The following is a 70,145-nucleotide window of genomic DNA, read 5'->3' as shown; positions in this document are numbered from 1 at the left end:
AGACCTGGGTTCCCTATGTAGCTCAGGCTAGACTGGAATCCCTGAGCTGAAGTGAGCAAGCCATCCTCCAGCCTCAGCCTCAGGAGAGCAGCTGGGAAAGGCATGTACCACTCACTGCCCATGCTGAAGAGATTTCAAATACTTCAGTAAGAAGGAGATGAGAGCAGGAGGTGGTGGCACACGCCTTTAGTCCCAGCACTTGGGAGGCAGAGGCAGGCGGATCTCTGTGAGTTCCAGGACAGCCAGGGGTACACAGAGAAACCCTGTCTCAAGAAACCAAAATAAATAAATATATAAATAAATAAATATATAAATAGATGAAACCAAAGGGAGGTGATGTCTAATGGCCCTGGATTGGTCTCCACACAAGCTTAAGTGTATAAAGTGGTACACCTGCCTGTAAATTCCTACCGTAACCACGAAGCAATTAAACAACAGGATGGGCTGCGTTCCCAGGCTCAAGGGGAGAAAAGGTGGTCAGCCAGAGCTTGAAAGGCAGCATCCAAGGGCCTTTGGATCACCTGACTTGGGTTTGAGCCACCTGAGTGGTAAGACCAAGACCAATGATGAACTCCCTCCCCTCAGCCCCCAGTCCTCAGTGGCTCGTTTTGAGGCAGCTGCTGTGCGAATTACCAGAAGCTCCACTAAGCTTAAAGCAGTATCACCTGCCAGGCTGCCTGCACAGTCATTGTCCTGCTTTTTGCTTCCGTGAGGTCCCTCTTCTCTCCTCCGAGGGTGGGGGCAGTCACCTCCAGAGCCCTCTTGCCCTCTGGATCCAATTCCTAGCCAGGGGAGACCGCCCGGGCAAATTGCTGCTGTCAATTAGATTGCCAGCATGTCTGCCCTGCAAATTAATGATTTCATTCATCAGCTCATAAATCACCTCCTGCCACAAGCCTGGCCTGGTCCCAGGAGAATGTCCAGGCTCAGAGCAGGCTAAAAGCAGATCAACATTCCCAAACTATGTTCCAGGGAACCTGCCCCTCCCCCACAGGTGTCCAGGGCAAGCCTGAGTCAAACAGATATCACCATGCAGGATTTGACAGTCTTGACCATACTTGAGGGGCTCTGTGACTTTCTGGGGAGCACCATGGAGGGCTGACCACAAGATCTCAATAGAAAATCCTCCCATTCCAAGGAGCAGTGTGCAAATGTTTAGGGAGCTGGGCTTGGGGGTGCACACCTTGGCATTATAGATAGAAGGCTTGGGGATTCAGGGTTAGCCTGTGCTATGGGAGATCATGTCTCAAAACAAATGGGCTGGAGAGATGGCTCAGCAGTGAAGAGCATTTGTTGCTCTTGAAGAAGACAGGGGTTTGGTTCCCAGCACCCACGTATATGGTGGCCACTCACAAGCATCTGTAACTCCAGCTCCCGTCCTGTCCCCTACAGGCCAAGGGCCCACTAAGTCCCAGGGGCATCCCAGAAGCTTCCCCGGGCCCAATATCGTATCTGAAGATCGGGACGGGCCAGGAGCACAGGCACACTCCATGGCACCATTGGCTGGTGCCCCCAGCCTCCCTGGCAGGATACTACCGGGTCTGCCCCAGCCAGGCCCGGCCTCCTTCCCTGGCCCACTCCCTCTGCCAGTGGTACATGTCTGCCCACATGGAGTGATTTCTTCAAAGGTTTTTCTTGAGATGGGGTCTCACGTGGCTCAGGCTGGCCTCAAACTTGACTCACAGCTAAAGATGAGGGACACACGGGAGCCAAGTGTGTAACAGCGGGGGCTGTGTCACCAGGAAGAAGCCCAAGAAGGATACTAGATAACTGAACTTCTGATTCTCTGCCTCCACCTCCTGAGCACTGGGATTACAGGCATGAGCCACCAACACCTATTTAGTGAAGACAATTTCTAGTATGAAGCCCTTTAATAATCAAGCATCATCATATGAATGAGTGACAGGTCCTGTATCCTACATCATCCATTAGAGCATCATCCATTAGAACACAGCCAAGCAGTCAGGTGCCTCCTGCCCCTGTGAGCCTGAGACACAGGACAGGATGGATCCAGATCTGGGGAGACCAGTTAAGTGCCCAATGAAGCGAGGAAAGGAGATGCTGAAGGAAGGGAGTCACTACCGGCTCCAGTTAAAGCCAGCAGCCTAGCATGTGTGAGGCTCTGGGTTCCTCCACCAGAACTACAAAATAAGCAAAAACACATAAATGCGGCAGTCAGCTGTGTGGGCGGGATTTGGGGGCTTCCCTGTCTGTCATCCCAGCCTCGACCGGCCAAGATGTTCCTAGAATGCAGTCCCTGGTGGTCATAGGTTGGCTGTCTACAGGAAAAGGGATTTGAATCTGCACCAGCCACTCAGACTTCCCTGTGGCCCTCCCTGAGGTGTGACCTGGAAGGCCCCAGAAGGAGTGAGTGGGCAGGAAAAGAAAACTGGGAATTTATGAGAAAATGCCCTGAGTTCTGTCCTGACAGTACAGATAACTAACGGAAAAGACACTGTAGGTGCAGGAGAGAGGTGGGCGAGGAAGTGGCCATGTAAACAGGAACCACGGGCCAAGGAACGGCCACTAAGGGCCAACACCAGCTAATGCCTTTGCCCCCTTTGAACGGTCTGATCAACCTTCCTTCCCCACAGTCACAGGGCATCAGACATTAAAGACCCAGGACCCTCCACCAGGCCCATCCTGGATGCCCTGGCTGAGGGTCTGAATCCCAGCCCCAGTCAGGTGGTCTTCTTGCCTGTGATCTCAGCACCCGGGAAGCTGAAGCAGGAGGATTGCGGTTAGTTTTTGAGGCCAACCTGGACTGTGCATAGCAAGATCTTACCCTCAGCCCAGCCCCCAAAAACTGAGAGAGTGGAAGAAGGAGGGAAAGAAGAGGAAGGAGGGAGGGGAAGGGAAGGAGCGAGGAAAGGAGGCGGAACTAGCAAACACCTGTAACCCAGCACTTGGGAAACAGAGCCAGGCCAGCCTGGTCTGCATGAGGGCCTATCTGAGAAATAAACAAAGAAAAGAGGACAGAGGGGGGGAGGGGGGAGAGAGGGGGAGAGAGGGAGAGAGAATGGAAAAAGGAAGTGTGTGTGTGTGTGTGTGTGTGTGTGTGTGTGTGTGTGTGTGTTTAACTCCATTGATATGATCACATATTCAATTATGGAATACACTGAGGAGCTGCAGCCCCTTAGGGACCCACACACCTGTGGCAAACCCATCCTTTTGGTTGACTGGAGACGGTGCAATGTGTCAGCTGCTCCCAAAACAGTGAGTGTCCGATTAAAGGCTGCACCTGCCTACAAACTAGACAGACAAAGGTAACCGTGGCTGGAGCAGGATGGAGGTCACATTTGTCTGTCATATAAAAAGAAATTCAGGGGCTTCAGAGATGGCTCAGCTCCTAAGAGCACTGGCTGCTCTTGTAGAGAACCTGAGTTATGTTCTCAGCACCCATGTTGGGGGGGGGGGCACAACCATCTCAGCGGAGCAGACACCCTCTTCTGGCCTCCACAGGCATATGCACAATGAACACACTTTTTTTTAATTATTAAATTTTTTAAAGTCTCCAATTCCTGGTGTAGGGTTGAGGTCGAAGCAAGGCCGTCAGCAGTATATCTGGGTCCCCCTCTCCGTCATCATCAACACCAGGTCCTCATCCTTCAGGTCACCTTCTGATTCCAAGCACCACGTATCACATCCACACGCCAGGCAGTGGAGGGCGAGCAGGAACAAGCTAACACCCCCACAACACACCCCACTCCCAACGCGATGCCTTCCTGCTGAGTCAGCCTTCTCTGCAGAGTCCTCCAGCCACGCCCCTCCCGAGCCCTTCTGCTTAAAGAGAGGGCAGGGAAGGGTATTGTTCGAAATTCTCGGATCAGCTCAGCTCTCTGGTGCTAAGACCAAGGGTGTGGCTATTGGGTGTGCCAAGAGCAACTCCCCCTACACCCCCCCCTACACCCCCGCCCCTCGCCCCCACGTAATCCTGATTGTTGAATGAAAGACAGGCCTGAAGAGCTTCGCTGATGCTGTGGGGCCTCAGCAGAAGGATGCAGCCTGGAAACGGCCGCAAAGCTTGGAAGACTTGGTCTCCTTCCTGGGACTTGCTGCAACAGGCCCACCGCCACCACCACCACCCTCAGACTCCCCGCCGCCACCCTCAGACCCACCACCCTCAGACCCCCCCGCCACCTCAGACCCCCCCCCCCCCCCCCCGCCACAACGCCACCCAGACCCACCACCACCCTCAGACCCACCGATGCCACCCTCAGACCCACCGCCATCCTGTACCACCAAGAGGATGTAAATAAAAACTACGGAGGAGTTGTATTAGTCTGATCCCCTAAGTGGCTTCGCTTATCCCTGTCTTTCAAAAGCAAAGTATTCTGGGAAATCAGGGAAAAGAGATAACAGCTTTTCTTTTCTTTTCTTTTCTTTTCTTTTCTTTTCTTTTCTTTTCTTTTCTTTTTTTCTTTCTTCCTTCTTCCTTTTCTTTCTTTCTTTCTTTTTTTTTTTTTTTTCTTTCTTTTTTTTTTTCTTTTTTTTTTTCTTTCTTTTTTTTTTTTTTTTTTTTTCTTTCTTTCTTTCTTTTTTTTTCTTTCTTTCTTTCTTTCTTTCTTTCTTTCTTTCTTTCTTCTTTTTTTCCCTTGGCTTTTTGAGACAGAGCTTCTCTGTGTATAGCCTTGGCTGTCCTGGAACTCACTCTGTAGACCAGGCTGGCCCCAAACTCACAGAGATCCGCCTGCCACAGGAAGGCAGAGGCAGGCGGATCTCTGTGGATGCTGGGATTAAAGACGGCACCACCACTGCCTGGCAACACAGATCGCTTTCAATCAAGACAATAATGGAATCCTCTCTGCCTCAGTTTACCAAAAATAGCACTGTAAAGCTGGGCTCTGTGACATCCACCTGTGGTCCTGGCTGCTTGAGGCTGAGACAGAAGGATGGTTTGATCCCAGGAGTTCAAGACCCACTTGGGTGCCATACAATGAGACCCAGGATTAATCAATCAATCAAATTTCTTTCAGAGTAATTTCATATAACCAAAGTTGATGGATCCGTATTTCCACACTTTCTCCCTGTGTGATACCATCTATGCATGCAGGAATGAATTTGTTTTCTCTGACAATTAATAAAAAGGCAGAAAAAAATTGAAAGTCAAAGTTTATTCAAAGGGAATTTTTTTTTAAAGAAAAACCCCAGAGCAGGCATGATGTAAATCTTAGCTGCTGCCTGGAGTGGGAGAACAGAGAAGAGAAAGAGGGAAAAAAATCTATGCTGCTAGAGTCAAGCCTGGATGGAGGCTGCTTTGGGGCAGATAAGTGGCTCTGGAGCAGGGAGAGAATGTAAGGGGAGAGGGAGGGAGCCCAGTACTGGAGAAAGCACACTTACATCCTGGTGGTATGCAAAAGAAAGAGACAGGGAGAGGAAGTGTTGCTCCTGAATCAGGGGGGAGAGCAGACCCAGTGAACCTCATACCCTTCGTAGGGACTGCAAAAAAGGCAGGAATTCTAGAGGGAAAGTACAGTCTCTCATTAAAGGGATAATTATTCCGCCCATCTCTTAGCATGCCTTAAAGACGGCCTGCCTTCCTCAGAGTAGGCACTAGGCCAGGTGACTGACTGCCCCAACTGGATTAACTATGTTTTAGGTAGCTTGGAATGCTCAGTCTCCACCCAGGCCAGAAATGTCAGGGGCTTTTGTTGTGTCAACCCCCTCCCTGAAGAGGTAGCCCTAAAATCATCAAGGAGGTGGGCTGAAGCTGGGGACTAGCTCTAACCCATTTTCACCATGAGAAATCTCAGGATTTGTTTCCGCAGCTGTTTGCCAGAAGATATAATTGTTGTCTGGGCTGGAATTCTAGTCCACGCCCTGCAGCCTAAGCTCCAGGCAGGAGTGGCCCCTTAGGAAGGTTAAGAAACTGGAGCTCTCTGCTAGCAATCCTGGCCCGGGAACTAGGGAGAGCTCTAGGCGCTCCTGGGGGCCGGAGAGCTGCTGAAGCTGCCCGTCCAGTTTCCAATCCTTGTTTACATCTCCTGCTCCTGCTCTGGAAAGAAAGAAAGTTTTAAATGGCATCTATTTGTCTGTTTAGTGTGTGTGCCTGCACTGGAGGTTAGAGTTTCCAGTCTTTCTCTCCTTCCACGTGTTGGTCCCGGGGACAAAACCCAGGTCATCAGGCTTGAGGCCTTTATCCACTGAGCCACCTTGTTGGCATAAGGAAGTAATTTTTAAACTGACCACTTTCGCCTTGGTTTCTTCTTTCCTCAGCTCACTGGGACACTTTGTTGTGGGATGAGGGGCCTGAATCTCAAGCCAGTGTGGTGGAGGCAGAGTGGATACCTGTGAGTTCAGGGCTAGCCTGGTCTACATAGCAAGTTCCAAGCTAGTGAGAGCTACATAATGAGATCTTGTCTCAAAAAGATTAAAAAAGAAAAGAAAAGCTGATTAAGGCTGATTAAGGTCTTTAACTGATTAAGGACTTTAACGAATTTATTACACTTTCATCCTTTGACACAGACATGCTCAGCTGGTGTCCGCTGGGACCCTGATCTTCCTCTGAATTTTCACTTCGTTACTCCTCGTCCATCTTTCCTTTGTGGCATTTGCTTTTTCTCTCTGAAGCAATTTATTCCCCGACCCGGTTCCCAGTTGCTCCAGGACACAATCTTCACATTGTGATCGCCGGCTGCTGATCGGAATGGAAAGCTGAACTAAGATGAGGGACAGGGCACTGTCACTTGCTGACTGATGGGATGCACTTCGACCAGACAGCAAGCCAAGCCAGCAGGTCCACACTGCTGCAGGGCGCACAGAGCCAGCGCAGTAACGAGACCCACCGTGCAAACGAGCTGAGATGTGTGATAAAGGAAGGTAAATGGCCACAGAGTCTTCTGGAAGGCAGGGGTAACTAACTCTGAGAGGCAGGATTAGGCCAGGGTGTGGAGAGGCTCATCTCCTCAGCTGCTGCTGTGTGACTCTGGTGGACAATGCGTGCAGTCTCTCTGAGACTTGTTTTCCTCTTCCATGCAGATAGTAACGGCTCCATTTCTGAAGGGCAGTCACCTAGGGCAGCCATTTGTCCAGTAGCAGTGACAGCAGGAGGCTCAGATCTTTGCCACTGGCACCCTGACACTCAACAGTTGGGCTTGATGGCCTCTCCTGGTGTGACAGGAAGAAATTCCCTGAGAGTGTTTCCTCTTTCTCCATATAACCCCAGAAACTTCCCCTAACTTGGCTTTACAGATACAAAAATGTCCTGCCTCCATCCAGGGGAGATGAGAGGTGAGGAGCCTGGAGCTGCAGCCCTGCATCTGCACCACCCACCCAGGACTGCTGGTGACCGCAAGTCAGATGCCAGCGGCCGGTGCTGCCTCAGGGAAGCCTCAGGGAAGCCGGGAGAGGCAGGCACCCCCTCTCTCCCCTCCCCCTCCCCCCCCCCCCCCGCCCCGCACTCTGTAGTCAGCTTGCTCTCCTGTGACTGGGGCAGGAGGGTGGATGTCTGAGATCCTGCCATAAGGCTGGATGCTGCCATGTGTAAAATTCTGGGAGCTGGGAGTCTTAGCTTATGCATCTAATCCCAGCACTCGAGAGACTGACTAGAGAGGAATGCCATGAATTCCCCACCAGCTTGGGCTACATAGTGTGTTCTAGGCCTATGGAGCTCTGGCCTATGGAGCTCTGGCCTATGGAGTGCTGGCCTATAGAACTCTGGCCTATAGAACTCTGGCCTATGGAGCTCTGGCCTATGGAACTCTGGCCTATGGAACTCTGGCCTATGGAGTGCTGGCCTATAGAACTCTGGCCTATGGAGCTCTGGCCTATAGAACTCTGGCCTATGGAACTCTGGCCTATGGAGCTCTGGCCTATGGAACTCTGGCCTATGGAACTCTGGCCTATGGAGTGCTGGCCTATAGAACTCTGGCCTATGGAGTGCTGGCCTATGGACTCTGGCCTATGGAACTCTGGCCTATGGAGTGCTGGCCTATAGAACTCTGGCCTATGGAGTGCTGGCCTATAGAACTCTGGCCTATGGAGTGCTGGCCTATGGAGCTCTGGCCTATGGAGCTCTGGCCTATGGAGTGCTGGCCTATGGAGTGCTGGCCTATAGAACTCTGGCCTATGGAGTGCTGGCCTATAGAACTCTGGCCTATGGAGCTCTGGCCTATGGAGCTCTGGCCTATGGAGCTCTGGCCTATAGAACTCTGGCCTATGGAGTGCTGGCCTATGGAGTGCTGGCCTATAGAACTCTGGCCTATGGAGTGCTGGCCTATGAGTGCTGGCCTATAGAATGCTGTCTAGCATACACAAAGCCCTAAGATCAATCCCCAGCATTGCATAAAGCAGGCATGGTGGTGCATGCCTATAACCCCAGGGATGGAAAAGTGAGACGTTATCTGAAACCCAAGTCCTCCTCAGCTACACAGCTACTTCAACACCTGAGCTACATGAGATCCTGAGGCAAAGCGGGAGGACAAGAGTGGGGGGGGGGGGGAGGAACTTCCATCCCAGGCAGCATGGCCGAGGAGTCCCTTCTGTGTACCTTGGTCCCCTTGGGGATGATGGGACTGTTCTCTGACCTGACAGATGCCAGGAATGCTGATTAAGGGCAGAGTCACAGCCTGTATTCCAGGGGTCCAGGAACCAAAGGCCACCCGAGAACTCGACTCTGACTCGGTGGTGACCTCTTGATTAGTGGTTTGTGGCTTTAGGAATCTTGGGGCTCCCCACAGCCAGTAGGGCCTCAGGAGAGTCGAAAGGTAGAAAGGGGGGCGCCCGGGGCCCCAGCCAACACCACAGCGAGCCAGTAAACTGGTTTCTCCATGGTCTCTGCTCCAGTTCCTGCCCTGGCCTCCCTCAGTGACGGACCACAGGCTGTACGATGAAATTCTCTTTCTGCCCCAAATTGCTTTTGGTCCTGGTGTTTCTCACAGTGTCCCAGGCTGTATGAGCCTGGATGAAATTTCCGCTCTCTGAGAAGCCAGCATGTCCCGTCTCCCACCCTGCCCCGGGCAGTCCCGTCTCGGCTGTAACAAGCTGTGTCCCGTGTGCTGTAGGTATTACCTCAGCTTACCCTCACAGCAGCTTCTGCAGTGGCCAGCTCCACTGTTTGAACTTGTCAGTTAAGGTCCTGAGGTGCAAGGAGGTTCAGGAATTCGCCCCAGGTCAAAGAGCTGAAAACCAGAGAGACTGTTCACACCGAGCCTGTTCTCACCCAGGCGGAAGGCACCCCCCCCCCCCCCCCCCAGGGCTGCACTCTGAAGACTAGATAAGGGTTTCCTTAGCCATCAGCAGAGAGACGCTGACATCCTGCCTCCCCTCTCCTGCTCAGGAAGACCTCCTCCAGACAGAACTGGATCTGAGAGTCACAGTCACCTCCCAGTCCCTGTGACTGGTAAAGTAGGAGACTAAGAGAGGAACTATGATGTCCCTGTCCCAAGGCCACACGGTGAGCATCTGGTCAGACACGAGACCTGCTGGGCAGCTTCGAGGACACCTGAGCTGTCCACCCGAGGGACTCCGGGGACGGCTAGGGACTCCGGGGACAGCTAGGATCTAGACCAGGAAGGGAGCTTCCCCAGGGTTTCAACCATAAATGTGCCTGGCTACTGACTCGGCTACAGTCAGCTGAGCACCTGGGGAGGGGGAAGGCCTGGGAGGGCCACGAGTCAGGCCTAAGCCCCTAGGGGCCTTTGTGACATTTGTTCACTGAAGTCTTGAATCCCAGAGGGAGGAGATAGAGTGTCCGCACCTTGAAGGTCCTAGTGCACAGGATCCCCGCCTCGTATTACAGCAGCCCATGGAGCCAGGAAGAACCAGTGCCCAGGGCTAGCAGCAGGGGCACCTCTGGGGACTCACCCACGGGTCCCCTGGATCATGTCATGAAAGGAGCAGACAGGATTCAGGGGCCGGGACTCAGAGGTGTCAACAGCGCCCAGTGGCCCAGCATGCAGCTCCCCCCTCCCCATTCCGTATTCCTTTCAACCCAGAAAACCACGGCCGATTTCACACTCCCACCAAGTTTCCCAAGAGAGGAGGGTGGTCTGCCTGGGAGGCAGGGAGAGGAGCCTGGAGCTGCAGCCTGGCATCTGCAATCTTCGTGAGACAAGGCCCACCTGGCCTTCTTCTCCTTCCCTGTCCCAGACTGTTGGTAACAGCTTTGCAGAGATGTTTGTCATGGAGCCAGCCAGGCATCTGCGGCCTACATGCCTGGGACTCCCCCACGGCCTAACCTCCCTCTCCCTATGCCCCCCCCACATCCTAACCTCCCTCTCCCTGTGCCCCCCACATCCTAACCTCCCTCTCCCTATGCCCCCCTCCCCCCCAGCCTACCCCCTCCCTATCCCCCCCCCCCACATCCTAACGCCCCTCTCCCTGTGCCCCCCCACATCCTACCCCCTCTCCCTATGCCCCTCCCCCCACATCCTAACCTCCCTCTCCTATGCCCCCCCACATCCTATACCCCCTCTCCTATGCCCCCCTCCCCCCCACATCCTAACCCCCTCTCCCTGTGCCCCCCACATCCTAACCCACACTCATCCCTATGCCCCCCTCCCCCCCCACATCCTAAACCCCCTCTCCCCTGTGCCCCCCCACATCCTAACCTCCCACTCCCTATGCCCCCCCACATCCTAACCCCCTCTCCCTGTCCCCCCACATCCTAACCCCCTCTCCCTGTGCCCCCACATCCTAACCTCCCACTCCCTATGCCCCCCCCACATCCTAACCCCCTCTCCCTGTGCCCCCCCACATCCTAACCTCCCTCTCCTATGCCCCCCCACATCCTAACCTCCCACTCCCTATGCCCCCTCCCCCCCCCAGCCTAACCTCCCTCTCCCTATGCCCCTCCCCCCCACATCCTAACCCCCTCTCCCTATGCCCCCCCACATCCTAACTCCCCTCTCCCTATGCCCCCACATCCTAACCTCCCTCTCCCTATGCCCCCCACATCCTAACCTCCCTCTCACCTCCCTCTCCCTATGCCCCCCCACACCTACCTCCCTCTCCCCCCCTCCCCACTATGCCACTAACCCCCTCCTCCTATGCCCCCCACATCCTAACCTCCCTCTCCCTATGCCCCCCTCCCCCCCAGCCTAACCCCCCTCTCCCTATGCCCCCCACATCCTAACCCTCCCTCTCCCTATGCCCCCCCACATCCTAACCTCCCTCTCCCTATGCCCCCCTCCCCCCCCACGCCTAACCTCCCTCTCCCTATGCCCCCCACATCCTAACCTCCCTCTCCCTATGCCCCCCACATCCTAACCTCCCTCTCCCTATGCCCCCCCACATCCCTAACCTCCCTCTCCCTATGCCCCCCACATCCTAACCTCCCTCTCCCTATGCCCCCTCCCCCCCACGCCTAACCTCCCTCTCCCTATGCCCCCCCACATCCTAACCTCCCACTCCCTATGCCCCCCCACATACTAACCTCCCTCTCCCTATGCCCCCCTCCCCCCCACATCCTAACCTCCCTCTCCCTATGCCCCCCCCCCCCCAGCCTAACCCCCTCTCCCTATGCCCCCACATCCTAACCCCCCTCTCCCTATGCCCCCCACATCCTAACCTCCCTCTCCCTATGCCCCCCACATCCTAACCTCCCACTCCCTATGCCCCCCCACATCCTAACCTCCCTCTCCCTATGCCCCCCTCCCCCCACATCCTAACCTCCCTCTCCCTATGCCCCCCCACATCCTAACCCCCCTCTCCCTATGCCCCCCACATCCTAACCCCTCCCTATGCCCCCACATCCTAACCTCCCTCTCCCTATGCCCCCCCACATCCTAACCTCCCTCTCCCTATGCCCCCCCACAGCCTAACCCCCTCTCCCTATGCCCCCCACATCCTAACCTCCCTCTCCCTATGCCCCCCCACAGCCTAACCCCCACTCCCTATGCCCCCCACATCCTAACCTCCCACTCCCTATGCCCCCCACATCCTAACCTCCCACTCCCTATGCCCCCCACATCCTAACCTCCCACTCCCTATGCCCCCCCCCCCCCACCTAACCTCCCTCTCCCTATGCCCCCCCACATCCTAACCTCCCTCTCCCTATGCCCCCCCACATCCTAACCTCCCTCTCCCTATGCCCCCTCCCCCCACGCCTAACCTCCCTCTCCCTATGCCCCCCCACATCCTAACCTCCCACTCCCTATGCCCCCCACATACTAACCTCCCTCTCCCTATGCCCCCCCCCCCCCACATCCTAACCTCCCTCTCCCTATGCCCCCCTCCCCCCCCAGCCTAACCCCCTCTCCCTATGCCCCCCACATCCTAACCCCCCTCTCCCTATGCCCCCCCACATCCTAACCTCCCTCTCCCTATGCCCCCCCACATCCTAACCTCCCACTCCCTATGCCCCCCCCCACATCCTAACCTCCCTCTCCCTATGCCCCCTCCCCCCCACATCCTAACCTCCCTCTCCCATCCCTCCCCCCAGCCTAACCCCCCACTCCCTAATGCCCCCCACATCCTAACCCCCCTCTCCTATGCCCCCCCACATCCTAACCTCCCTCTCCCTATGCCCCCTCCCCCCACGCCTACTACCTCCCTCTCCCTTGCCCCCCCACATCCTAACCTCCCTCTCCCTATGCCCCCCCACATTCCTAACCTCCCTCTCCCTATCCCCCCCCACATCCTAAACCTCCCACTCCCTCCCTAACCTCCCCTCCCTGTGCCCCCCCACCTAACCTCCTCTCCCTATGCCCCCCCACATCCTAACCTCCCTCTCCCTATGCCCCCCCACATCCTAACCTCCCACTCCCTATGCCCCCCTCCCCCCCCACGGCCTAACCTCCCTCTCCCTATGCCCCCCCCACATCCTAACCTCCCTCTCCCTATGCCCCCCCACATCCTAACCCCCTCTCCCTATGCCCCCCTCCCCCCCCACATCCTAACCCCCTCTCCCTATGCCCCCCTCCCCCCAGCCTAACCTCCTCTCCCTATGCCCCCCCACACCTGCCTTCTTCCTTCAGCACTCCAGGCTCCCGTTGGGCTCTAGAAGTGTCCCGCTCCCAGCAGCTCCAGGCCCTTACAGGCAGCTCACTCTGCAGTCACCAAGCTGGGCCCTAGCATCTCAAGTCCCTATGACCACAAAGTTCCCACCTCCAGCCTGGCACTGGGGGAAATCTGGAAAAATAAAAAATACTCCAGGGTGTACCCAATGACAAGGGTGTTACCCCACCTACCACGACATTTGTGCGTTACCCCAGGGGTCCTGGACAAGAAAAGAGGGACACCAGCTTGGCTGACACAAAAGCAGGATCCAGGGGCTGAAGATAGCTCAGCAGTTAAGAGTCCATACTGCTCATGTGCACACACCTTCTCACAGACACACCTCGTTAAAAATAAGAATAAAGCGGGTGTCGTGGCTCATGTCTTTAATCCCAGCACTCAGGAGGCAGAGGCAGGAGGATCTCCGTGAGTTAGAGGTCAGCCTGGTCTACAGAACGAGTTCAGGACAGCCAGGGCTACATAGTGAGACCCTGTTTCACTGTTAATTTTTATTGTTGTAATAAAACACCACGACCCAGACAAACCATATAAGAAAATGTTTATCGGGGCTTATGGTTCCAGAGGGTCAGAGCCCATGACTGCCAGGGGAAGGTGGACAGCCAGGAGCAGGAGTCCAGGTCCACTCACATCTTGAATTGCAAGCAGGAGGCAAAGAGTGAACTGGGAATGGTGAGAATCTTTAAAGCCTCAAAGCCCACCTCCAGTGACATACTTCCCTGAGCAGGGCCTTAGCTCCCAAATATCATCACCAACAACTGGGACCAAGTGCTCAAATGCCCAGGATTATGTAGGACATTTAACCACCAAGCCTTGTCACAAAAAAGGTAAAAGGATTTAGAGGGTCTGAGAGGTGGCCTAGTCATTAAGAACACTGAATGCTCTTCTACAGGACTCAGGTTCAATTCCAGCACCCACACAGCGGCTCACAGCCATCAGTAACTCCAGTTCCAGGGGATCCAGTGCCCTCTTCTGGCCTCCATGGGCACTGCATGCATGTGGTGCACAGACACACAAGCAGGCAAAACACCCATACATGTGAAATAAAATTTTAATTTGGGGGGGGGCTTGAGATATGGAATTGTAGTTACTGTTCTACTATGAAGAGACACTCTGACCAAGACAGCTTATAAAAGAAAGCATTTAATTGGGGCTTCCAGTGTCAGAGGGTGGGTTAGTTCATCACCATCAGCAGCAGGCAGGAGGCATGGAGCTGGAGCAGTAGCTGAGAGCTTACCCCCTTATCAAAAGGTAGAAAGCAGAGAGAGACTGGGCCTGGAGAGGGGTTTTGAAACTCAAAGCCCATCCTAGGGACATACCTTCCCCAACAAGGCCAAACCTTCTAATCCTTCCCAAAGGTTCCACCAACTGTGGACTAAACATTCAAATATATGCAGCTCTGGGGGCCCTACATCTTTCAAAACACCAGCATTTCTCTACACAGTCCTGGCTGTCCTGAACTTGCTAGGTAGAACAGGCTGGCCTTGAACTCAGAGAGATCTTCCTATCGCAGCACTTCTGAGTGCTGAGATTAGAGGTCTGTTCAACCATGCCTAGATAGATAGATAGATAGATAGATAGATAGATAGATAGATAGATAGATAGATAGATAGATAGATAGATATAGATAGATATAGATAGATAGATATATGTATGTATGTATATGTATATGTATATATTTTATTTAAACAAACAAAAAGGCTGGGCTGATATTTTTCTGTCATCTTAGCGGTTGCACATGAATCTACTAATATCTTAACTATTGTCTGCGACCCCACAGCCCCATAGTCAGTGCCCCACCAACCACTCAGGCTGTGTCCTAGAGGGACTTCTGATCCTACAGGCCTGGCAGACATGCAGGTTTAAACTAAGTCTCTGTCATTCTATTTACCAACAAAGACTCAGATGTCAGATGCTGGGTGAAAACCTGCTGGGTCAGAGAGGCAGAGCAGCGACCAGCTGACCCTCCTCTTTGTCCGGAGACCCAGCAAGAGACGCGTCTCTCCACTCAACCCAAACCAAAAGAAGTGTGAAACTCCAAGTCCCTCTCTGCTCCTTCCTGTGTGCCTCTATCCATATCCCTGACTCATCCAGACTACCTATAGCTAATTCCATTCATCTAGTTGCTGGCTTCTCCCCCAGAATCAATGCTGATTTTATTTAATTAGCACAAATGCAAAGTCAAGGTTCACAATGTGATCAAATATCTCCCAACATTTCCCCCTTTTGTCTAAATAAAAAGGAAAGATTTTAATTCTAACACAGTAAAACTATATACAATAATAACAATTATCGGGTAAGAATTACATTCACAATGTTCAGTCCTTTTGTATTTGGCAAATTCAGAGAAAATACTCTATTATCTATCCTGTCTTAGTGAGTTCAAAGTTTTATACCTAAACAACTTTCTATCATAACTGGTTTCTTTATATTTATTTATATATTTATTTATCTATCTATCTTTTTTTTATCCTGGCGTGATTAGACTCTGGATGACCTGGGAATTGAACCTGGTTCCTCTGGAACATCAATCAGTGCTCTTAACTGCTGAGCCACCTCTCTCCTTCTATCATAACTTGTATTACCAGCCTAAAAATATCCTTTTAGCCCTTAAAACATTTTCTTAGATAAACAACTTAAGCTTTTATGTCTCTCAACCTTTATGAATTTTATATCTCTTTTGTAAGTTTTTTTTAAAGTGGTAACAAAGAAAATGGTGAAACTGTAACTGTCTAGTCTTCAATCCCCACCAGAGACCTGAGAAGGATAAACTATTACCTGAGTAAATAGGATGTGCAGTGCAAACAGCTTCCAAAACTATAGAAATGACAGAGACACTGGCTTCCTGAAAAGTCACCCAAGGTTCCTCAGCAGTGTTGGGGCATCCATCTTTGGCCTACAGGCCTAGAACATCTGACAGACTTTTCTGTGAAGCAGGAATTTTGAAGGACTGTCCTACCTTGTCTTGGCAAAGTTTGGCAGTTAAATTTCTTTGTGTCTTGCTTGTCCAATTTGGATAGTACCCTGTCAGCAGTCAAGGCAAGGACAGTTTCTTGCCCAGTGGCTAACTTTGCCACAAGAAAAGCAAACTCCATATGAAGATTCTTTGATGCCCATCATCTTTTTTGAAGTAGATTGGTGCTGCCAAGAGCAATGTGTCCCAGTGTCATGAAAAGCCTTATGTTATTAAACATCTTAAATGCCATAATCCTTAGATCTCTGAAGTGTTTGAAGACCACCTGTCTATCTAAAATATATGTTTAACCTTGAAAACATACCTAATATAACTACAAGTTTGATTACTATATATGACTAACTACGAACCTGAATTTCTTTTTTTATACTTATTTTTACTTATTTTTTTATTTATTTTACAATATTATTCAGTTCTACATAATAGACACAGATTCCCTTGTTCTCTCCCTTCCTGCCCCCTCCCCTTCCCCCCAGCCGACCCCCCATTCCCACCACCTCCAGATCAAGGTCTCCCCCAAGGACTGGGATCGACCTGATAGACTCAGTCCAGGCAGGTCAGTCCCCTCCTCCCAGATTGAGCCAAGCGTCCCTGCATAAGTCCCAGGTTTCAAACAGCTAACTCATGCAACAAGCCCAGGACCTGGTACCACTGCCTAGATGCCTCCCAAACAGATCAAGCCAATCAACTGTCTCACCTATTCAGAGGGCCTGATCCAGTTGGGGGCCCCTCAGCCTTTGGTTCATAGTTCATGTGTTTCCATTCATTTGGTTATTTGTCCCTGTGCTTTATCCAACCTTGGTTTCAACAATTCTCGCTCATATAGACCCTCCTCTTTCTCACTAATTAGACTCCCAGCGCTCCACCAGGGGCCTAGCCGTGGATATCTGCATCCAGATTCCTCAGTCCTTGGATGGGGTTTCTGGCCCAACTATTAGGGTGTTTGGCCATCCCATCACCAGAGTAGGTCAGTCCCGGCTGTCTCTCGACCATTGCCAGCAGTCTTTTGTGGGGGTATCTTTGTGGATTTCTGTGGGCCTCTTTAACTCTTTGTTTCTTCCTTTTCTCATGTGGTCTTCACTTACCATGGTCTCCTATTCCTTGTTCTCCCTCTCTTTTCTTGATCCAGCTAGGATCTCCCGCCCTCTTTCCCTCGACCCTCGCCATTCATTGCTCCCACTCATGTCCAGGCTGTTCATGTAGATCTCATCCATTTCTCCGTGTCTTTCTTGGGGTCTTGTTTTCCAGGTAGCCTCACTGGTGATGTGAGTAGCAGTCCAGTCATCCTTGTTCCACATCTAGCATCTTCCTATGAGTGAGTACATACCATATTTGTCTTTCTGAGTCTGGGTTACCTCACTCAGGATGATTTTTTCTAGATCCATCCATTTGCCTACAAACCTCATGATGTCATTGTTTTTCTCTGCTGAGTAGTATTCCATTGTGTATATGTGCCACAATTTATTTATCCATTCTTCAGTTGAAGGGCATCTAGGTTGTTTCCAGGTTTTGGCTATTACAAACAATGCTGATATGAACATAGCTGAGCAAGTGATCTTGTGGTATGATTGAGCATTTCTTGGGTATATGCCCAGGAGTGGTATAGCTGGATCTTGGGGAGAATGATTCCCAATTTTCTAAGAAAGCGCCATATTGATTTCCAAAGTGGTTGTACAAGCTTGCATTCCCACCAGCAGTGGAGGAGAGTTCCCCTAGTTCCACATCCTCTCCAGCATAAAGTGTTTTCAGTGTTTTTGATCTTAGCCATTCTGACAGGCGTAAGGTGGTATCTCAGAGTTGTTTTGATTTGCATTTCTCTGATGATTAGGGATGTTGAGCAATTCCTTAAATGTCTTTCAGCCATTTGAGTTTCCTCTGTTGAGAATTCTGTTTAGTTCTAAAGCCCATTTCTCAATTGGACTGTTGGTCGTTTTGATGTCTAATTTGAGTTCCCTATATATTCTGGATATCAGTCCTCTGTCACATGTGGACCAATGGAATCGAATTGAAGACCTTGACATTAACCCACACACCTATGAACATATAATTTTTGACAAAGAAGCCAAAAGGGTACAATGGAAAAAAGAAAGCATCTTCAACAAATGGTGCTGGCATAACTGGACATCAACGTGTAGAAGGCTGCAAATAGATCCATATCTGTCACTGTGCACAAAACTTAAGTCCAAGTGGATCAAGGACCTCAACATAAATCCAGCTACTCTGAACCTGCTAGAAGAGAAAGTAGGAAGTAGTCTTGAACGCATTGGCATAGGAGATCACTTCCTAAATATAACACCAGTAGCACAGACACTGAGACAAACAATCAATCAATGGGACCTCTTGAAACTGAGAAGCTTTTGTAGAGCAAAGGATATGGTCAACATGGCAAAGCGACAGCCTACAGAATGGGAAAAGATCTTTTTTTTTTTTTTTTTAAGATTTATTTATTATGTATACAGCAGAGGGTGCCAGATCTCATTACAGATGGTTGTGAGCCACCATGTGGGTGCTGGGAATTGAACTCAGGACTTCTGGAAGAGCAGTCAGTGCTCTTAACCTCTGAGCCATCTCTCCAGCCCCCCATGAATTTCTTAATTATCCTAAGTAGTTTATAATAATAGCTTTCAAGGACTAGAACCTTACATTACATTTTTAAATGAAGTGCATAGGTACATCTTAAATAAGAGTAGAAACATATATACAGCATGTTGTAACAAAAATAACCTTAAATTTGTATCAATATACAAAAATCCATGCCAATGTAAAATATTTGAGACTAGTAGTTGCTTTTTAGTCTAAAAGTAGATTCAATAATCTACCCTTTTATCCTATCATTCCTATATCCTCCTTTCTTTTTCTTTTCAGAAAGAGATTCCTGAATCTAACTTCCTCTGCTTAATTTCCTCCCTGACCATGACCAATAACACCTTGCAACAACCCCTTTATACAATGACAAATATTCATAACCCACTGAATGACCAAAACCAACCACCCTACCTTTTTGGGAATGTGAGCATCATGTTCTTAAAATTACTTTCTATTGTCTGGGGATGATGGCATCTCTAGGGGATCCTGAGAAAATGGGATAATGGTCAAGGCCTAGGAGAGCTAGCTGTATCATTTGTTGTCCAGTCTCTGTGTGATGGGAAAGTGTGGGGCTTATCTCAAATTCTGGCTGCAGTAGTCTGTGAGGCTGGACCATCTCAGCTAGCAGCTTTGAAGTTGTCCTGAGCAGTTTGTAGTCCTAAACGGGCTTTGGGTGGTGTTTGTCAGCTTGATGGTGTTATCACAGTCAAGGTGGAATTGTCTTTGTAGGGCTCCATCATGTTTTTAGAGACTTCAAAGGTTGCTGTTAGGAATGGTCACAGTTCACTGCAGAAAACTTAAACATTTTAAATGCCATACACAGCAGATCTCCAAGAAGTTAGAGGGGCACAATCTATTAAGTACATCAGGGTTACACAAACTTAGTTCCTGATTACATGCTTCAGAGGCAGGCGGTGGTGGCACACACCTTTCAGCACTAATCTCAACACTCGGGAGGCAGAGGCAGGCAGATCACTATGAGTTTAAGGCCAGCCTGGTCTACAGAGTGAGTTTCAGGACAAGCTCCAGAGCTACAGAAAAACCCTGTCTTGAAAATTACCTGCTTCAGACTCAAACCCGAAAACACGTACTAGAAGCTAGATGAAACTTATTTCTAGAATTAGTACTCTGTATGACTACTAATATCCTGGCAGAAAGTTATACACATACAGAAATAGATAGATAGATAGATAGATAGATAGATAGATAGATAGATAGATAGATAGATATAGATAGATGATAGATAGATAAATGAATAGATGATAGATAGATAGATAAATTGATGGATGGATAGATAGGTAGGTAGATAGATAGATAGATAGATAGATAATAGATAGATGATAGATAAGATAGATAGATAGATGGTTAGATAGATAGATGATAGATGATAGATAGAGAAGATAGATAGATAGATGATAGATAGATAGATGATAGATAAGATAGATAGATGATAGATAGATAGATGGATAGATAGACAGATAGATGATTGATAGATAGATAGATAGGTAGATAGATAGACAGACCGACAGATAGATGATAGATAGATAGATAGACAGACCGACAGATAGATGATAGATAGATAGATAGATAGATAGATAGATAGATAGATGATAGATAGGTAGGTAGGTAGGTAGAGAGATAGAGAGATAGAGAGATAGGCATGCAGACAGATAGATATAACAATCTTATAGATTTTGAGATAATATTTATATCTTAAGAAAAAATTTAAAGAGTCAAAACCAAAGGACTATAAAATTAATGGCAATAGAATATTCCCTTAGTTTTTATTTTCTTCTACTTCATACCAGGTAGCTCTTCTGACATAAGACAGAGATTTTGGATTTTCCTTTAACAAGCATGCTTGGGTTTAGAGAAGGAGAGAGCCATGCTCCAACTCCAAAGTCAGCTTTGATTTTTAATTGAATTGAGACCACAAAAGATCATTTGCCTTTTATGTTTGTAGAGAGCAGAAAAAACAAGCATTTGGAAAGATTTATAAAATTCTACCCTGTTGGAGGTGTGCTATACCATTAAGCCAATTTACTCTTTTTCTTGGGATATTTTATCTTGGTGATTTGTCCTTCTTTAGACATCTCATTTGTCCAGTGGTCTCTGGATTCCTTAGTTGGATACTTTTCTATCCCTAGAAAGACAAAATATAATCCTGCCCCACCCAACCTTAACTTTGGGGAGATCCTTTTTCTGCAGGTTATATTTTTGTTAAGGCAAAATGTTTTTTGGCAACAGAAAAAGTATTGTCTTTTAATTAAAAAAAAATTGGGGGGGGCAGGGCAGTGGTGGCGCACGCCTTTAATCCCAGCACTTGGGAGGCAGAGGCAGGCAAATCTCTGTGAGTTTGAGGCCAGCCTGGTCTACAGAGTAAGTTCCAGGAAAAGCACAAAGCTACACAGGGAAACCCTGTCTCAAAACAAAAAAACAAAACAAAACAAAAAAACAAAAACAAAAACAAAACTTTGGAAATTTACCTTGAATTTGAATTTGAAATGTACCTTGGTATATGTGTATAAACATACCTATTTCCCCCTTTCTCTTTCTATACACATAAATTCAAGGTTAATGTGTATTTGCTTCTAGATCACAAGGGATCATCATTTTAAATTTTAGCCTGTCTTTTTAGTAACCTTTTGAATTTACTTAAAACACTTTAACTCTCTTAACTGGGCTTTTAATACCGGACAACAAAAATATCCTTTTTATTTGAAAAGAAAACTCAAAAGCTGATGTCCAAGATGAAGTGAGTCACATGACAATCTGCAATTTAACATTCTAATATGGAATTAAGACATGTGGTTTAAGAAAACCCACCGGGCAGCGGTGGCGCACACCTTTAATCCCAGCACTCGGGAGGCAGAGCCAGGAGGATCTCTGTGAGTTCGAGGCCAGCCTGGGCTACCAAGTGAGTTCCAGGAAAGGTGCAAAGCTACAGAGAGAAACCCTGTCTCGAAAAACCAAAAAAAAAAAAGAAAAAAAGAATACCCCTTTTTCCTTTCATACCAGTAAGGCAATTGTGCCTTTGATAAATTATCATTCAAAAATATTATTATGATGATATTTTTTCATACCTGAGCAAATGAAAGACATTTGTTATTCTTTTTTTTTTTTTTTTTTTTTTTTTTTAAGTTTTTAAATGATTTTTATTGGTGTTGGGCATCCTATAGACAGTTCTTTCAAGTATGCTATGTGCTCTGACGATAATCACGCCCTTCCAGTCCCTGCTTTAAAAAACCCCCACTTTTATTCACCCCAAGCCTCCCTTCAGCATGTGCATTGGGACACCTCGAATATACGTGCTCACAAATGGTACCTATGAAGAGCTGTAAGGAACTGCCCATGAGAGAAAACATGCACCATTTGTCTTCTTGTTTTGTTTTTTGTTTTTCATTTTTTTGCTTACTTGAAATGGGGTTTTGGTATCCAACCCTGGCTGGCTTGGCTTGTGACATTCTCCTGCTTCTGCACCTGCTGGAATTAGAAGCTTACAAGTGCTGTGGCTGGCTGGATAGATCTGATTTATTTCATTAAAGAGGATGGTCTCCAGTCAAAGCTACTTCCTGGAGAAAGCATAACTTGGCTGCTCTTTATGGCTGAATACACTGCAGTATGTATACATACTACATTCGCTTTCTGTGCCCATCTGCTGGTGGGAACCTTGGCTGATTCCTTCATGTGGCTGTTGTGAAGTACTACAACTAACATGGAGACGAAGGCACCTGTGTGGTGTGTGGCCTTAGATTCTTTTGGATGTATGCCTACAAGCGCTAAGCCAGGTCCTACATTAGTTCTACTTGTAATTATGGAGGAAACTCCACGATGATTTCTACAGTAGCTGCACCAACCACATACCCACCAGCAGTCTATGAGGGCTCCCTACATCCTTGCCAGCATTCATCATGGTTTTGTAACTGGTAGCCATTCTGATTGGGTTGAAGACATTTGTTATTCTTATAACTTAGTTTGTATTGAATGATCAGGCTGTTTGATGAACTACCACCTCTTCTTAATCAGAATCTCTCTGCTGAAGATGCTCAGTTAAAGCACTGATGCTTCAGACTGGCAACCATCTGTAATGAGATCTGGTGCCCTCTTCTGGCCTTCAGTCACATATGCTGTATACATAAATAAATAAATGTTAAAAAAAAAAAAAAAAAAAAGAAATCTCTCCTATTCAAATCTAATCTTTACTAATTTTGAAGGAATCCATAGCATTTCATTTCCTGGGGAAACAAAGTCATGACTTCTCTCGCAGTGCAACACATTTCCTGACTTCCATTCTGAAGTTAAGACATTCTTAAAATACATGGGCTGGTTTAATTCAGCGTTTCCCCCACACACACAATCCAGTGTTTCTCAGTTGCTGTTGTTATTTTGTTCATTAGCATTTAAAAACTTTAAAGTTAATAAAGCACTATATAATCTATCTCTGGAGGTTTTTGTTTGCTGTGGATTATGCTCACTGTTAATAATAAAGCTGATTGGCCCACAGCAGGGCAGAAAGAGATTGGGCAAGGCAGCCGGACACAGGAAGAATGCTGAGAGAGAGGCAGAGTAAGAGAGCTGCTGGGAAATGTAGAGAAGCAAGATGAGAACGCCATACTGAGAAATAGTACCAAGCCACATGGCAAAGAATAGATAGAAATGCGGGTTAATTTAAGTGTAAGAGTTAGCTAATAACAAGCCTGAGCTATCGGCTAAGCATTTATATTGTAATATGAAAAAAAAACTGTTTCATCTTCCCTTGTTAGTTTACATTCATTAGTCCAATGTCAGCCTTTGCCACACTTTCTGCATACTCCAGAAGGCTGGGACCTTCTTTTTGAATTAACTCTAGAAAAAACATTGTTTCTAGGAATACCTTGACTACAATCCCTATTGAAATGACCTTGCTTGCCACAGCCAAGACATTTGACAATTTGGCTTTTCTCAAAACTTTTAGAGATTACTTCTCCTACTAAAGTTGCATCATAAGTATGAGATCCAATATCAGCCGTATTTTTAATCCATTCATCTATTGGTGCTAATCTTGCCTTTAGAGGCCTGATCACCTTTTTTGTGTTCAGAATTAGCATTTTCAAAAACCAGCCAAAGATTCTATTAATATTTGTCTGATTTCTAGATCTATTAGAATAGTATTTCTGATACTATTCTATATGCAGCTGAGGTCAATCGTTGCAAAAAAAAAATCAGTGAAGGCTTCTTTTGGGCCTTGTATAATTTTAGTAAATGACTCAAATCTCTTTCCTGATTCTCCAACAGTGCCCCAAGCATTTAAGGCTGCTAAACAACACAGGGTCAAGGTGTGCTCATCAAATTCAAGCTGCCTTTGCAGTTCAGCATGCAGGCCTTCACCTAGCACCTGGTCTTGGGAAGTATCGATTCCTCTAGCTCTATTTCACTGTTCTATGGCACTAGCCTCCTCTTGCCACCTTGTTTGCCATCAATGTTGCTTATACCAAATCTTCCCAGTCTTGGGGGATAATTCTGTTCCGAGTTGCCCATGAGTTTAATATCTGCTTCACATAGGGTGAATGCATACCATATGAAACAACCTCTGAGAGGACCAAGCAGACGCCATAACAGGCTGCTCAGTCTTCTCTCAAAGATCAGGCCTCAATTTCAGTTTCCTGAGACTGATCAAGCAGTTTCTAGGAGGTCCATGTATGGTACATCTACATCCATGAACAAAAGACAATCACTGATGCCCCTGACAACAGGGACAGGGAGTTAGGATGCACCAAGCCTGGGCCACTGAGCCAGCCTCCACAGTCAGTACGTGCTAGGACAGCCAGCCTCCACAGCAGCTCAAGGAGAAAGCCTGGGATTTATCCAGGCCTGCCCAAAAATTGATAACGGTAACTCCCAACTAACCCTAGCCAATTAAAAGTTACTAACATGACTGCCATTCTATCCATCTTCCTCATTCCTCTAGACTTTCTATAGCTAATTCCGGTCAACTAGTTGCTGGCTCCACCCCCTGAACCAAGGTTGATTTTATTTAATTAACACAAATGCGAACTCAGTGTTCACAGTGTGATTGAATAATATCCCACAACACTGAGCCAAGCATGATGGCTATTCTGAAACATTTTCCTCCAAGACTGAAACATTCCATTCTGCCCAGAAGCTCCTGAAACAGGAAAGTAAGCAACTCACATAGCTTCAGGAAGTTCCTGAAACTGACAGATTTGTTAGGACTCTCCTGCCAGAATAAGCTATAAAAGCTTAGAGTCCCTCTCAGAAGAACAGAGGCAAGCTGCAAAGAAGACCCTGAGACCAGATCAGCTGCCCTAAAGAAGCAGAAAACAGCCAAGTTGCCTAGAAGAGGTTTAGACCACTGAGGCACTTGGAAAGGACACTCTCCAGCCTGCTAAGTAAGCTGTTGTGCCGTGTGCTCCAGGTTCCCTGCTTTGTGAGCTGTCACCCATGCTGGGGTGGGCTTTGCTTATGCAGCTGTCTGAGTCATTTCTGTTCCTGTAATTACTCACCCACATTCCTGTAAGTAACCACAATAAAACTCCTGAGGTGACCAAATTGGACTTTGGTGTTATTTGTACTTTAGTCTGCCATGGGTTCTCTATCTGGGTTGAGTAGATGTGTGCATTTTGTCTCTCCAGGAAAAGGTTTGTCACACAGCAGTGGTGCACACCCTCAATCCCAGCACTCCAGAGGCAGAGGCAGGTGGATCTCTGTGAGCTCGAGGCCAGCCTGGTCTACATAACGAGTTCCAGTGCAGCCAGAGCTACATAGTGAGACTTGTCTCAAAAATAAGCTGGGTGTGGTGGCGCACACCTTTATTCCCAGCATTCAGGAGGCAGAGGCAGGCAGATCTCTGGGAGTTCGAGGCCAGCCTGGTCTACACAGAGAGTTCCAGGAAGCCAGGGCACACAGAGAAACCCTGTCTCAAAACAATAATAATAATAAACAAGATCCACAACCTTGGGGACTGGACCTGAGCCTGTCCCTTGATTTCCTGAACTCGGGGTTTGTTTGTTTGTTTTTTCTTCCTTCTTGGGAGGAAACACCTACTGGAATCACCTCTAGAACCTAGCCTTACACCTGCAGTGTGTCTGTCCCCACTTCCATTGAGACTTTCAGAACTAAGCAAGCAATGAAAACAGGAACAGGAGAGGCCAGGCCGAGGTTTGAGCATCTCTCCAGGACCAGGTATGTGCTTACCTACAGTGTTCTGGGCAGGCCCACAGCCTGGACACCTACTGTTGGCCCTGGGGCCATGCACCCATGCCTAAAGCTTACTCCCCATAGCCCATCTAGCAGAGGAGGAAGTCACCTGTTGGGCCTCCTGCTTGGCTCATGGCCCCTACACACCCCATGCCACACTCCCAAGGTCCTAGCTACATACAGCAGTTTCTGCAGCAGCACCCAGTGAGGGCAGCGGCGACTTTTGGCAACAGAGTCTCTGTTCTTTTCTTCTTTTTACTTTTTTGAGGGAGTAGAGAGGAGACAGTCTCATATAGCCTCAAGTGCACTATGTTCAAAAGATATGCCTTAAAACTCCTGGTCCCCTGCCTTCACCTCTGAAGTGCTGGAATTGCAAGGTTGCACCACCACACCCAGTTTATTCAGGGCTAGGAATCAAACTCAGACAGTTCACACGCTGGACAAGCGCTCTGTGCAGCACTGCTCAGAACAGCGGGGAACTGAAGTGCCCTGGCAGCCAAAAATAGAAATAATCTAAATAAATGGTGGGAAGGGATGCCTGTGGCTCTACAAAGTAATTACAAAATATAACTGGGGTAGAAATGGTCAACACCAGCCTCTGAGTTTGAGACGTGCTATGAGAATCTAGCTACATATTGATGTCATTCCAATTAAAATTCATATCCATTAAGAAATTGGGTAGGAGCTATGGATGTGGCTCAGTTGGTAGAGCCCATGCCTAGTATATACAAAGCCCTGCTTTCCATCCTTGGCACTGCACATACCTGTATGTGCAATACTTCAGAGGTGAAGGCAGGAGAATCAGGGATTCACAGTCATCCTTGGCTACATATGGAGTTACAGGCCAACCTGGGCTACATGGGACCTTTCTTCAAAAGCAAAAGGAAAATGTGGCAGTGCCTGCTTCAAAATACTGAGAAAAATATAAGAAAGAAACAAAGAAAGGTTGGGTGTAGTGGTGCATTCCTTTAATCCTAGCACTCTGGAGGCAGAAGCAGATCTTTGTGAGTTCGAGGCATCTACGTAGTCAATTCCAGGACTGCACAGAGAGACCCTGTCTCAAAAACATCAAGAGGGTGTGTGTGTATGTGTGTGTGTGTGTGTGTGTGTGTGTGTGTGTGTGTGTGTGTGTTCATCTGTGGAGAGTCAAGCCAAGTGACTCTTCACTTTCTTCTCATTTGTACTTTCTGATTTTTCCTTCAAGCAATGTTCAATTAATATGAAGTTTTTCTATCTGGTTATTTGTTTGAGTAACCTGGAACTACTCAAGAATTCATGTGCATGGAGGCTATATATATAGCATAGAGGTCCCTAGGACGACTGTGGCTTATAATAAATTTCAGTTTTACTCAATTATTGAAAAAAAAATAGCCAAACGAATGGAAACACATGAACTATGAACCAAAGGCTGAGGGGCCCCCAACTGGATCAGGCCCTCTGAATAGGTGAGACAGTTGATTGGCTTCATCTGTTTGGGAGGCATCCAGGCAGTGGGACTGGATCCTGTGCTCATTGCATGAGTTGGCTGTTTGAAACCTGGAGCTTATGCAGGGACACTTGGCTCAGGCTGGGAGGAGGGGACTGGACCTGCCTGGACTGAGTCTACCAGGTTGATGGCAGTCCTCGGGGGAGGCTTTGCCCTGGAGGAGGTGGGAATGGGGGGTGGGCTGGGGGGGAAGGGGAGGAGGTGGGGGTGGGGAGAACAGGGGAACCCGTGGCTGATATGTAGAACTGAATGGTATTGTAAAATAAAATAAAAGGGGGGAAAAAAAGAATTCATGTGCACAAACACTTGAGACCGGAGGACAACTTGAGTGAGCTGGTTCTCTCCCTCCAACACGTGGGTCCCAGGGATGGAACCCACGTTGTTGGGCCTAGCAACCGCCCTTGCCAACCAAACCATCTCACCAGCCCTGCAAACGTTTTTAGACTTATTTATTTTTATTTTTTAAGTGGGTAGGTATTTTGCCTGCATGGATGTCTGTATACCATGTGCATGCCGGGGCTCACAGAGGCCAGAAGAGGGTGTCAGATCCCCTAGAACTACTGGAGTTACAGACAATTGTTAGCCATCATGTGGGAGCTGAACTCAGGTCTTCTGGTAAAGCAGCCAGTGCTCTTAACCACTGAACCATCCCTCTCTCCCTCCTTCAGTTTTTCTGTTTTGTCTTGTTTTACTGCAATAGTCTACGCTAGTGAGTGTCTAAAGAAATGACACTAACTTTCCTAGCTTTCCTAGCTTTCGTTTGTTAGTTTTTAAAGCCCAGGATCACCTTGAACTTGCTATGTACCCAAGGATGACCAAGGATAACCTTGAACTCCTAATTCTACTTGCCTTCACTTCTGAGTGTTGAATTACAGGTGTGTGCCACCACATCTGGTTTGTGTCGTGCTGGGCATGGAACCTAGGCCTTCATATATGCAATAAAGGCACTCCACCAACTACATCTCCAGCCACCATTTTCCTGTCTTTTTTTTTTTTTTTTTTTTTTTCTTTCCCTCGAGACAGGGTCTGTCCACATAGTCCTAACCGTTCTGGAACTCACTATGTAGACCAGGCTGGTCTGGAACTCAGAGAGATCTGTCTGCCTCTGCCTCCCTGCCTCTTGAGTGCTGGATTAAAGGTGTGTGCCACCAAGCCCAGCTCCATTTTCCTATCTTAAGTGAGATTCCCACTTGCAGTGTTCAGGAAGAGTCTTGCACATTAGAATTCAGTGAACACTTAGTGCCTGATTCCCTGCTAATTCCCAAACAACTCTTTTTGATAGATGGGGAAGCCTGGGCTATTGGGTGGCTTGCTCATGTCACACAGTCAATAACCAATAGCATAGGAGTTGGAATTAGAGAGAGATCACCTCCCAGGATCCTTGCCAGGGCCTGTCCCCACCCTTCCAGAGCACCAGGATAGGACAAGCCTGGGCATCCCATACCACCTAGAGGTGCATTCCCTGAGGACACCACCCACCCACATCAGCAGCACTGCCTTCAAGGCCTGCCTAGCTTCGCCCTGATTCCCAGACATCCAGATACCACTTCTGCCAAGAGATAAGCACAATGGGAAGGTCCACCTCACAGTCCCACAGCACAGCTTGGAAAGCATGGAGGAAGTTAACCAACAAGGCTGGAACAGCATGGCCATGCTAAATGGATAGACGCCCTGACCGAGGGCAACCTCAAGGGTGCTCAGACCACAGCTGCCCCAGAAATGAGTATCATTCCCCTGAGAGAAAGCTGCTCTCACCACTGACAGGTCATTGGAGAAGCCCACTAAGTCTCCTACTCTCCATCCAAAGAGCCTCAAAAGGAGAAGTCCATGATCCATAGCTAATCAGCTACGCCATAAGCCAATCAGCAAATGGCATTCTTTACTAAAATGATGAGCTCAGGGTGGCCATGTGACTTAATAGCATCCAATAGAGTGCAGCTTCAGATTCCCTAAGAACCTATCACCTGGCTGGGTAGTGGTGATACACGCCTTTTATCCCAGCAAAGGCAGATCTCTATGAGTTCAAGGCCAGCCTGGTCTACAGAGTGAGTTCCAGGACAGTCAAGGCTACATAGAAAAACTCTGTCACTTCCCCCTCAAAGAACCTATCTCCTGATTATTTCAGTCGGTAGCCAGAGCTTGCTGGGCCCCACCTTGCCTTAAAGAGGCCTCCAGGCCCAAACCAACAGAGGTTGAATAAGAAAGGAACACTGGGAAATGTGGGGCAGAAGGCTGCTTTTACCTAGATCTGGCCTGGCCAGAAGTTCCAAGAGACTAAAACAGGCTTGTATTTTGCTTAACTGAGCTAAAGTTATCTACTAGTCCCAATCCTGTCCAGAGCTGCCCAGACACAGGTGAGATGAGTTTGGCTTATGTCAAAAACTCAAGAGAGGCCAGGCAGTGGTGGCGCACGCCTTTAATCCCAGCACTTGGGAGGCAGAGGCAGGTGGATCTCTGTGAGTTCGAGGCCAGCCTGGGCTACCAAGTGAGTTCCAGGAAAGGCGCAAAGCTACATAGAGAAACCCTGTCTCGAGGGAAAAAAAAAAAAAAAAAAACAAACCTCAGGAGCAAGACTGGAAAGATAGCTCTGAGGTTAAGAGCACCAATTGCAGGCTGGAGAGATGGCTCAGAGGTTAAGAACACTGGCTCCTCTTCCAGAGGTCCTGAGTTCAATTCCCAGCAACCACAAGGTAGCTCACAACTATCTGTAATGAGATCTGGTGCCCTCTTCTGACCTGCAGGCATACATGCAGGCAGAACACTGTATACACAATATATAAATAAATCTTTAAACAAACAAACAAAAAAGCACCAACTGATCTTCCAAAGGACTTGAGTTTGATTCCCAGCACCCAAATGGTGGCTCACAACTAATAGCTCTAGTTCCAGGGGACCTGGCACCCTCTGCTGGCTTCAGATAGCACTGCATGCACGTGGTGCACAGACACACACAAAGGCAAAACACCCATACACATAAATAAAAATAAAGGAAAAAAATAAATAAAAGTTTTTGTTTTTTTTTTTAAGCCCGAGCGCTGGTTGAGTGTTTCCCTAGCATGCACAAGGCACCAGGTTGGATCGTGGTGGTGCACACACTCAGGAGGGGGAAGCAGGGGGTAAAGAGTTCCAGGTTCCAGTAATTATTCCCTCAACTGCATAGTGAGTTCCAGAACAGCCCGGGGGCTCCTGGATCTCAAAAGGCAAATGACAGGGGTGGAGGGTGGGAGTGGGGGAAAGGGTGGGAGGTTGGCTGAGTAAGTAACAATCCCAGGATCCACATGAATGTGGAATGGGCTTGGTGGCCCGGAAGGCTAAGCAGGGACCCCCAAGCTAGCTGGCTGGCCAAACCAGACCCATCTGTAATCCCTAGCTGCAATTCAATGCGTAAGATGGAGGGTAATTGAGGAAGCCTCTCAACGTCAACCTTGGGTCTCTGCACAAATGCACACAGGCACCTGAACACGTGCACACCCACGTTAACGTAAACAGGCATACACACACAGACAAAACAAAGTGATGGGCCTGGGAGTGAGTCAGTCAGTAAGGTGCATCCAGTACAGGGGGGACATGAGTCGGGGTCCCCAGGACCCATATGAAAAGCCAGGCATGGCATGGGAGCCTGCATTCCCAGCCTTACAGGGGGAAGAGACAGACGGATTCCTGAAGCTGGTGGCTAACTTGCCCCACCCACCCAGTAGATCAACCTCAGGTTCAGTGAGAAACACAGTCTCAAAAAATAAATATGGAGGCTGATCAAGGTGGTGCATGCCTTTAATGCCAGCATTCAGGAAACGGAGGCAGATGGATTTCTGTGAGTTTAAGGCCAACCTGGTCTATGTACTGAATTCCAGGACAGCCAAAGCTATGTAGAGACCCTGTCTTAAAGATTAATTAATTAATATTAATGATGGAGAGCAATGAAGGAAAGGTGACCTACATGGACCTCAGGGCTCCACACACAAATACACATTTATGCATGCATACCTGCATGCACAGGTGCATACCACACACACACAACTAAGTGACCAAGGATGAAGGCCACCTTCTTGATACCCTCTTAAAGGTCTTACCTGTCCGTCTACCCCCAGCTCCAGAAACGCCCACCATGAACACAAACCATAGATACCACATGCAGCACTGGATGGAGTTTTATTTTAAAGTCAAAGGCACAGCCTAGAGGGGCGGAGGCAGTGACAGTGGGTGCCCAGCCCAGCCCCCCAAGGCTCCACCTGCAGCCAGGGGCAGCTGTGCCCATGGGGAGTGGGTGAGTGGCAAAGTGCCTCCCCTTGTAGGGGAGCCCCTGCCTCTTTCCGCCGGTGACATAAAAGTGGTGCACTTCAGAAATGCTCCAGAGGTCCCCCAGGGTCTCTCTCCCATTCCCAACACAGGTCTTTGGTGGACGTAATTGCACACGGTCCATAAAGTGACGTCATATTGACGGGTATCCCCTCCCAGGGGCAAGGCCCCAGGGGAGCACAGGAGGGGGGTGCTCCTGATTCTTCCCCATGGCAACTGCATGCCTAAGGATGGGAAAGGATGCCCTTCCTTAGTGGAGGAGGCCCCGAGAAAGGCCCTCTCTCTTGATGAGGCAGTGTGGGGGTGGGGCGGGGTGGTAAACCCCACTCTGCTCACAACACTTGCTTCCCTGTGTCCCCAGTTCTTATCTGGTAAGACATTTTTAAAAAAATCTCTGCTTATAAAAATACTTCTGCTCTGTCTGGGACTGGGTGGGGAGCGGAGGGGAGGGCAATTCCTGGGGATCAGAGTGGGAGCGGCTGGCAGCACCAGGCTCCTAAGGGTCACAGCTCCTAAGGGGAAGGGGGTCACAGTGGCGGGAGCTAGGAGGGGGACAAGGGGCCGTTGGCTCGGCGGGATGTCCCCTTGGTGGCAGAGGCTGTTAGGCGACCCGAGGAGGCAGGCACCGGGGAGCCGCGGCGGGAGGCAGCTGCGCTCCGGAGCTTCTGCTTGCGCCTCTTGGCTAGAGGCGCGTTCTCCACACTTTTCAAAAAGAAGCCTTCCCGCTTGCCTCGGTTGAATGCCTGGGAAAGAGGAGGATGAGTGTCCCCCACCTGGCCTGATTTGGGTTTGCTGATCCTCGCCTTGGAGTCTTGGAGCGCACCCCATAGTAGCGCCCAGATCTACAGGCCCCAGGCCTCCAGCCTCCGGAGGTCAGGCCCCCTGACCCATCGAAGGCCGGGCTCCGCCCACCAGCGGTCTGCCCCGTACCATGAAAGTGGCGTTGAGCCCAGAGCGCACAGCTGGCCCAGAGGACTCCAGCACATCGGGCGTCCGAAGCGGTGGGGAAGAGCGCGCGCTGCCGTCCTGAAGCCACGAGCTGCCTCGCAGCCCCTCCAGCTTCAACCGCTTGGCTGGGTCCACTGTCAGTAGCCCTGGTGGCGAGGCAGGGACACGCTGGAAAGGGAGACTTACTCTGCCCCCGCACCCGTCCCTCAACCAGGATGTCTGATCGAGGACTCGAGGACTCGCTTGCCTCACACAAACACCCTCCTCAGCCATGCCCAAGTCCTCCAGTTCCGCACCTCGGACCAGCTCCTTGGCTTCCTCCGATACACCCTGCCAGGCTTCCCCGTCCAGTGAGAAGCGCCCTTCGCGGATCTTGCACATGATCTCAGCTGCCTGGCTCTGCCCGCCCTGGCCGGAGGACCCTTGGAAGGGAACTTGCCCCGACAGCATCATGTACTGGGGGAGATGAAGGAGTGAGGGGTCCAGGATGCAAGACGGAGGCTGCATCCTCAACCCACCCACAGCACCACGGCCCTCTCCACTGCATGGTCCCAAGAGTGCTGGGCTCTCAATCCCAGTATCACAGAGACCCTGCTTTGCATCCTGGCCTCAAAGACACTGCTACCCCCACTAACACACTTGGTGACCCCAGGTTCCCCCGAGAACCTTACCAAAATGACACCCAGGCTCCAAAGATCACAGGACTCATCATAGCCCTGCTGTGCCAGCAGCTCGGGGGCTGCGTACTGCAGTGTGAAGCAAGGTGTCTGCATGGGTCCTGCTGGGCTCTGCGGCCGCAGTCGCGCGAACCCGAAGTCGATGATCTTTACAGGGGCCCCGGGCGTGTCATCTGCGTATAAGATGTTCTACAGGATGGAGACCGGACAGTCAGTGGCAGCCCGGCGCTGGTGCCAGGCAGTCCTGCCCCACCGCCCGGGCCCCGCGCCCACCTCTGGCTTGAGGTCTCGGTGCACCACGCCCGCCTCCTCGTGCATAAAGCTCACGGCCGACACCAGGCTGCGCAGAATCTGGCTGGCCTCCGACTCGCTGAAGAGCCGCTTCTTTCGGATCCGCTCCAGCAGCTCCCCTCCTCGCAGCAACTCCAGGACCAGGTAAGTGTGCAACTGCGGAAGGCGCGGAGGGTCACCTCCACCCCCTGCCGGCCTCCTCGGTATCTTGGGAGCCCTCAAATTCCACTCCTGGACACACGCACCTCCATTAACTGCTTCCCGGAAAACTCTTTATCCAGTGTTACTGCCCATCCCCTAAGCTCCGCCTCCTGAGCATCCTCCTCACATTCGGTTCCTCCTCCAGACTCAGCGGTGTCCCACAGTCCTCAGGTCCCACGCTCCTCAGACCCCACTCCTAGGCTCTCCTTCTTCTCTCCCGTCCCCCACTCCATAGCCCGCCCCTAACAAGCGTCAGTCACCTGGTCATGAAACACCTCATGCAAATTCACCACGTTGGGGTGTGACTGGCACAGGCGAAGGGCAGCCACCTCGCGCTGTGTGTTCTCCTCCAGCCTGGGGACGAAGCAGGAGGAGTTACAGTGGCCTGCTGGGCCCTTATCCCCAGGCCTCTCTGTGGGCCCTGCCCGAAGCCGGCTCCCACCTGCGGCTGAGAATCTTGACAGCGAATTCCTGGCCGCTCTGGCGTTGGCGACATCGCCGACACACGGAGAAGCTGCCCTGACCCAGGGCAGGCTCGCGAAGGTCCAACTCATACTGCTGGAAGAAGGGCGAGTCCTGGAGGCAATGGGGGGGGGGGCAGTCAGATTCTCACTCTGGAGCTGGGTGGCCATGTGTCACAGCCGATGGCCTACACCCAAGTCATTACCACCAGCAACCCCGAGGATTCCAACAAAGCCAATACTATCGCCATCCCAGGCTAGCCCACCTGCATCATGGCACTCCTGGCAACTGCTGCCCTTCCAGGCCTGTGTCCCGCACCAGGTGCCTCCAGGACATCTGTCATCACTGCATTGTTGTGGTCAAAGAGGATGGAGGGTGCCACAAAGGAGTATCCCTGCAAGGACAAGTGTCAGGGGCAGATGCCCATGGGGGCTGCTGAACAAGTTAATGGGGGGGAATTGGGGGTGGTTTGGGGGACTGAATTCATCAGAGGGAAGACCTCCACAAAGGGGCAGTTAGGAGTATTCTTACATGCGGGTGCACACAGCCTGTGTGGACACATGTCATTCCACCTGCTTTATGATCAATCACTTGGGGCCATGTCTATCCTCCTAGTGCGTGACACCCCCATTTTTCTCATCACAGTGACAATCCTCTACCCGCAAAGTACCTAGCACAGACTAGCAGCCCAGGATTGTGCAGAAGAGCTGCATCTGTTGTCATACACGCTTAATTCAGCAATATCTGCGACAGGGGAAACAACTCTCTTCCTTTCTTTTATTTTTATTTATTTATTTATTTATTATTTAATGCTGAATGCTGTTTATTGAAGGAGGGAAGAGGTCTTAAATACAGGCTTACAGCACAATGGGAGAACCCTGGAGGGCAGAAGTTCACTCAATGTTTTACAATCTTGCATCTAAGTTGTTAACGCCCATTATGCAGGATACACAGACAAGGAACTTTCCTTAAGCATTCAAGAGGGTGGAACCTGGCAGGGAATTAGCATAGGGAGGATATCAAGGTCAAGGTCAGCAAGCAAGGCAACAGTTACCCAAAACAGGGGCCAGGACCCTATAGGTCCCCCTTTTACTAAAAAATGAGCTTCTGACTTAGGTTGCGTGGGACATCAGCAGGTCACCTTACCCGTCATAGAGATGCCTGCCCAGGCCACACAGGCGCTCTGTCTTAGGTTGGTGAGCGCCCCCAGGCATTACCAGTCTCTGAATACTCATTATCATACAGGCTCAATCGTGTGTGAGCTGCAGAGTTAACTGCTACCAAAGATCTCAAAGTGGTGCTGGGCTTGCAATCTGTGTGTTCGACACAGAAAAGACCAACAGAGGTCCTAACCCACCATAGTCAGTAGGCTAAAGGTAACTGAACCATTCCCTTCCTTCTCTCTTCCTTCCAAAACCAGACTTCAACCTCCTCTGCCAGGCGGGGCTGCCAAGGAAAGGCAAAGAGATCAGAAGGTTGACCTCGGCCTTTCATATAGACCCGAGTCTTGGCAGCTTCAAAGTTTTGTTGTTCTTATTGTTTTGCTTATGCTTTGTTTTGTTGTTGTTGTTGTTGTTGTTGTTGCTGTTGTTTTGGGTTTGTTCATTTGTTTTGAGACACGGTCTTATATGTAGACCAGGCTAGCCTGAATTCACAGAGATCTCACCTGGTTCTGCCGCCTGAGTCCTGAGATTAAAAGGCCTGTGTCACCATGTCCAGTCTTTGCTTTTTTTAAAGACCAGGCCATGTTATGTAGCCTTGGTTGACTTGGTACTCACTAGGTAGCCCAGGCTATCCTCAAACTCACAGCAGTCCTTCTACCTCAGTCTCCCAAAGCTGTGGGTTACAAGGGTACATTACTACGTGACATCATTGGTTTCTTTAAAACAGACTCCAAGTAGATGGTATTTTCTCCTATTAAGGTCATTGGTACATCCCCAGTGCCCAGATCACATTGTAGGTGCTCAACACAGAGTCTTGCTATGCTAACATCAAACTCTCAATCCTCCTGCCTCAGCCCTCTGAGTGCTGGGATGGACAGTGTAATACCATCATAACTGGCTGGATCCATCATCCTCACTATTGTTCTGTTTTTATACAGTATGTTTGAACTATGTTCTAAGGTTGAACTTGAGCCCGGGGGACACAGGAATGAATCCCAATCCTTAGGGATTTCCAGATCAGTTATGTCAAATTGCTCAGCAGTAGGTGCTGGGCTCAAGTGCACAGGAAAGGGAGCCAGGTGGTTTGGCCAGTGGGGAGCTAGCCAGGTGACTGCTCTGGGGCAAGCAAGACAGCAGAGGTGTGGCCTGGTGCCTCGGGAAAGTGCAGTGCACTGTCTGGGGCATCAGGTCGGACAATGGTAAGCACTGAGGTACACAGCTTACACAGGACCACACCATCCCAGGCCCTGGACGCAGAGCTAAGGCAAGCTTAGTCATTCAGCCCTCAATTTCTAAACAAATGTGCCGTGCCAGGGCCATGCCTAGCTGCGGTATAAGCATAGCCTCTCTCCCGAGTGCCCACTTAGCAATTTTGAAAATTATTAATAATTTTTTTGAGACTAAGTCTCATGTAGCCCAGGCTGGCCTCATATTCCATATGTAGCAAAGGATGACCTTGAACTCCTGATCCTCCTGCCTCTACTTCCTGAGTGCTGGGATCACAGGTGGCAGCACCACGAAGCTCATACAGTGCCGGGATCAAACCCAAGCTTCACACATGGCAAGCAAGCTCTCTGCTAACCCGGCTGCAACCTCAGCCCTTCATAAATCTTTTGTTTTTGTTTTTCAAGACAGGCTTTCTCTGTGCAGCCTTGGCTGTCCTCCAAGGCTGGCCTCCAGCTCATAGAGATCCTCCTGCCTTCTCAGTCTTAAAGGATGCGCCACCAAGAAGCAGTATTTTTTTTTTTTTTTTTTTTTTTTTTTTTTTTTTTTTGTTTTTCCTTTCTGGACTCACTTTAACCAGGCTGGCTCGCCACGATCCCTGCCTCTGCCTCCGAGTGCTGGGATTAAAGGCGTGCGCCACCAACGCCCGGCTAGTATTTTTTAATTTATTGAGTCTATATGTGTGGGTGTTTTGCCTGCATGAATGTCTGTGCACCACATGTGGACAGTGTCCTCAGAGGCCAGAAGAGGGTGTCAGAGACCCTGGAACTGGAGTTGTAGATGGTTGTGGGTGCTGGGAATTGAACTCCTATCATCTGGAAGAACAGTCAGTGCTCTTAAACACTGAGCAATCTCTCTAGACCTCTAAATCTCTCTGAAGCAGTGGTTCTCAACTTGTGGGGTCATGAGCCCTTGGGTGTGGAATGACCCATTCACAGGGGTCACCTAAGACCATCAGGAATATCAGCTATTTACATTATGATTCATAACAGTGGCAAAATTACAGTAGCAACAAAAGTAATTGTATCGCTGGGGGGTGATCACAAGATGAGGAACTATATTAAAGGGTCGAGGCATTAGGAAGGTTGGGAACCACTGCCCTAAAGCAAGAGATGGTGGAATGGGGAGGAAATGAAAAGCCAGGCCTGGAGGTGCCGGCCTGTATTTCAGGAGACTGAGCAGTAAGATAGGAAGTTCAAGGCTGGCGTGGGCAACTCATCAATGCTGTGTCTCAAAATAAAAAGCAAAAGGGGCTGGAGGCACTCCTTAGCACAAGTGAGGCCTTGTGTTTAACCCCATGGATATACAGGGGAGCAGGGGCTGGTGGGCTGGCTCTGCAGCTGAGAGCACCAGCTACTCTTCCAGAGGACCTGGGTTCGATTCCCAGCACCCACATGGCAGCTCACAACTGTCTCTAACCCAGTCCCAAGGAATCTGACACCCTCCTCCAGCCTCCTTGGGCAACAGGCACGCTCATGGTGTATAAACATCAAACAGACAAAAAAAAAAATACACATAAAATAAATTAATAAAAATGTTAAGGAGGTAAGCAGATGTGACACAGCTGTGGTGGCTTCTGTGACTGACAACCTCAGGCAACCTCTAGGAGGTGGAAAGGTCCGTGGAGATGTATCCTCAGCATGACCCGGGGACTCGCAGGAACTTTGCCAGCAGAACTGAAGCAGGCAGTAGAGTCCTGCATCTTCTCCATCGGGTCTGGTGGGTTCCCACTCACCTGAAAGATCCTAGAGTCCCCAGGTGGAGGGCTGCCAGCAGGGGAGTAGACAGGTTCCAGCCGAGTGAATTCCTCCGCAAAATTACCCACATCCAGCTCTGAGCGAATCTGGGGCCGGAATGGGGCTGGGATCTTCCTGGCAGCCAAAGCAGCCCAATCCAGACCCTAGGGAGGAACGGTCGGGGTGAGAGGTGAGAACAGGCCGAGTCACTCTGGTTCCTCTGTTGTATGGAATAGGACCTTTCAGGCTGTGCCTAGCCTTGAGTGACTGACCTGAGTTACTCCATCTTGAGTCTAACTGCCGAGAAAGAATGACTGTACATCTTGTTAATACAGGTAAACAACTACCATCTGCCAGCACAGCCAGAGGCACAAGCTGATAAATATTTGTATCTGATAAATCAGGACACCTGAAAATATACGAATCCATGAGCCAGGGTGTAGCTCGGGTGGTCGAGCGCTTCCCTAAACGTGCACAAGCCCTTGGTCTAATCCTCAGAATGCATAGACTGGGTACACCTGTAATCCTAGGACTGGGGAGATGGAGGCAGGAGGATCAGAAATAAAGCTCATCCTCAGTTATGTAGGGAGTTTGAGACCCTAGTGGGATATCAGAAAAATCAGTCCCATGAACATACCATATTTAAGAAAGTCTCTCACCTGGAACTATGGAAAGAAGGATCCCAAGACCAAATGTGGCTGGCCTGCTGACTAGTCACTGGGTCACAGGCAACCACCTCATCCAGGAAAACTGTCACAGCAGAGAACTCCTGTCTCTGACCCAGGCTCCCACACAGCTACTACTTCAGTGACATTCAGCCTACTTCAGACTGGGCCCAGAGACAGCCTGCTGCCTGGCCCTGCATCTGCTCCCTGCCTTCAGGACAACCTCAGTAGTCAGCCTCTTTAACCCTTTCTTAGCCACCCTGCAACCTGCATGTTTGTATATTGGGTGGCACGTGGACCAGGGATTGGAGAGTTGATGTGCATAAAGACGGGAATAAAGGGAGGTGAGACGGCTTCACAGATAAAGGCACTTGCCACCAAGGCTGACAACCCGAGCTCACTCCATGGGACACAGAGTGGAAGGAGAAAACCAACAAGTTGTCCTCTGGCCTCACATGCATGACCTGGCTTTTGGTTTATTGAGATAAGGACTCTCGACATAGCCCTAGCTGTCCTGGAACTCACTGTGTAGACCAGGCTGTCCTGGAACTCACTGTGTAGACCAGGCTGGCCTTCACTCACAACTACACCCAGTGCAAAAATAAGGTGTTTTTTTGTTTGTTTGTTTTTTTGTTTTTGTTTTTGTTTTGGTTTGTTTTGGTTTTTGGTTTGGTTTGGTTTGGTTTGGTTTTTTGAACAGGGTTTCTCTGTGTAGCTTTGCGCCTTTCCTGGAACTCACTCTGTAGACCAGGCTGGCCTCGAACTCACAGAGATCCGCCTGGCTCTGGGATTAAAGGCATGTGCCACCACCACCCAGCATGCAAAAATAAGTTTTAAAAAAAGATTAGAATAAAAGAACCTGTGGATGCCAGGTGGTGGTGGTGCACACCTTTAATGCCAGCACTCGGGAGGCAGAGGCAGGCAGATCTCTGAGTTCAAGGCCAAGGCTACACAGAGAAACCCTGTGCAACAACACAAAACCTCTGAGTGCCCACAGCCAGTTATGAAGTGAAACTGGATAGATTACCTGACAGACACCAACCAATCAAACTGATGCAGCTTGTGGACTTATTGTTACTCAATTAATTCTGACATTGTGGAGAGATGCAAAGGAGCCCGTGTGTTTCTGACATAACATACAATAAGAGGTCAGAGGACAGGACGTGGAGACCCCACTTTCCTGTCTACCCTCACTGGGCCACTCCCCAAGAGCAAAGGCCCCAACCCTGAAGTAGGCAGCCCCCTGTCCCACCCCCTCCCCTTCCCCCTCACAGAGCTTCCACTCCACACTGTCAGTTCCTGAACTTGTAATGCAGTGACATCAAAACACAAACCAGCTGGGCCTGGAGGGATGGCTCCGTGGGTAAGAGCCCTGGCTGCTGCTCTTCCAGAGGATCCGGGTTCAATTCCCAGCACCCACATAGCAGCTCACAAGGATCTGTAACTCCAGTCTGATGCCGTTTTCTGCCCTCCACAGACACTGCACACACATGGTGTAGACAAATAAAAATAGACAACTATTCCTGAATGAAGAAACACAGTTCTTTGGATTTTCACTTCTGGGAGTGAGCACCTGCCCTGTTCCATACGTTTTGACTAATGTAATAGAGCTAACTAATTTCTACCCAACACCCATTTTCCCTGTCTTTTTTTAGCACCATAATCCTAACATAACCAGGACGCACCATCTTACAGACACTTCCTTGTAGCTGGCTGTACCCAATCGTTTGCAAGCAGATGCTGTCAAGAAGCACCTGGGAGGGAAGGTAGGAGCAGCTGGCAGATGGTGGTATTAGGTGTGTGTGTGTGTGTGTGTGTGTGTGTGTGTGTGTGTGTGCATGCACTTTCCAAAGAAAGGGCAGAAGGAAAGAACACCCCTTCCAAGTGTCATGCCTCAAAGACCTTGCAGAATGACAGGTGAGTACTCTCCCAGCACCCAGTCTGAGCCTGGGGGTATCCCAGAAATTCCCTGAAGGAAGTGGACCCTGCTCATTTGCATCTTGGGCTCCACTCTTGGCCTGGGAGAGGAAGACTCTGATCCGCGAGCAGCCCAGGAGGCCCTCAGCTGGGATCCCATTATGGAGGCAGAGTGCCTGGCCACAGGAAACACCCACAGATGATGCTCTTACTGCCATATCAGACAGATGCCAAATCTGATGCCTACATGTAGACAGAAGAAGGCAACAGCTAGGAAAACCCATGCAGTGAGGTCTGATGTGAGGGCTCCATGCCAGTTCCTGCATTCTCCGGGAGCTGCCCGGAGAGAGTGGCCTGAGGACAGTGGGGTCTCCGCATTCCTCCCTTTGACCCCTTATTGTGCGTAACATCAGAAAAACATGGACACACTTATGCTACCCATGCTGCAGCCCAGCATGGATATGAGAGGATGTCATAGGTTAAAAGCCTCACCTGGAAAAAAGGGTGACTCTTGACTTCCTGCGCGCCCTGGGGACCCGCGCCCAACCTCTTCTTAGGGTCCTTGCACAGCAGCCGCTGCAGCAGGTCCTGTGCCACGGGCCCAATCCGGAGGGGGAAGGGAGGGGAGCACTTCAAGATCCGTCTGGGAGGATGGGTGGGGGTGTCAGGGGCAGCAAGCCCCCTCCCAGCCCAGCCCAGGCAGGCCGCAGAGCCCTCCGCTGCCCTCCGTGACCCGGACCACTTACCGGGACACCTCGGCCTGAGTGTTCCTCTCTCCCTCCAGTGTGAAGGGCGAGGCCCCTGTCAGCAGCTCAAAGAGCAGGATACCCAGGCTCCACCAGTCCACAGCCTATGGGGCAGGGCCAGAGTGAAGGCCTTGTGTGTTCAGCCTCACCTCGGCCACCCTCACCCGGATAACCCACCTTGCCATGTCCAGCCTTGCTTCGGATGATTTCGGGGGCCATGTACTCGATTGTGCCACAGAAGGAGTAGGTCCGCTCTTTCTGGGAAGCCGAAAGGACCCATTTGGATACCTTAACCCCTCCCATGCCCCAAAGGCCCTAAAGGCTTAGAGCGGAACTTGCTCAACCTTAGACGAACCTGGGGAAACAGTGGGGACCTTTGTACCCACCCACTCTGCAGACCCTAGGGTGCTGACACGGAGGGAGCAGGACAAAGGCCTGGCTGGGAGCACCGTGGACCACGCTCGCCATCCACTCACCTCCTCTGTCAGAAACTCCTTGCTTAGCCCAAAGTCTGTGAGGACGATGTGACCTTCCGAGTCAAGCAAGACATTCTCTAGCTTCAGGTCACGGTAGATGATGCCCAGCTGGCAGAAGAGAAGGGACACTGAGTGTTGCCCTAATGGACACCCTACACCGCCATAGCCCTGTGGGTCCTCACTTGGATAAAGAGGCATCTTGAAGATCTTTAGCCTGCAGGTGAGCTCCAGGGCAGGACCAAGCCCAGGCAGAGCTGGCCATTAGAAAAGCCACTGGACCCAGGCATGTACAGTCACACCTGTCGTCCTAGTACACAGGCGGCTACGGCAGGAGGCCAGCCTGGCCAGTCAGCGATTGCCAGGAGAGATGGGCTACTGAGTGAGACCCGGACTAAAACAAAACAAAACCAACCAAAAAAGAAAGAAGAAAGGACCACGGCGGGTGTGAGCTGTTAGTGGAGGGCTTGCCCAGCATGAGGCCCTGGGTAGGATCCCCAGAACCACACAAACTGGGCATTGTGAGACAGAGGCAGCAGGATCAGACGTTCCAGGTCATTCCTGCCAACGTAAGGAGTTCAAGCCCAGCTTGGGCTACATGAGATGCTGGGATCTTACACAAGATGGCTCAGCAGATAAAACGCTTGCCGGGAAAAGCTGACAACCTGAATTCGATCCCCAGAACCCATGAAAAGGTGGAAGGAGAGAATTAATGCTACAGAATCTGACCCACATACATGCTGTGACACATATGTACACATATGTACCTACACACGTCGCGCGCGCGCGCGCGCACACACACACACACACACATACACAATAAAAAACAAATAAGAAAGGAATAGAAAGGAACCACTGAAGTTATAAAGCAAAAAGGCCCTGTGGCCCAGGTCTCCAAGAGGACTGATGTGAACAAAAAGCCCCATTTCAAAAGCTTTGGGGACTGAGGTCTGAGGTCACCACTTGAGGAAGTCCGGTGAAGGTAAATCTGAGTTCCTGTTAGAGGAAAGGCCCTTCCAGAAGGTTCTGGGGCAGGAGACCCTACCAGGTAGTGTTGTTTCAAGCCCGGAGGCCAAGGCAAGCAATTCTTTCAAGGTCCCCACCCAGGTTCCTGAAACGGGAAGCCCCTCATCAGGCTCAGGGCAGTCCCCAAGGAGCAACCAGAAGCCAGGCTCTCTCTTACCTTGTGCAGGTGTTCCAGGGCCAGCACAATCTCACCCCCGTACACTCGCACCTCAGCCTCCTTGAAGTACTGACGCTGGTAGAGGTGAGTGAACATCTCGCCACCGTTCACATAGTCTAGGGGTGCAGGAGAGGTTGAGATGTTCCCCTATAAGGTAGCCTAACCTAACTTCCGTCCCCCTCCAAAGCCAGGGTGTGACAGGCCCTCACCCAGGATGAGGTGCAGCTTGGCATCCGTCTGGAAGGCGTAGTGCAGTGTAACCAGGAAGGGTGCCTGGCGCACCAGCTCCAGCACTGAGCGTTCGGTGCGGGTATGCTCCTGCGTCTTGGCGCGCTGCACCAACGCCGCCTTGCGTAGCACCTTCATGGCATAGAGCTTGCCCGCATCGTGCCCACCCTCCTTCCGCACCAGGAACACCTTCCCGTAGGCTGTGGGAGCAGCAAGCAAGCGGATTGAAGGTGGGCTGTAAGTGTGAGGGCGGTGCAGACTGGTGGGAAGAGGGGTGCAGGGGTGCAGGGGTGCAAAAGGCTGACAGAGCCTGCTAAGGAAAAGGTGAGCACCTCCCTGGAGGGTGCTCAGCTAAGCAGAAGAAGCTAAGTGCAGTGCAAGCTAGCCTGGGGAGCTTGCAACTCCAGAAGGCCTGCGGGGCGGGGAGGGGGCGGGGCACGTGCAAACCTGGGACGATCAGAGAGCTGAGAAAGGATGAAAACGCTGGCACCGGAGGCAGAGGCGCGCTCCCAGACAGCGGAGGGATGTGCAAACTCGGACTTGGGGGTTTGCAAAATACAAGAGTGGGGCTCGCAAGGGGACAAGGGAAGAAGCTATGCAAAGCTCTTGGGAGAGAGTCAAACCCCCAAAGAGACTAGGAAATCGCGACGGGGGCATGCACGCACAGGACTTTGCAGAGAGGAGTGATGTCAACCTGGACGCCCTGCAAGTGGGCATGGAACCCTGGTACGGTAGGGCGGGGCGGGAAAGGGGAGCCGTGCCGGGAAAGGGTGGGGGGACCTCCCCAGCAGCCAGGCCCAGGCCCAGGCCCAGGCGGGCGAGCGGGCAGAAGGCCCAAAGCACCATGCCAGGGGCACTGGCCCAGTGAACGCGGTTCCTCACCTCCCGTGCCCAGCACCTTGAGCAGCGCGAAGTTCTCCACGCTCACCTTCTCCTCATGCCCAGTCAGGTTGGCTGCGGGCACAGGGGGGCGAATGAGCCCAGCGGGTCGCTGACTCTTGCCACCCGTCTGGGACAGCCGCCTCGGGATCCCGCACCCACCTTCGGTGATCTGCAGCTCCACGGCGCAGCCCTCGTCCTCATCCTCGTCTCCCATGGCGGGCGGGTCGCTGGGGCCCGCGCGGCTGGGGCTCCGGGCGGCGCCGGTTACATGGCGGCTCCGGCCGGGGCGGGTGCTTCCTGGTGCCGCCTCCAGGGCCGAGCGGGCGCCGGCACCGCCTCCCGGCTCCCCGCCCCGCGGCCTGAGTCAGGCGGCTGGAACGTGACGGAGCGGGGCTGCGGGTGGGCGGCCGGAGGGGGTGGTAGGGTCTCCCCAACCCCGGGAACCCGTGAGAGCCGCGCAGGGCCTTTGGATGACACCTGGCCTCTGCTGGGGTATGCAAGCCTCCAAGCCAGGTAGGTGTCTGCCCAGTGGGATATGGAGGGCACCAGAGGTTTATGTCCCAGGATTCAGGGAGGGCTGCCCACCCAAGCACACAGAGCCCTCCTTCCCACGTGGCAGCCATGCCTCTTCTGCTCCTCCTAGCCACTTGACACACATCATAGCCCACCTCCTTCTTTAGGACCGCGCTTTAACCTCAGCAAATACAGCGGAGATCCCTGGACACAGGAGTCCTAGTCTCTTAATGCTCGGACAGGCTGGGGTGTGTGTGAGGGGCGGGGGGGGGGAGGTCTGAGAGTATGCTTCAAAACCAGGAAGCCACTTTTCATGACTGAGTTGGATGCCTGGTCCCCACATGGTAGAAGGAGAGAAATGACTTTCCACAAGTTGTCCTTAGATCTATATGCCTGCACCCACATACAATACACAGGACATAATATAAAATAAATGTAATTTCAAAAAAATTATAGAGGGAGCTGCAGGGCAGATTGCTCAAGGACCCTGCTCCACCTTTCCCAGGAGCCCCACCCTCCCTCGGGCAGCCTCAGGTGCCCTGACTCACATCCTGCCACCCAGCCTAATTGTCCCGGGATTCGTTTGCTTCTCTGTTGCTGAGATAAAACACTCTGACCAAAAGCGACTTGGGGAAGGGAGAGTTATTTGGTTTACAGGTTACAGTCCACACTCAGAACTCAAGGCTGGAACCTGGAGACAGGAGCTGAAGCAGAGCCGGTGGAGGATCACTGTTTCCTGGCTTGCTTCCCATCCCTCCATCAGCTGGCTTTATTATACAACCCAAGCCCTCCGACCTAGGGATGTACCAGCCACAGCAGATGGGCCTGCCTACATCAATTACCAACCAAGAAAACGCCTCCATAGACAGGTCCACAGGCCCATCTGATGGCAGCAAGTCCTCGGCCATGAGGTTCCCTCTTCCTAGGTGTCCAGTTTGACAAGTCAGAGATGACATTCCACCCCTTGTCAACTTTGACACGCAAGCACACCTCCCTTAAAGCATAATCTTTCCTCTCTTGTTCATTTCCAAGAGCTCATGTTAATATCACAATATAAAAGACAGTCCAGCTGGAGAATGGTGGCGCACACCTTTAATCCCAACATTCAAGAGGCAAAGGCAGGCAGATCTCTAAATTCCAGGCCAGCCTGGTCTACAGAGCAGGACAGAGTGGCACATGCCTTTAATCCCAGCACTCGGGAGGCAGAGGCAGGCGGATCTCTGTGAGTTCGAGGCCAGCCTGGGCTACCAAGTGAGTTCCAGGAAAGGTGCAAAGCTACACAGACAAACCCTGTCTCGAAAAACCAAAAAAAAAAAAAAAAAGAAAAAAAGAAAAAGAAAAAAACCAAACCAAACAAACAATTACAATGACTTGATGGTCAAAATTATCTTTTTTTTTTTTATTTTGTAATTTATTTTTTTAATTTTTTTGGTTTTTTGAGACAGGGCTTCTCTGTGTAGTTTTGGTGCCTGCCCTGGATCTCACTCTGTAGACCAGGCTAGCCTCTAACTCACAAAGATCTGCCTGGTTCTGCCTCCCAAGTGCTAGGATTAAAGACTTATGCCACTACCACCCAGCTAATTAACTTTTTTTTTTTTAATATCCAGTCTCTTAAATGTGGGCTTCAGTAAAATCCAAAATAGTTACATACTTTATTCAAAAGGGAAGAACCAGGACACAGGATACAATCAGATCAAGCAAAACCCAGCATCCAGTAAAGATATCAAAGCCTGTAACTCGAGGCCCAGCATCTGGGACTCACTCATGATCTTCTGGCTCCGAAGCACCGAGGGAGGTCTGTTCCTCTGGCCGGCCATCCCCAGCACACACAGCTTGTCCTGTAGGCTTACGTCAGCCCCCCGCCACAACTGCTGCTGTGCCTGGCATGTGTCTCACAGCCCTGGCACCTCCAACATCCTGAGGTTCCCATCCCAACTGAGACTGCACCTTCGCCAGTGGCCTCCTGGCCTCCCTTCGGGGACTCTGACCCTGCCACATAGTACCAAGCCTCAGCTGTTCCCCATGACCCTTTCATGCCTTCAAAATACCAGTACCAGGTGGAAGACTTAGACCCTGTTTGCCAAGTTCTGCTGACAGCTTGAGATGCAACCTTGGCCCCTACTAGGCCACAGCTTCTGTGTGGTGACCCTGAGACACACTTCCCAGAAGACTGCCTCAATGGTGCCAGTTCCTCATTCACCCCAGCCGATGTTTCAGGCCTGGCTCACAAACATCATTGGTCCCAGGAAAGAACGGTTTCATTTCCACGACTCTCCAAACACGTCACATAGACAATCTGGTAAGCTGGAAGACTGTCAGACTTCCCTCTCAGACTCCACAAGCCAGGCCTTCGTAGTCTGCACCTGCTCACTACAGCTCTTTAAGCTCTGAGCACTCCATGGCTTTTCCAGCCCAAAGTTCCAAAATCCTCTGCCTTTTTCCCACAAAAAACAGTCCAAGCCACGTGGTCAGGTCCATCACAGCACCCCCCCACGTTCCAGGTACCGACGTCCATGTTAGTTTGCTTCTCTGTTTCTGTGACAGAAAATAACTTAGGGAAGGAAAGGTTTACCTGGCTCACTGGGTGCAGGCCTCCTGTATGGGAAGCCGGGGCAGGAACGAACGTGGGGGCGGGAATGTGGGGGCGGGAACGAACGTGGGGGCGGGAGCTGAAGCAGAGACTGGAGAACACTGCTTGTTGATTTGCCTCCTTCGGCTTGCTCAACTGCCTTCTCTTTTCTTTAGGATTTACTTTTATTATTTTTAATTATGTGGGGGTATGCATGTCTACATGTGGGTATGTGCACATGGGTAGGTACCCATGGAAGCCAGAGGCATGCCCTAGAGCTGTGAGCCGCAATGTGAGCGCTGGGAACTGAACTTGGGTCTTCCAGAAGAGCAGCTAGCGCTCTTAACCAGTAAGCCATCTCTCCAGCCTCTCTGCTAGCCTTTTTATACCGCCCAGGCCCACCTCCCTAGGAATGCACTACCACAGTGGACTGGGCCCCTCCTACATCAATTAGCAATCAAGAAAATGCCGAGACGCCCACAAACCAGGCTAATGGTGGCAATTCCTCAGCTGAGTTTCCTCTTCCCAGGAGCCAAGCTGACAACTGAACCTAACTATGACAGTTTCCTTTCCCAGTAATCATCCTAGGGACTCGGGTCAGAGACATGGGACGCCACGTCTTATAGTACCCCCTCGAGTGACTGTGAGCTCCCTGAGGCAGAGCTCAACCCCAAAGGCTGGAAAAGAAGACAAGGAGGTTGGAAGATATGGAGAGAGAAAAGAGATGCCCTGAGACGCAGGGTCAGGGCCAACCAAGGTCATCATGCCCCAGTTCCCAGATCCCATGTCCCACTTCCCACCCAGGCTCTGCCCACCAGTGGCTGCCCACCTGGCCAGCACATCCAGGTTTTGGCAAGTCCAAGTGGCCACACTGTAATTCCTTTTGCTACGTGGTCCAGACATGGCTCCCTAGCTACAGAAGCCCGTCGATAGGAATCCCCAACACCTCCAGGCTCCCAGAGGCAGCCAGCAGACACAGAGCCCAGATTCATGGGGTTACTACAGCTTTATTCTCTCCTTCGTGTCCCGGACAAGGCTTAGATATCAGCCCAGGCTTGTCCCCAGAGAATGGGCCTTGGCTTCCCATCTAGACCGGGCAGAGGACTCTCTTACCCACTCTTGCCAGGCTCCTTCAACTGGGGGATCCCCCAGAGATCGCCTCCTCAATGATGGCTGTGTACCAGAGCAAGAGCCCTGGCCAGGAGCTGCCCGTTGGGACCAGTCACATCCTCGGTTGACAAACTTGTCCCAGCTCCTTCGTAGGGCCCCAGTACGGGTTGTGGAGGGCCTGGGAGTCCAGGCCTCTTTGTTTAAGTACTCTTCTTGGAGTCCCTGGGTCCCCCGGCTCTTGGGTTGCCGGGGAGACCCACCGGCCCTATATTGAGGAGAAGGCTTCGCTCCTAAGTCTCCTGTCCCTACAGCGTCACTGGCTGAGGGAAGGGGTAAGGGGATGTTTCTCCGGTTTCTGCTCCTGGAGGGCTAGAGAGAAAAGCTGGGCTCAGGCTTCCTCCCCAGGAAGATCTGGAGCAGTCAAGGCAGCCCACGGGGCCCTGAACCTTCTGTCCATCTGCTAGCCCTCCACCCCTCTACCAGCCTGCCTCCTAGCTGCCCCTAAACTTCAGCTCCCCTCCAAAGCCTGTCCCAGCCAGTGCCCTCATTGGAATCCCAGCCCGTTCACACACACACAACACACACACACACACACACACACACACACACACACACACGCTCTCTCCCCAGCACTATAACCTCCTATCGTGCTGGGCTAAGCGCCTCTGCTAGCTCAAACGGTTATATGCCTGCATGTGAAATAGGCATGTGATAGGCTTTGAAAACTTAGTATGAAAAATAAGAGGTGTGGTGACACAGAACTATTATCCCAGGACTAAGAAAGTTGAGGCAGGACACTTGCCACACATTTGTGGCCAGCCTGGGCAACAGGGTGAGCTCTGGGCCATCTTGAGCTATATAACAAGACTCTATCTCAAAAACCAAACACAATAGTAAGGCATAGTCCAGGCATACATATAATCCCAGCACAGGGAAGGTAGAGGCAGGAGAGTCAGTTCAAGGCTAGCCTAGGCTATATGAGACCTTGTCTCAAAAAAAAAAAAAAAATCTTGAGCTGGACATGATGGATCACGCCTTTTATCCCAGCACTCATGAGGCAGAGATAGGCCGATCTGGCTGGCCTCAAACTATGGTCTACATAGTAAGTTCCAGGCCAGCCAGGCTGCACAGTAAGAATCAGTCTCAAAAAGTAAAATAATGTAGGAAAGAAAATCTCATTTGTAATTTTTCCGCACTGACTACACATTGAAAATGGTCATCACTTAGACAGACAGAGTTAAATGAGTCATGTCACTAAAATCCTTGTACCTGTCTCTCCGTGTTTTCTGGCTGGGTTGCTAACAGGGAAAAGATACACACATAGCTCACAACACCATTTTCCTTTCTTCCCCTTTAAGACAGGGGTCTTGCCCTAGAATCTAGGCTGGGCTTGAACTTTCAGTCTTCCCAATCAGCCTCCCAGGTGCTGGGATAACCGGCCCGTACCACTCGTACTGTTCACGCTGCACTGCTATCAGTCCAGGCTGTTGGAGACAGCGACTATGTTCAGTGTTTGCTGTCTGCCTCCCCACGCCACATCCCCAGGAGCACCCGAGCTGGTGTGTGGTAAAGGATCCTTCCTCATCAGAAGAGAGATTTGGTGAATGAGACTTCAGGGACCCCAGACGAGTCACAGACCCCCCGCTCACCCTCTCGACTGGCGTCTGTTTCATGTTCCGGGAGGGTCTTGATGGAGCCATCCCATTCCACACCAGATCCTGGGGATCAGAAGGCAGTCACTGGGCCATGGTGCCAGGCAGTGGTGGGCAAGGCACACAGGACACAGAGGCTAACAGGAATGAATCTTCTCCCCAAAGGTCCATCGGATGAGGGGGGCTCATATTCGGGGACTCTGTGTCTCACCTTTGCTGTGGGCACTGGGTGCCCCCAGGGGGCCTGGCCTGCGCTGACGGAACCGCTGCCTTGGGGTGTCCCCTGGACTGAATGACTCAGAACTTCGCCCCCCAGGGAACCGGGAGCTGAGTCTCCTCCGCTGCCCACCTGCCAGGGTCTCATCTCCCAAGCAAAGCGAACTCTGGGCACGGCGCATGGGTGCCGGTGACGAGGACCCTGTGAGAGGCACATGTGGAGGGGTTGGGTATCATCAAAATACAGGGAGACAAGCAGAGAGCCAGTGCGTGAAGCAGGAGAGAAGGGACCTGGCAGGTGAACCTGGCCAGTGTGATGCTGACTCACACAACAGCTCACACAGTAGCTGCTGTGTGGCCTTGGGCGAGGCACCTCACCCTCCGGTCCTCAGTTTCCTTCTGTACCATCAAGGATAAATGACCTTTCCCTAATGTGCCCTGCTGCTATGAGGTCACAGGCATGGTGTGGGTTGTGTAGAAATGGGGAGGTGGCAATATGGGCATAAAGGAGGAGCCAGGTAACATCAAGGGCAGGTTGGGGGCAGGTAGCAGGAGAGGCCTGGGAAGCACACGTGCAGGCCAGAGAGTATGGCAGATGCCAAGGGTGGGAGACATGGGATAGGGACATCCTGGTCACCCGGCCTTCAGACCCACCTGTCCCATCTGCCTCCCTGCCCTCAGGGAGCTCCGTCTCCAGGGGGCCCCCCAGGCTCTCGGTGCTGCCAGCCCCATCGGCCCCCAGGCGTGGCCCCCCATGGAGGGCCCCCTCCCGCCGGGGCCGAATCAGCCTCTTCACCTTGTCTGCCAGCCAGCTGCCCTTCCTGGGGGCAAGAGGGCATAAGAAGGGATAAGGAAACAGGAGAAGGGAGGCAGAGGAGAGTTGTGTCAGGGGGAGAAAAGGGCCAGGAAAACCCTCACTAAGACCTGCATCCCAGCCTGGCTCTTAGGGAACTGGGGGTCGGAGGGCAGGACAGGGCAAAAGTTAGCAGGATCCCATTCCAGAAGGTGGGGCCTCACTTGGTGCGGGGCAGGGGCCCAGGTTCCAGCACGCGGTACTGGTCCATGATTTTCTCCACCAGCTTCTGCTTCTCACGGCGTAGGGCGTTAAGCTGGTCCCTGGTAGGAAGAGGAGAGAATGGGTTCAGAGAAATCTGGCAAAGCCCTGGCAGAAGCAGGTGTAACCCAGGGCGGCCACGTTGCAGGTCAAACTGCCCTATGCCTGGGATCTTCTCCTAGGACGTGGTGGGGGCGGGTGGGGGAGGCTCCCTGGAGGCCCATGGGGCCTAGCCCTGGCCTGCGCATGCTCACAGGTACTCTCGCTGCTCTCGGTGAAGGTGGTCGCGACTCTCCAGACTCCGCTCCAGCAGCTCTCGATTCTCCCGGCTCAGGGCCTGTACCTCTGCTAGCAGCTGCCTGTTCTCTTCCTCCTGAGCGCTGCGAAGCTGGGTCAGCAGCTGCGGACAGCAGCAAGGTCAGGATGAAGACCCGCCCCGAATACCTGTCCCAGCCTGGCTTGCCCGCCTTGGCCTCCCTAGGCTGCCCTGACCCTCGGCCACACCTCACACTGTGTGGTCAGCCGGCAGGCGCTCAGGTCCAGCTGCTGGTTGGACTCCCGCAGCTGCTGGCTCTGCATCTCCAGCTGTGCCCTCTCCAGCTCCAGCCTCACCAGGCGGCCCCGCAGTTCCCCGCGTTCACCCTGGAGCTCCCCTCGCTCCCGAGACACCTCAGCCAGTAGCTTCTGAGCTCTTTGGAGGCAAAGACAAGAGCTCTCCAAGAGCCGGAGGGCCACACCCACAGAGAGGAGGTGAAGCAGACCACACAGGGGGGCCGTGGCTAAGCCATCCCAACCCACTTCATACATGGGATGCTCATCTGGGGAGTCGGGGGCAGGGCTGCACGAGGGCCGGTACCTGTCGTGCTCATTCTGAAGCCTCCGCAGCTCCTCCTCCAGGTCCCGCTGCCGATGCCCATCCTGCATCAGGCGCTCACGCTCTGCCAGTAAGGCCACCTCTTGTGCCTCCACACTGGCCCTCTGGGCCTGCAACTGCTCATGCCTGTATGGATAAGTTCCATAAGGGCTGCAGGGGCCTGCGGCCTTGGCAAGTAGGAGCTGCATGGTGGGGATCTAGGAGTCTGACACCTCCAAAGCATAAGCACTACACCTCAGAAAAGCCCCCAAAAGCAGAATACCATGCCAAGGTGTCACCATTCCCAGCCTCAAAGTTGAGGAGCCCAGATCCCCCAAGAGATCGATCGGCAATAGGGCCGATATGCAGAGTATGGAATTTCCCCCCTGGGTCGGACCTAATGAGGGAAGGAGGCAAGTGAGCATGCCAGGGAGAGAAGCCGGGCGTCTGGGGGGTCTCACCGGCCCTGAAGCTCACGGTGGGCCAGCTCCAGGGCGCGCATGTTGGCCTTGAGATCTCGGTGCCGCACCAGCAGCCCCTCCAGCTCTGTCTCTTGTCTCCGCTGCAGCTGGGCCAGGGCCTCATGGTCTCGGAGCAGAGCCTGCTGCTGCCCACGGGTCTCCTCCTGGGCCTGTCTTGCTGCCCGCACCTCCTCTTCTAGCACCCCCAGCTTCCTGTGCAGCTCCTGGCCCTGCATCTCCATCATAGACTTTTCAGCCTAGGGTGAAGCAAACAGGCAGGACCGCGGCAGTGTGGCACCCAGCCCAGAAGGAATAAGGGACGCGGGCTGGGACCAGAGGGCAGAGGACAGGAACGAGCTACGGAGGAAGCAGGGGGACAGCTGAAGAACAGGAAGAGGTTAAAAGCTGTAGAGAAGTGCCAATGTGGCGAGGAAAAGCTGAGCCATGCAAGGGGTCCAGAACATGGGTAGGACCGATGAGCAGAGACTAGGAAAGGCAGTGAAGACTAATGGCTAGTACGGAGGAGAAGGCTGGGATGGGAAGGTGATGGGGAATGGAGATGGATACAGACGTGGATTCTGAAAGCAAGGGTGGAGAGAAGGTACAGACCGGGATGGCTGGGGTCAGAGGGCTGCAAACAGGTGGGGTGGCTGGCTAGAGGACAGGAAAGGGCACGAAATGACACAAATGGGCAGGGGACCACGGCCCCAGGCCGCCACCCACCTGCAGGCGGCTGCTGTGCTCCTGCGCCCGCTGACTCTGCAGCAGGAGCTCCTGCGCCCGGCCCTGCAGGCTCCCCAGCTGCCCCTCCAGGTGCTGCAGCTGCCCCTGCAGCGCTGCCTTCTCAGCTACCAGCGTGGCATTCTGCCAGAGAGGGTCATCATCAGTGGCTAGGCGGCCAGTCCCCCCATCCCCCCGGGCAACCCCCGTCCCGTCACTCACATTTCGCTCCACCTCGATGAGCCGACAGTTCTGGGTCTCCGCAGTCCGAGGGTCAGCCCTCACCTCCGTCGCCAGCCCCACAGGGTGCTGTCGCAGCTGCAGAGACAAGGTCCAGGGACACAAATAACAGGTGCCTCGCATGCCTCGGGATGTGTTGGAGCCCAAGGAAAAAGCAGAGCGGTCACCCCAAGAAGAGGCTCCATCCATTTAAGGAGTGGAGGACACAGCCCCAGCAGGGCATGAGATGAGCAGCTAGCCCATCAATCCGGAGGTAAGGCCTGGCAGTCCTGGTTGTCTACTCCCAGGTTGGAGCAAGGGGCTGGCACCTCGGTTCCCGGGACAACTTTACCTGAATCAGCTCCTCCTCCAGCTTCAGGGCCCGGGCCTTGAGCTCCATCAACGCCTCCTCCTTACTGGTTGACGCTGCCCGCAGCTCAGCTTCCAGCCGCTGCTCCAGGCCCTGGTACCTACCAGGAGAAACCGTGAGCACCCAGCCCTCACTTCCCTGCCCCTGCCTGTCCCGGCCACTGTGCCCACCTCTGGTGCTGGCTCTCCTGCTCTCGTAGGAACTCCTGGCGCTCCAAGGCGGCCTGTTCCAGCTCTCGCTGCAGGTGCTCCAGCCGGGCCCCCAGCTCCTGGCCCCGAACCACGGCCTTCTCCAGCTCCTGAGGGCAGGCAGGGTAGGCTGAGCAGGTGGGATGAGCACAGGGAACATGCCTCTCCCCCAGAGACAGAGGAGAGCTCGAGACGGGCCTAAGAAAGGGTTATCTTGCTCTTCGCCTTGCTCTGTTACCCTGGCAAATGTCTTTTAATCCTTCGGGTCTCTGTGTTCCCATCTGGTGGGCACGGTGGTTCACATCTGTAATACCAGCACTCAAGAAGCTGAGGCAGGAGGATGGCTACAACGTTAAGGCCAGCCTAGGCTACATAGTGAGGTCTAGGCTCAATGTGAGACCTTATCTAAAAGACCCGAAAGTGGGGAGCGGTGGCCTTGCAGGATGGATATGAAAGGGGTGGGGCCCTAACCCTGGTAGGGTGTGGGAAGCAGCCCCTGAGTAAGGAATCAGAGATGCACACTAAGCGAGTGGCTTCACCTCTTTGAGCCCATAGTTTCGCATGTACCCAGGAGGGTGAGGAACCCTGTGCGCGGCCACATCAGCCATGTGCAGGGGCTCGGTGGAGCTGGGCCTGCAGAGCATCCTCCGCCACAAAGGGGTGGCTGCTGAGAGCAGGCAGAACAGGAACTCGGGACCTCGGGCCTAACCACAGTGCAGGGCTGCAGAGGTTGGGTCAGAGACCATGGTATTTGGCAGTTGGGCCACAGCATTCCATGGTAGGGGTGGAAGGTCAGCTCTGGCCAGTGAGCTCCAGGGAGAAGGAGACCAAACCATTCCAACTCCTGGGGACCCTGGAAAGATAAAGCTACACAAAGGTGACCGTACCAGCCACTGGCCACATCCTGCCTCTGAAAACTAAGACCGTTGAGCCATCGTCCTAGGTAACAACCTCCACACCCTGCCCTGGGCACCTTGGTTCCCAACAGATGTGGGCATGGCCTCTGGGTGAAAATCTACAATTCAGCTGGGCGGTGGTGGCACACGCCTTTAACCAACACTTAGGAGACAGATCCAGGCAAATCTCTTGAGTTCAAGGCCAGCCTGGTCTACAGGGTGAGCTCCAGGACAACCAGGGCTAATAGAGAAACCCTGGAGGGGGGGGAGGGAAGGAGGGAGGGAGGGAGGGAGGAGGGAGGGAGGGAGAGGGAGGGAGGAGAAAAATTACAATTCCCATAAGGCTTGGCTGCCTAGCTGGCCACTAGGGCCTTGGCACCGCTAGAGAGAAAAAGAACTGTAGTGCAGATGGAAGCGGAGGCCTGGGGCCCGGCCCACCCCTGTTCTGGCTATAGCCATACCAAGTGCTCCTCTGCCCAGCCTGAGAGGCCTCCGTGCCCGCAGGAAAGCCTCGGGATCTCTTCCGTCTGCCTGCTGGCCGGCTCCTTCCGTGTCACAGCCGGGCAGCACCCAGAACGGTCGCAGTCAGGAAATCCTCCCGATTCTCTCTAACCCCAGCCTCTCCCACACTCTAAGTCCTCAGAGCCAGCTCTTCCAGGCCCGCCCTTACCGCCTCTGCCAGCCTACCACCAGTCCCTCTCCCCGGACAGCAAGAGCGGACTGGAGCCGGGCACACCCTGAGCCCTTGCCACACATTGCTTTGCCAGCTCCTATCAGACAGGAACAGTTTTCGGTTTTCCTCTCATCTCTCTATCTCTCTCTGTCTGTCTCTGCCCCTCACCCCTGGATCTTTTTTATTCTCCCTCTTTGGTTATGTATGTATTTATTGATTTCTGAGACAGGCTCTCCTTATGTATTCCCGTCACTATGAACCAGGCTAACCTCAGACTCACCTCTATCTGCCTACCCCCCCCCAAGTACTGGGATTAAAGTGCACTCCCACATCGGGTCCCTCTTTAGCTTTAGAGGCTTTGCTCTATAGCTCAGGCTGGCCTCTAACTCGCAATCCTCCTGCCTCAGCCTCCCAAGGGCAGGACTTCAGACATGCGCCACCACAGGAGGGACAGGCAGTTTTGTTTCCACTTTACAGATGAGGGACGGGACACTCAGAAGTAACTGGCTCCGAGCCACACAGCTGACAATCAGGGAGGGTCTGGGACATCCTGCAGTCCTTCACTGGCAGATCTCTGGGTCCCGTCCTACAGTATGTACCCCAGAGAGACCCTCTCTCTTCACTGGCTCACGCACATCCGTTCTCACATTGCCTACCTATCTTCCCCATACCTCCCTGCGCAGTGTCCAACCGGGGTCCACCAGCCCCCCAGTCCTGTTCCCCATCCTCACCACTGGGAGGGGCCACACAGGTGCTCTTCCTGTCTGGGCCTCTGTCTCGTCTGTGCCCTGGCATGGGACTGGAAACTGCTCACACTGGAGCACCCAGTTCCCAGCCCACAGCTCAGACACCCTTGCCTCTCCTTCACGCCGCCCCAGGCTCCGCCTCCCAGTGTGGACTGACCCTTGGGTTTGTCTCCAGCCTCCCGAGGCACCATTTACGCACAAAAGCCCCAGCCTCTCCCTCAGCACAGAAGGAAGCTCTCACCGTGCCCAACAAGAACCCTGCTTAGCCGGGCGGCGGTGGCACACACCTTTAATCCCAGCACTCGGGAGGCAGAGCCAGGCGGATCTCTGTGAGTTCGAGGCCAGCCTGGGCTACAGCTCGAGATCCAACACAGGCACCAAAACAACACAGAGAAACTCTGCCTCGAAAAACCAAACAAACAAACAAAAGAACCCTGCTTAATTCCTCCCCAGCCTCACCTCTCCTGACTTCTTCAGCTCACACCTGGTTCTGCTCCTCCCCACCTCTTCCTGGAAGCCTTCCCTGATGTTCCAGCCTGGACTCATGGCTCCTGCACTGTCCTGTCTCCTCCACACTTGTGCATATGGACAGCTCCCCTACCTGGTCATCGCTGTGCACACAGCCTGGTACAGAGCCTTGGCTGGCCTCACGAAGTGTGTGAATGAATAAATGAACGAAAGCATTTCTAGCCATCACCTCCCCTCCAGCACTGCCCCTGTCAGCCTTACTGGTTACCACTGCCACTGCCTCTGGAGGGGCCTAGGCTCCCATCCTCAAAGTCAACCCCACGTGGGTCTGCCCACACCCTGAGGCTTTCCATGCAAGACAGAGTAGCAACCCCTTCAAAGCTGGCCGCTGCTGTGACTTTTTCTGGGTCCCCCAGCATCTCCAATGCCTTAGAGTCCTTGTCCCTCCTCACCAAAGCATCCAAGGAAATGTTGGTGATTTTCCCTGGAGGCCTCTCCCACCCAGACTGGCATTTCCACCCCCTCCTAGGTACTCTGCTGGCACTTCTTCAGTAGATGTTTTCGTTTTTGTTTTCTCTCTAGACAAAGTCTCGTGTAGCCCAGGCTAGCCTCCAATTCATTATATAGTCAAGGATGCCTGTGCTATCAACTTGACACAAGCCATTCACCTGGGACCAGGGAGCCTCCACTGAGAAAATGGCTCTGTCAAGTTGTCCATAGGCAAGTCTGGGGACATTTTCTTGGTTAATGACTAATGTGGGAGAACCCAGCCCACCGTGAGTGGCACTGACCCTGGAGAGGCTGTCCTGCGTTATATAAAGAGAAGCCAGTAAGCAGAGCCCTTCCAGGACTCTTCATTCTGTTCCTGCCTCCAGGTTCCTGCTTTGGGTGCCTGCCCTGACTTTCTTCATGATGGACTGTAACCTGGAAGGTGAAATAAAACCTTTCCTACCCAACTTGCTTTTTTTTTCCTTTGGTCATGGCATTTGACACAGCCATAGAACAATGGCCTTGAACAACTTCTAATCCTCCTGCCTCCGTATGCTGAGTGCCGAGATGACAGCTATATGCCACCGTGTCCAGTTTATGTGGAGCTGGGTATGGACCTGGGGCTTTGTGAATGCCAGGCAAGCTCTCAACAAAATGGACTCCATCCCCAGCTCCTAAGGAACCCCTGTTTGGGCACTTACAGCAGGCCTTGGCCAGGTATGAGCCAGCTGCTTTCCATAATGATCCTGGTCTGCCCACAGACCATGAGGGCTGCAAGGCACAGCATCTCTGTTTTACACAGGAAGAGGGAACCGCGGTGAAGGGGCAGAGACTTTGACAACAGAGTGCAGGATAGACCACCGATTGGCTGTGTGAGTCGCTCCTGTAGCCTACCCTATCGAGGACCGGCCATCAGCTGGGACTGTCTACCTTCTGTCCCATCTCAGTGCAGTGAAGGAACCCACACCGTACATCCCAGCAACTGGCCCAGGTCCTCATTTCCCTGACCGACTGGCCACACCCCACATACCTCCCTCAGGGCTTGTTTCTCCAGGCGCTCCCTCTCAGCCTCCTCCAGATGACGACGGACCTGGCTCTCCAGAGTCTGCACCTGCTGCTCGGCAGCCTCGGCTTGAGCCCGCAGCCTGGGCCCCTCTCGTTCCCACTGCCTTCGTTCGCGGCCTGCCGCCGCCAGCGCCTCTGCCAGCGCCTCCCGCTCTCGGGCTGCAGCCTCCAGCTCCAGGCTAGCTGTTTCCACCGCCTCGCGCAGTCGGGCCTGCTCCCGGGCCTGGGTCTCGGCCTCCTGATGGGCCTCAGCCTCTGCTCTGCGTGCTTGGGCCAGCTCATCAGAGAGGCAGCTAGCCTCTGCACTTCGGGCCTCCAGTCTTTGGGCCTGGGCTTGCAGTTGGGCCTCAAGGCCCACAACCTCCCTCCTTAGCTGTGCCACCTCCTCTCTGAGGGCCTGCTCCTCGGGGACAGCACCGGCCAGGGTCTCCCCCACGACTGGCTTCTCCCTGGACCAGGCATTAGGAGCCCCTTCTGATGTCTGCTGTGGTTTCTGAGGGACCAGTTTACTGACCAACCCCTCGGGCCTCTGTTCATGCCCTCCTGCCTCTGTCTGCTGCTTGGACAGTTCTAGGCCCTGATCGAGAGTCTCCTGATCCTTCAGCGGCTCCTGGAGTTTGAACTCTGAAGACCTGGGCCTGCATTCAGGGCTCTCCCGTTTTAGGACCTGAGTCTCGGGCACCAGCTCCACTTGGAGAGCCTCCCTGCTTCCAGTCTCTTCTAGCAACTCCTGCACCTCAATTCTGATCTCCGGACCCTGTGGTAGAGCCCAGACAACGGGGCTCTGGAGAGAGACTCTATGGTTGGACTTCTCCAGAGATCCATGTGTTTCCACAGTAGGGTCTGATTCTTGGGGAGTTAGGACTGAGGTCTGGGTGTCCTGAGAAACCATCTTGAAAGAACTCTCCATCTTCTCTGGATGTGAGTCAGGTGCCTGGGACACTCAGATGACCTTGTGATGTCAGAGTCTGATGCTGAGGAAGCCAGGTCCAAGGATTCAGGGCCTCCACCTCCCCTCTGGCAAGACCAGCTTTTGAGGCTGTGATCTGGGGCCCCAGGAGTTGGGGGAGCCCCACTGGGCCCAGGCCGCATGGCATTCTTGCTCTGCTCCTCCAGCAGAGGGCGCTGAGGACATATGAGAAGGACAGTGTGGGAGGGGGGCATTAGGATGGGGTGAGGGTGGGAACCGGTAAGGATAAGGATGCTGGAGGGACCTACCTGGCTGTCAAGCTGCTCCTGCATCATCTGCAGCAGGCCTCGAAGCTCCTGATTCTCCCGTTCCACTGCCCTTAGCCGCCCAGCCTCCGCTTCCCTCACCTCGTCCTGCAGGGAGGGCGCTGCTCCGGGCAGGGGAGCTGGGGATGTGGCCACGTCAGGGCTCTGTCCACCCCCCCTGACTTCCCTTCTCTCAGAGACCTAGTAAGGGCATGACAACAAGTCCTCCCCACCCAGTCGGCCTCCACCCCAGATCCTCACCCCCACCCCGGACCCCACTCACCCTCCCCAGGGGAGCCTGGGGGTGGCTCCAGGCTCCTCTGAAGTTCCAGCTCCAGCTCCACATTTTCCTCCACCAGCTGCTCCAACTGATGCCGCAGGGAGTCCAGCTCCTGGGGTGTGACGGAGTGGGGTCAGCACAGCCTTCTTCATCGGGCCCAGGCCAAATGTGCACATCTGAGAGTCCCAACAAGCTCCGGGAACCGCTTGGAGAGACCTCGGGCATCACTGGGGTCATGGGGGACCAGACACAAGAGAGGGGCAGATGGTCGGGTCAACCTAGCTCACCGCATGGGCCTCGCCCAGCCTGGTGCGCAGCAGCAGGTTCTCCCGCTGGGTCTCATGCAGCCTGGCTGAGCGCTCCCGGGCAACCTCCAGCTGTTCCTCCAGCATCGCCTTCGAGGCCTCCAGGGCCCCAGAGAGCACCCGCTCCTCCTGGTGGGAAAGCAGGGGCGATCCGTGATGACGCGCAACCCCTATGCTCCAGCACCTGGCAGTTCCCAGTTCCTGACCCTGGGACCGCCTCAGACCCCACCTCCTTTTCCTACCTCTTTTCTCCATCTGCAGCTCTCTCCAGGGTCTCCCAAGCTCCTGGCCCACCCTCCCGCCCCCTCCAGAAACCGCCTCCCAAGGCCACATCCTCCACCAGACCACACTTATCCGTACCCCTACTTGTTAGGGTCTCACTGCAGACTCCCCAGTTCTACCCATGGCCTCATCCTTCTCTTCAAAGCCTGCCTTTCCACTGTCTCCTCCTCTCTCCCGCCCTTCCATCGTCCCATCCTAAAGGATTTGTCCCGGACTCCACCTGCTGTGTTCTCACCCATTTCTCCCTGCTAGCATCACACCTCCCCAACAAAGTTGGACCCCCTCCTCTTAGCCAACCTCCTCCCGCACGCCCCGCCTCCAGACCACGCCCCCCGCGTGCCCCGCCCACGGCTCCGCCCCCACCGCACCTCCAGCTGGCCCTTGAAGACCTCAGCGGCCTGCAGCCTCTCGCGACAGCGCCGCAGCTCCTCCTGCAGGCGTGGCAGGCGGCCGGCTCGCTCGCGTAGTGCCTCTGCCTCCTCGCGGTAGAGCTCGGCGCGTTTAGCTTGTCCGGACAGTGCCTGGGTCTGGGCCAGATGGTGTGGAACTAGGATCAGCCAGCCACGGTACAGAGGGGTGAGGGGGCTGCTGGGAGCAATGGGACCGCGATCGGGAGCGGACAGTGGACGGGGATGTTGGAGCGCACCTCCTGGCGGAGCCTTCGAATTTCAGCCTCCAAGCCCTGCACCTCGGCCTGGGAGTCCAGCAGCAGCTCGGCCTTCTCCTCCCTGGAGGGATGGGGTGATGGAGGGTGTCTGCCAGCCGCAAACCCACACCTAGGCCCTATCATGCCCCCGCCCCCCGTGCTGGAGACCCACCCAGGTTCCATCGGCCCCTCCCCAGTCTGCAGACACTCACACCTCCTGCCGCAGTCGTCTCAACTGGGCCTTGGCGTTGGTCAGCTGCAGAGCCAGATGGTGCGAGGGACCCTCAGCAGAAGCATTAGCAGGAACCTCTGGCAACCGCACGTGGGCTGGTTCCCGCTCCAGGAGCGCTTCAGCCAGCCGCTGGCGGGAAGGCAAAGGTCAAGAGGCACCCTCCGAAACCTCTGCACATAAGGCTCCCGATCCCCACAGAATCACTCGAGGTTAGGACAACCGACAGCCCCCAGCACTGCCCCCGAACCCCAGCTCCCCACTCAGCTCCATGTGACTGTTGCCTGTCCCCTACCTGGGCCCCCAAATCACGTTCTCGCACCAGCCTGGACACCGTCCCCATCAGGTTGCGTAACTGCATCTCCAGCTCCACAGCCTCCAGCTCTCCCGACTCTGGTCCAGCCAGAGCCAGTACCACACCAGCACCAGGCTGGGTCACCTGAGGGCACGGAGAACAATCCATCAGAAGGAGGGTGATGAGAGGTGAGGGTGGCTTCAGCGATGGTGATAGTCCCACATGCCACCCAGCACAGTACTGAGAGACCAGGAGTCAGACTCCCCGGCAGGCAGGCAGACTGAGAGGGGCCAACAACTAAGTAATAATGGCAGTGGCAAATTTCCAAGCTAGTCATCTTCTTCTACAGCCTCCTGACTTGAGACAAAAGCCTGGCAGCTTTTGCCTCCCACCAACAGGCCCCTGCTGATGGACTGACTCAACAAGTTCAGGGCCTGATCAAGACATGTCACACAGGGGCTGGAGAGATGGCTCAGAGGTTAAGAGCACCGGCAGCTCTTCCAGAGGTCCTGAGTTCAATTCCCAGCAACCACACTGAGGCTCACAGATGGGACATTGCAGACATACATGCTGGCAGAACACTGTATACACAATAAATTAAAAAAAAATGTAACAAAGTTTAGACAATAACTATCATCTTTAGAACACTGTATACACAATCAATAGATTTTTTTAAAAAAGACATGTCACACAACAGTTTCAGACCAATCAACTATCCCATCGGTCTTCAGATGACCAACCCTAAAATAGGGGAGCAAGATTCTTCACAGTGTGTCTGCTGCACGTGTTTGCTCACCCTCAATAAACGCCTTTCTGAACTGCGTGAGATTTCTCTGCTGCCACCTGGTGCACTTCAGATTTTTCCTGCCTTTAGTTCCTTAACTGGCAGAGACAACGAACCCAATCAAGACCCCTAGACTGTATCACTTCCAGACTGCATCAGTACCTCTTGGATTACAGTGGCCAACTCGCTCTGGACGTCAAGACTGAGGCCCCGGATGTGACGGATGAAGAGCTCCCGATGTTCACACTGTGGTAGACAGGAGAACCAAAGCTGGCACCCAGGGGCTCTCCCCTCCTGTCAGAACTCCATTCTGTTCTCCCTTCCCCTCCTCACCTGCACTGAGGCCCCCAACAGCAGCCGAAGGATACCTTCCAGCTCGTCCACTGCCTCTTCTGCTGGGTACAAGCCACAAGGGGTTAAGGAGGGACATGGGGCAGGGACAGAGGTCAGAGGGCACCACCACCCGGGGAAACAGCACCTGAAAGGGGGTCAGACCCCAGTGTCTGGAGGTCTGGGGGTGGCGGCAGGATCAGCAGCTGCAGTTCTTCCTACAACAGGCCAACAGTAAGAAAACGGCCTTCACAAGGGCTTGCCGGGCCCCTTGTCGGGCCTTCCCGATGCCTTACCCGGTAGAAATCCCTCAGCCGCCCCCACAGGTGATGAAGGTTCCACATCCGACAGGCTGCAGGGCCATCGTGACCCCTGATCATCCGAAGTCCTCCTCCTCGAGAACTAGGAGCACTGTGGTCACCCAGGGAACATGAATGAGAGGTTGGTTTGAGGACCACCCCCCCCAGGCCTTGCCCTCCACCTGCAGGCTCCTCCCACCATTGGACACGCCCCCGGGTCTTGCCTTCCACCCTCAAACTCCTCCCACCATTCATAGCGACCTCTCCTCAGACCTCAGACCAGCCCCCCCCCCACCCACGTCACTTACATGATTCCAAGCACCCGAAGGAGCAAGGCCCCATCACTCAGCCGCAGGAATCTCTTCTCTCTACAAAGAGGCCCCTTTTCCTCCTCCTCTGTCCCCGCTGATTCTTCTGCCTCCCCCACCAGCCCAGCCAGTCCCAGCGCCTGTGGGGACGAACCCGAGAAGTCAGATGAACAGGTGGCATCCCCACAACCAGTAAATCCATCCTGAGCCCCTGATCTGTCCCAACACACCCTAGGATCCCTCTCCCCACCAGTGCCTCTGGTCCCAGATCCTAGGCTCTTTCCACCTCACTCTCCTCCGTCCACAACTCTACACGCCCCAGCCACCCATCCCCCAGCTCTCAGTCCGCCCTGATACTCACTTCCCCACACAGCCCTCCCACCTGATCCTCACCCAAGTGGCCAGACTCCCACTCAGGAAGTCTTTGAGCCTGGGCCCCTTGGCCCCCTCCATGTTGGGGGTCAGGGTGTAGTCCCTGTCACGCTGTGGCAGCCACACCTGCTCTGAGAGGAAGAGGAAGTCCCCGGCTGGGGGATCCCAGGGGCCCAGCCACAGACCCTGTACAGCTTCCTTCTTCCGGGGTTCTGCCGGGCTACGTGTCCTGCCTCAGCAGCGCACACGAACACACACACACACACACACCACACACCACACACCACACACACACTTCTCCCAGGATCTCAGATAAGACTAGATACAATTCTGTAAGTTAGCTGAGGGGAAGCCTACAGGGCTTCTGACTCCATGGCAATGATAGGGAGTCCCTTCCTCTCTAGGCAAGAGGGTGACCTCAACCTGGCACTCTGTGGTCACTGAAGAGGCTCTCTGGCTTTGCCATGGAGTCTGAATGCCATATCTCCTTCTTCTCTCCAGTTTCATGGCAATCCATCTCCAACCCTGAAGCCTGCTGCAGACGCTATCTGTCCCAGCCAGCTCCTCTGAACCCCAGGAGGGAGTGGACACTGACCCAGTTATACTGGGTCTATACTACACTGAGAAATGGTCGTGGGCTGGAAACCTCAGTTGCCAGCCTCAGTTTCCCATCTGTAAACGCCTTAAAGGGAAGCAACACAGCACCGGGGCATGTGGGTGGAGAGCCTGCTTATCATGCACCAGGCTCTGGTTCATTGCCTAGCACCTTATGAACCAGGTGTGGTGGCACACGCCTGTAATCCCAGCTCTTGGGAGGCAGAGGCAGGGGAATCGGGAGTTCAAGGACATCCTGGACTACCTATAGTGAATTCTAGACCAGCTAAGCCAACTTAGCCAGAAACTATGTCCCAAAATAATGATGATGCCGGGCATGATGGCGCACGCCTTTCATCCCAGCTCTTGGGAGGCAGAGGCAGGTGGATCTCTGTCAGTTCAAAGCCAGCCTGGTCTACACGGTGAGTTCCAGGACAGTGAGGGCTATTTAGAGAGACCCTGTCTCAAAAATAAATTAAAAAAAATGATGGTGATAATAGTCACACACAATATGACATTGTACTACTACTAAAAGTGCTTTCACAGGACAGTCAGGGAAGGCCTTCCTGAGGAGGCAGGAGATGAGTGCTATCTCTGAGCTCACAGCCTGAGGAGAAGGCAGGGTATTCAAGGAATCAGTGCAGAATGCTGTGAGGCAGCTAGATGCATAGATCAGGAACTACTCGCGTTCTATCTCTCCTGAGGTGTCTTGTTTGTCACAAGTGGCAGTTCTGAAGTCAGGTGAGTGTTGCCCTTCAGCTAGCTCCTGTCCTGACAGCTGTCATTGTAGGCGCCAGCCCACGCTTCCAAAGCCCCAGCAGCAATTCCTGGAGAGAAGATATGAGCAACTTAGAAGAGGACCCTGAGGCCCTGCAAATGGCGGGAGCGCCCTCGGGAGGGACCTGGCCAGCCTGAGATACTCCCAGCACGCCAGCAAAGCAGTCCTGGTTCCCAAGCCCCCCAGCTAGGGAGACCTGTTTGAAGGAGTGCACCTCTATGGAGTATTCTGGAAGTCCCCGAGTGCGAGGCTGCCAGGAAACAGACCCCAGGACTCACAGCAGAAGCGATCACAGGAGTCGCCTCTCCGTGGGAATTCTGCCACTGAGCTCACCAGTCATCTTGATTCTATCATGCTGTTTGTGAGCGCATCAAAATTTTATATGATATGAACCTGCCTCTAATCAGGAAGCAGATCTGCTGGGAAATATAGAAACGGCCTAGTGATGAGGAGCCTGGGGCCTGGTTAACTTTTCCTTTAGTGGCATTTTTATTACACACGATGACATCTTAGAGTTGATATGATATGAGGTAATAATAACATCAGTGGCGCTGCGGTGGCACAGGCCTGTAATCCCAGCACTCAGGAGACTGAAGCAGGAGGATCCAAACTCCAAGGCCAGCCTCTTCATCTAGCCTGACAACGTGAGTCCAGTCACCAAGACCCACCCAGTAGAAGGGGAGAACCAACTCCTACAAGCTGTCCTCTGACCCCAGACACTCATGGTGGCATGGGCCCCCCCACACACACTAATGTAACCAAAAGTTAAAGTAAATACAAATAATAGAAATTACAGCAAACGCAGGCTTCACATGAGCTGGGCATGGTTAATAAGTACTTGACTCCTATTAACCCATTTGTGCTGGACTCCTCTGTGAAATAAAAACTGTGGAATATTTCTCATTTTACAGAGGAAAACAACAACAAACAAACAAACAAAAAAGACAGGCACAGAGGGGTTAAGAAACCTGCCTAAGGTCCACAGCTGTGAAGTTGGGGATAGACCAACTGGAAGAGGACAGCAAGGCCAGAGGATAAGGAGCAAGGGACATGGAGTCAGGCAAGCTGGGGCTGACAGGCAGTGGGAAATCATGCAAGACAAGGAAGAGGCTTGTCCTTGAATCATCTGGGAAAGTGGGTAATCTGGTCAAGAAGTGCTGAGCCGTTCACAAGGGGACTCCGCATTTGTTGAATGGCCCAGCTGTGCCCTGGGCCTTCCTAGTAACGCTCTCCAGGGGTTGTCGGCTTCCGGCCTCTTGAATCTTGTTCCCACTTGCCTCCTCCGACAATTTCAGTCGGAGGATTTCTAGAGGCACTACTACACTGGCTGAGAAGGTCCTCCAGAGCCAGCCAGAAATGGTGACTGGGGCTCACCTCCGCTGTGGCAGAGGGCAGGCCCGGTGTGGCTCAATTTCTGAGTCACACCCTTCCTGAGCCCTGAGGCAAAGACCATGTCCAATTGCTCTTACTTCCTTCATTTAGACAAAATTGGCTGCACCTCCATCTGTCCTCAGACTGCTGAGTCAGGTGAGGCAGGATGGGCAGCGGGGCACCCAGTCCGTTGGCACAGACATCGTGTGTTTCCCAAGGCTCTATTAGATAGAGTGGAATTCATGTTGGGAGGCTGGCAGGGGTCTCTCCCTTGGCTTGAATCTTTCTTTAAACATTTTCATATATATATATATATATATATTCATATATATATATATATATATATATATGCATGATTATGCTGGCCAGTTTTATGTCCATTTGACACCAACTAGAATTATTTTGGAAGAGGGAACCTCAGTTAAGAAAACGCCCCCCCCCCCAGACTGGTCTCTACGTTAGCCTCTGGTGCACTTTCTGGATTGATGATTGATGTGGGAGGGCCCAGCCCAATGTGGGCAGGGCCACAACTGGCCCTGTGTGCTCTAAGAAAGCAGTCTGAACAAGCAAGCCAGTAAGCAACGGTCTCTCGTGGCCCCTGCTTCGGTTCCTGCTTCCAAGTTCCTGCCTTGAATTCCTACCCTGACTATCCTGGATGATGAACTATAAACTGTAAGCGGAATTCCCTTTCCTCCCCGGGTTTGCTTTTGGTAATGGTGTTGTATCACAGCAATAGACCCATGAGGCCAGAATAAAAAGTGTTTAAAAACCAGGGCTTCAGTGGCACATGACTGTAACTAGAACTTGGAAAGCTGAGGCAGGACTAGGAATTTGTAGCCAATCTTGTAGCAAGCTTTCTTGTTGAATTATTTGGGGACCACCAGCCCCCTCAATGGTGACACAGAGACTTATTATTAATTATAAGAGCTTGGCCTTTAACTTTGGCTTGTTCCCAGCTATCTCTTATAACTTAAATTAGCCTGCGTTTATTAATCTACGTTTCGCCACGGCTTTTTAACCTCTCTTTCACTCTGTACGTCTGACTTCCTCCGCATCTCGCTGGCATCTCTAGTGCGCCTAGATTCAAGTTCCTCTTTCTCTCCCCAAAGTCCTGACTATTCTCTCCTGCCTCGCTATTGGCCATCCAGCTCCTTATTAAACGAACCAGAGCGACACATCTTCACACATTGTAAACAAATATTCTGAAACACAATCTGGACTACATAGCGGGACCCTGTCAAAATAAATAGAAAAATAAAAGGACACAGTGGTTCACAACAGTAATCCCAGCACTTGGGAAGGCTGAGTCCAGAGCTTATCATAAATTAGAGACCAGCCTGAGTGGGCTAGTGGTAAGTTCCAGGCCAGCCTAGGCTAGGATGTAAGACTTGTCCCACCCACCCACCCCCACCACACACACTCCCACCCACCACCCACCCCACATAAAAGTACAGAGAGCTGGGCACTATGGAGGTAGAGGCAGGTGGATCTCTGAGTTCAAGGCCAGCCTGGTCTACAAAGTGAGTTCCAGGACAACCAAGGCTACACAAAGGAACCCTGTCTTGGGGGGGGGGGGATAGAAAGAAACTCAAGGGTCTATCATCCATCATCCATCACTCCCACTGCCCTAGCTAGAGATAGCCCACTGGTCTACTTTTGTATCCTTTCTGAGGACATAAGTGTGCCAGGTACACACATGGCCATGGGCCTTCTGTTTTGCTTCACGGTGTTTTGCAATCGTGTTAGTTTCTCTGGTGGTGCTGGTTTGGGACCCATGCCTCACACACGCTAAGCACATAGTAGCGCTGAACTACAGCCTGGGCTGCAGCCCCAGGCAGCCAAGATCTGCTGTCTTTCCGTTCAGGGAGCCAGGTATCACGGCTCACGCCTTTAATTCCAGAACATGGGAAGCAGAGGCAGGCAGGTCTTTGTGAGTTTGAGGCCAGCCTGGTCTACATAGAAAGTTCCAGGACATTCAGGGCTACACAGAGAGATCATGTCTTCAAAAACAAATAAATAAGTGTTGCTGGAGGTCAGAGGCCAGCCTTTAGTGTTGACCCTCTCTTTCTGCCATCTTTAGAGAGGGCCTCATCTCTGCACTGTGTTCCAGGTTCTGGTCACAGGCGCATGCCACTAAAGCCCTGTTTTTTTTTTTAACACTTTTAAGTCCCCAGCCCAGACTTGACATTTTAAGAACTGCACAGCTCTGGGCCTCTGCTGTCTCTTCCCATTCAGTCTGCTGTTTTTGTTTGTTTGTTTGTTTGTTTTTGAGACAGGGTTTCTCTGTGTAGTCCTGGCTGTCCTGGAACTCTCTCTGTAGACCAGGCTGTCCTCAAACTCAGATATCTGCCTGCCTCTGCCTCCCGAGTGCTGGGATTAAAGGTGTGCTCCACCATCAGGCTTCATTTAGTCTCCTGTTGATGGATGTTGAACACATTTGCATCTTGTCCTATGAACGACAATGACATCAGAACTGGCTTTCTCTGGCTTTTTGTTTTGTTTTGTTTTTCGAGACAGGGTTTCTCTGTGTAGCTTTGTGCCTTTCCTGGAACTCAATTGGTAGCCCAGGCTGGCCTCGAACTCACAGAGATCCGCCTGGCTCTGCCTCCTGAGTGCTGGGATTAAAGGAGTGCGCCACCACCACCCCGCTCAGAGGTCTTTTTTGATCAGTTTCTTTTCATGACATTAACTCCTCAGGTCGGTATGAGGGCTCACACCTGTAACCCCAGCATTCAGGAGGCTGAGAGGGATGGTAAATTTGAGGCTAACCTTGGCTATATAATAATACTATATCTAAAAATAAAAAAATGTGCTGGGCATGGTAGCACATGCCTTTATTCCCAGGAAATGCAGGTGGATCTCTGTGAGTTCCAGGTCAGCCAGGTCTATAGAGACTGCCCCCCGGGCCTGGTAGCTCATGCCCATATTCCCAGCACGTGGGAAGGAGAAGCAAGAGGATCGAAAGAAGTTCCAAGCAAGCTTAGGTTAGTCTAAATAACAAGTTCCAGACTAGCCACAGCTCTACAGTAAGGCCCTATCTCAGAAAACAAAAACCAGGGCCAGCAAAATGCCTCAACAGGCAGAAACACTTTTAGCCAGGCCTCCCAATCTGAGTTTGATCCCTGGGCCCCACGTGGTGGAAGGAAAGAACCAACTCTCATAAGCTATCCTCTAACCAGCACACACACACACACACACACACACACACACACACATACAACACAAACACACATACACAACACACACAACACAACACACATACACACATACACACAACACACACACATACACACACACATACACACATACACACACACATACATACACACATACACACACATACACACACATACACACACACATACAACACAAAACACAACACACACACATACACACAAACACACACATACACACACACATACACACACATACACACACACATACACACACAAATACACACACATACACACACACATACACACACACATACACACACACATACACAC

General features: G+C 52.1%; 2 protein-coding genes across 4 annotated transcripts; both read right to left on the bottom strand.

The window, feature by feature from the left end:
* Positions 1 to 31,327: 31,327 nt before the first annotated feature.
* Rps6ka4 (ribosomal protein S6 kinase A4) lies at positions 31,328 to 44,597 on the bottom strand. 3 transcript variants are annotated; one of them, XM_028853742.2, is made up of 17 exons: positions 44,449 to 44,597; positions 44,290 to 44,361; positions 43,389 to 43,607; positions 43,180 to 43,295; positions 42,000 to 42,107; positions 41,701 to 41,781; positions 41,524 to 41,627; positions 41,270 to 41,420; positions 38,195 to 38,359; positions 34,338 to 34,466; positions 34,053 to 34,186; positions 33,871 to 33,964; positions 33,392 to 33,565; positions 33,113 to 33,307; positions 32,738 to 32,897; positions 32,424 to 32,587; positions 31,328 to 32,236 (listed from the first exon to the last, which is right to left on the bottom strand). In XM_028853742.2, exons 1-17 carry the CDS (start codon positions 44,501 to 44,503, stop codon positions 32,036 to 32,038), a joined length of 2,322 nt encoding a protein of 773 aa, XP_028709575.1. In that variant the 5' UTR covers positions 44,504 to 44,597; the 3' UTR covers positions 31,328 to 32,035. The 3 variants fall into 3 exon arrangements, with proteins under 3 accessions (XP_028709575.1, XP_028709576.1, XP_037063725.1); XM_028853743.2 differs by having other exon boundaries at positions 44,336 to 44,361; positions 44,449 to 44,591; XM_037207830.1 differs by lacking the exons at positions 43,180 to 43,295; positions 43,389 to 43,607; positions 44,290 to 44,361; positions 44,449 to 44,597 and adding an exon at positions 42,182 to 42,636.
* Positions 44,598 to 48,358: 3,761 nt separating this feature from the next.
* On the bottom strand, positions 48,359 to 64,062 carry Ccdc88b (coiled-coil domain containing 88B). Its single transcript, XM_028853756.2, is given in 28 exon segments — positions 48,359 to 48,850; positions 50,131 to 50,199; positions 50,345 to 50,551; positions 51,004 to 51,170; positions 51,367 to 51,465; positions 51,658 to 51,803; positions 51,908 to 52,094; positions 52,260 to 52,403; positions 52,718 to 52,974; positions 53,441 to 53,581; positions 53,660 to 53,755; positions 54,009 to 54,126; positions 54,197 to 54,324; positions 58,517 to 59,487; positions 59,490 to 59,676; positions 59,770 to 59,906; positions 60,050 to 60,158; positions 60,334 to 60,480; positions 61,002 to 61,160; positions 61,280 to 61,361; positions 61,492 to 61,640; positions 61,804 to 61,947; positions 62,750 to 62,833; positions 62,921 to 62,979; positions 63,066 to 63,135; positions 63,214 to 63,328; positions 63,525 to 63,664; positions 63,918 to 64,062. Coding segments are annotated over 28 exon segments (4,428 nt in total). The 5' UTR covers positions 63,978 to 64,062; the 3' UTR covers positions 48,359 to 48,794.
* Positions 64,063 to 70,145: the final 6,083 nt, after the last annotated feature.

This window comes from Peromyscus leucopus, chromosome 1, assembly GCF_004664715.2.
Source record: "Peromyscus leucopus breed LL Stock chromosome 1, UCI_PerLeu_2.1, whole genome shotgun sequence".
NCBI classification, from domain to species: domain Eukaryota; kingdom Metazoa; phylum Chordata; class Mammalia; order Rodentia; family Cricetidae; genus Peromyscus; species Peromyscus leucopus.
This window is presented reverse-complemented; position numbering and strand designations above follow the sequence as displayed.

Bases quoted from the DNA above. Each gene is read 5' to 3' on its own strand.
- Rps6ka4 (XM_028853742.2), bottom strand. From the start codon at position 44,503: ATGGGAGACGAGGATGAGGACGAGGGCTGCGCCGTGGAGCTGCAGATC. The intron at 34,467-38,194 runs GTGAGTGGGAAC...TTGTCCTTGCAG, and splicing joins GGGACTCTAGGATCTTTCAG to GGATACTCCTTTGTGGCACC. The intron at 32,588-32,737 runs GTGCGGAACTGG...CCTCGCCACCAG, and splicing joins AGCCAAGGAGCTGGTCCGAG to GGCTACTGACAGTGGACCCA.